Source organism: Citrus sinensis, chromosome 7 (assembly GCF_022201045.2).
Source record: "Citrus sinensis cultivar Valencia sweet orange chromosome 7, DVS_A1.0, whole genome shotgun sequence".
Taxonomy (NCBI): Eukaryota; Viridiplantae; Streptophyta; class Magnoliopsida; order Sapindales; family Rutaceae; genus Citrus; species Citrus sinensis.
Genome location: NC_068562.1, coordinates 16436214 through 16508302, shown reverse-complemented (window position 1 = coordinate 16508302; position 72089 = coordinate 16436214). Strand labels below are relative to the sequence as shown.

The following is a 72089-nucleotide window of genomic DNA, read 5'->3' as shown; positions in this document are numbered from 1 at the left end:
AAATTGTTGTAAACTATATTATTTCAAAATGTTTTTTTGACGGCTCTGAACAAGGAGCAAATGATCACCACCATTGATAGAACACAGATAGATCCATCGAGATTCTCTCACAAGCAAATTATCAAGTTTGAGGACAGAAAAAGGGATTTGATGAATATATATAAAATAAAAAAAAACCCATTGGAATTTGGTGATATAGGCTCTGTTTGAATTGCTGTTTGGACAGCCGTGCAATTGAAGCAAAGATGTATGTGTTCACTAAATACTTTATACCTGCTAAGTTGATTTTGTCCAGAACTGTCAAATCTACACCAATTCAAATGGTTGTTTATACTTTCTCGTAGGGATGGCAAAATAACCCGGACCCGGCTCGGATCCGGACGAACCCGGATAATTCGGGCCGGGTTGAACCCGAACCGGAGTATAAAAAAATCCGGATCCGGAATAGATTTTAAGAATCTGGATGGATCCGGGTCCGGTTTCGGGTTTGAGATAACCCGTATATCCGGAACCCGGACCCGGATATTCTTATTTTAGCATAATATTTAAATAATTTTTTAATATAAAAAGGGGGAAAAAATGCTGATGCCCTAATCATCCTTTTCGTCCTCTTTCTTTTCTCTTCTCTTTATTTTCTACTTTCACAGCCGCCTCTCTTCACCTTTTTCTTTTCTCTTCATCAAATCATCATTTTCGTTCCCATTCACTTCTTCTCTTCCTCAAATCATCCTTTTTCTCTTCAATTCTTCTCTTCATCAAATCATCGTCGTCACTCCTCATCGCTTCCCTTCGCTGTGTTCGCATTCATCATCATCACCAGCCTTCATTTGGCCGTCGTTTCTCCATTGCGATCTCTGTTTTGGCTGCCGTTCATCCGTCTTTTGCGAATTGCGCTGGCAGCTGTGACGTGTTCACCATCATCATATCATCAGCCACTGATGTTCATTACTTCGCCAGACACCGATTGTTGAAGTTTGTGAACCAAATCTGTGAATCACGATTTTGAGTTGTAGACATGGATTTGTATTTTGTGAGTGTATGTCATGGATCTGTATTTGTAAATGGTTTATTGTTTTGAAATTAAAAATCTGTAAAATTAAAATGGTTTATTACTTTGTATTTGATTTATGTTGAATCTGGTTTTGCAAATTTGTAAAGTATTTGATTTTTTTTTATTTGTATGTGATCCGGGTTGAAAACCCGCAATCCGGAAACCCGTAATAATCCGGGTTTAACCCGTTCCGGACCCGGTGTCATAAAAACCGGGTTTAAATCCGGGTCCGGTATAACATTTTAGTATCCGGGTCCGGAACCGGAAAGACCAAACCCGGACCCGGACCCGGATTTTGCCATCCCTACTCTCTCGGCAATCAGTACTTCTACTTCATGTCGTAGCCACTGTGGCTTTAACGCTTGTTATTTTTAAATTACAAAAAGCCCAAAAGTCGACCAGAATAAAATTGGACCGTAAAAATTTTATGCATGAAATAATTTAGGTTCATATTTCACAAGAATGATCTGGCTACTTAGAGAGTTTTCCTATGTGAACAACCTAAGGGCCAGAATCAATAAAATACCAAAGTGTTTGATTGCATAGAAATAACTTAGGCCTATTCCTTACGAGAATAACTTAGGTACTTAAAAAAATTCTAAATAAATTACCGAAGTATTTGATTGCACAAAAATAAGCTAAGCATAGTCTTTATAAGAATAATCTAGATACTTGGAAAATATTCTAAATAAATTATGTAAATGCCGACAAAAAGCCTAAGTAGGGATGGCAATGGGCACCGCCCGCAGCGGGTTTGCCATTACCAAACCCAAACCCGCACAAAATTTAAATTACCAAACCCACCCGCAACCCGCAGCGGGTTTTAATTTTTGTACAAAAACCCACCCGCAGCGGTTTTAACAATTACCAAACCCGCAATGGTATCCGGCGGATTTTTTGCGGGTTTCCGTATTTAAAATCACAAATGTTTAATATATAAATTTATAATAATAACCTCAAATTCCATATAACATACTTAATTTTATATTTAAATAATGTAAATGAAAAATTAAAATTTCCACATCAATTCAACACAAATTCTCAAATTTAAGTATAAATTACACAAATCCATTTAAAAAACACAAACTAGTATCTAAAAATAATAATTACATTTCATATTATCATTTAAAACAAGCTCCAAGAGAAGATATTCATTTCATTCACCACCATAAGCACCCATCCAACACAATGCCTATAATAATAATTAAGATTAATATTTCAAATACTAATTCGAAGGAAAATGCCTTTAGTTTTCTTTAGATTATGACTTTAGAATAGGATATAGGCCACATACACACATACACAACTTTGAGCCTTTGGCTATTTGGTAATTTAATTAATGACATCATTTTCTTTATACATTTTTAGATTTAAATTAAATTAAAAATATTTGAAAAAAATATTGCGGGTTTGGTGGATATCCATGCGGGTATCCACCGGATATAAGGTTAATACCAAACCCACCCGCATCCATGTGCGGGTTTTAATTTATAATATTAAACCCGCCCGCAACGGGTAAAATTACCCGCAACGGGCGGGTTTTAGCGGGTGGGTTTGGGCGGGTTTGCGGGTTTGCGGGTACAATTGCCATCCCTAAGCCTAAGTATATGATGCTGTAAAAATGATTTAGGTCTATTTTCTACAAAAATGACTTAGATACATAGAAAATATTCTACATAAAGAATCTATAGGCAAACAAACGTCCTACGGAATGAGCCTATAACAAATAAACATTTTATAGACTAAGCTTACGGCCAAACAAACTTTCTACAAATTGAGTCTACAGGCCAAAAATAAATTCTGAGCTTGTGGCAAACATACATTTTACATAAAGCCTTCCGACAAACATTCTAAGAAAATTGCCTATGGGTAAAATTTTATGAATACGTCAACGAGCAAATTTTGTTTAAAAAAAAGTTTAAAAAAAAAGGCCCTAAAATTATTCTCTACATGAATGAACCAAGCCAACTACTTACAAAATATTCTAAGTGCCTATGGGTAAAAACATAGAAAATGGTCGCTTATTGGAAGTGTGCTACTAAACTAATTTTCTTAACAAGGAACTGATAAAGGGCAAAGTCAAGCCCAAGCCCATTAAAGATATAGTCAAATATCATAACAAGTATGCTAAGAATACTTGTCATGAACAAGTATTGACACATATTCATAGGTTTTAGGGAAATTATCATTCGTATGCCCTATATTTGCTCTGTTATAAAAAATACTACAACACTTTGAGAGTGTATCAATCGTCCACCCTTAGTTGACAAAATGTATTAGTCGACCACCAAATCGTTAATTGTCGTTTGAAAGTTAACGGAATTACAGTGAATTGACGATTTTACCCTTGAAAATTATCACTTGTATACCCTTAAATTCTCATTTTGTCACTTGTATACCCTTAAATTATCACTTGTATCATATGAAAAGACCAAATTACCCTTCTGACGTCATCATACTTAAACAGAAACTAACGGTTTGGTGGTCAGCTGATACATTTTGTCAACTTAGGGTGGACGATTGATACACCCTCAAAGTGTTGTAGTATTTTTTATAATGGAGTAAACTAAAGGTATACAAATGATAATTTCCCTAGGTTTTATTACACATACGCTTTGTGAACACTTCTCATAAAAGCAATGCCAGCAACATGTTTGATAATTCCTTCACCTCAATTCTTCAAATTGTCTATATAAAGGCTAAAGCCTCCTACTATTAGAGGTAAGACACAAATGAGTACAAAAATGTTGCTTGCTTTTGTTTAAACTTTCTATTTCTGAAAATTGAGTATAAAATGCTAACTTGAGTATTGGAAGATTATCGACGACAACTTCGAGGACCCTTTGACAATTGTTTCTTTTACAAAACAATTAATCACAAGAAAACACATGATTGGAGAGCCTCGCCTCAAGGAGAAAATGAGCACAAAGCTTGATATAGAAAAAATTCTATAACAAAAATTAGTTACTATTTATTGTGCCAAAAGTTTGCATCAACAGTTGCACCATCTACTAGGTCCTAACAAAAGGTCAAAGTGGTTTATCTTCATCATGCATGATAATTACAAATACTCTGATCTTGTGGCTAAATATGAAAGTTAAAAGGATGCGGAAAGGGACATGGTTTGAGCTGGGTTGCGAATTGACAGTCTTCTTACATGTTCCTGACCTCCAGTGAAACTCAAATCTTTGATCCCAATTTGAAAGGTAGAGTCATGTAACAATCCAGTGAATTCATTATCCTCATTGTTATGCTTAGTTGCAACTCTACCAATGGCCAATAAGCAGCTTCATCAACCAAAATTCCTAAAGATGTGTCTCGACGAAAGGGCATGTATTGATAAATTGCCGAAAAGTGGTGTGCCTTGACAAAATGCATATACACATATCTCAATGAAGTGCCTAATGACATGTACTATACCATTAGATAAAATGCCCAGTGGCATTAATCTATAAAAAGACTTTCTCTATAAAGTGACCTAGGTACTTACAATATAGTCTAAGTCAAGCGCCTAAGGGTAGGTATGGACAAAAGGCCCAAGGCAAATTTCTACCAACTAAAATTATTAGATCAATACTTTACAAAGAGGAACTTAGGTACTTAGATATATTTTCTAAATAAGCACCTAAAAGATGAGCCTTCAATAAAATGCTAAGAGCGTAACTTTATAAAAAATGATCTAGGTTCATTCTTTTGTAAGAGTAACTTAGGTACTTAGAAAAAAATGTATTAGTAAAACGGTTAAAAAGCAAGGCTTCGATAAAATGCTAAGTGCGTAACACTACAAAAAATTACTTACGTTTATTCTTTACAAATGGTGACTTAGGTACCTATGGCATAACACTCACAATAGCAATGCCATATGTCATGATATCTCCTCCATTTGAAGTATCACTTTTGGAGGTAAAAGATAAAACGAGTGTAAAAATGTTGTCCAGTTCCCTCTAAACTCTCTCTATATAAATTGAGCACAAAAGGTTAATTTGGGCGTCAGAGGGTTATCGCCGACAATCCTAGCACCCTTTAACAATATTTCTTTTGCAAAACAATTAAACATAAGAAGACATGTGATCGGAGACCCTTGCCTCAAGGAGAAAATGGACTACAAAGCTTAATATAGAAGAAATTTGGCAACAAAAAATTGTTACTATTCTTTGAGCAAAAATTTGCATCAACAAAGCTATAAGAGCATAATATCAAATGGTGCTTGAAGCCTATTTAGCAAGTGGATGTTTTTTCAAGTTAGTATAAGAGACAATTTAAAAGATAAAAAGACACACACTGTAATATAGTTAAACGATTAAAAAAAACAACACACACACATTTGTTTTATAGTATATTAAAATCCATTTTTTATCTTTTAAATTATTCATTACTCTAATCTTTTATAGTATTTTTTTAAATTTTTTAAATTATCCGTTATTTTTTTATCTTCGATAGTATTCTCTTATTGTAAAATTATTCCTCTGTGGTAATGTGAATGGAGATTTAGTAGGCAATTTCATGCAGTACTCACACAATTTGATTATGCATTTATAAAACACACATCAATTTTCTGATTATTTTTAGTCAATGCCTAGTTTGATGATTAAATCATACAATACAAGATGTAAATGTTTTCTGATTAATTATTGAGTGGGACTATTTGCACTCTAAAATCTACTTTAAACAATTAATTTTTAATAAAATAATTTATTATAAAAATACCTATTAGAAAAATTACTATTGAATACAATTTATTATCAATTAACATAATATAATTACTTTGAGCGTTCATTATTATCAATTAACATAATATAATTACTTTGAGCGTTCATTATTCAATTTATAATTCTTTTACTTTAAACGTTCAAAATTTTATTTTTAACATCTTAAATAAAAATTATTTGACTAATAAGTAAATCAATATTTTAAAATATTTTAACTACAAGATTTGTGAGACCATTTTAAATTTTCAAATTACTAAATTAAATTAAAGTATTGGCAAGATGTTCATATGTCTGCCTTTCGAGTTTCGATTTATTTAAAAAAAAAAAAAAAAATCGGAAGAGGGAGAGGAAGCAAAAATTGAACCCAAATCAACTGCTGTAGAAGCATCTCCTAACTTCTTCTGACTTCTTCTGTCAATTGGCCCTTTTTTTCCTCCCAATTGTTATTGCATGCAGGCAAAGAAATGAGTGTAGAAATCAACACTAAAAATATTTTTTTAGTAAACAAAACTAATAATTAAACTTGTATTAAATAATTTATTCACAACTTGACTCGATTCGATTCTGTTTATTGTAATTATGTACTAACTTTTATTTTTTAATTTTGCTGTTAATAATAGTCTTTATATTTTTTTCAGTAAATTAATTTAAGTGGTTTCAGTTAGAATATTTTTAGTAGTTTAATGAGTGTATAAAATAAGATTTAATATGTGAACGTACAGATAAATAATAGAGTATTTAAAATAATTTTTAAAGTATAAATAGACCACTCTTATTTACTGCAGATTTAAAAGCTTATTCAAACACACATCATTTTACACTCGCGATTTGAAAAGGGAAAAGGGTTTGACTTTTGTCAGCTCTCGCTAGGGGATGGCAATGGATTGAATCTAATCCAAAATCTATGTGATCCAAATCCAATTAGATCATATTTGGGTCAGTTTAAAATGAATTTGGATCGTATCTAGATATTGATGTGCGGATCTAAGATGGATCTGGAGCAGGTCTGGATCTATCATAATATCTAAATCCATATCCATATCCACTCATTTTTTAATTTTATTTTATTTTAAAAGTCTCTTAACAATTGTAGAATTATAATGATAATAAATTTTATTCATGGCATATTAGTGGTATTTACTATGCATTTAAACTCTTAAAACTTAAAGGTTAGTTTTGTAAATTTAAAGGTCAACCAGTCCTAAAGCATGTACATGCAATATTCAAATTGCAAACCAAGTAATACAACTTGGTAATTTATTTTAGTCAAATATGACCATAATAAAGATAATAAAACACTTAATATAAATCATATTTAATTTATATGTCATTATCTAATGTTGTAAGAATGAGGGTGGTGTGTGTGGATATTAGAATGATGAAGGAGACAATAGAATATTAGATTGATCTTACTCCTGTAATTACTTTTGAAGAATATTTTATTATCTTTCTTATTTATTGTTTTGTTGTAAAAGTATAAACTACAATATTTATTATATTTTGAGATAAATTATATAATTTATTTGTTATCAAAGCAATTTAGCCTTCAATTTTCATTCTAAAAAATTATTACTTTTTTATTGCTGAGTTTTAGAATTCATGACGGATCTAGAGTATATTTGGATTTTAATTTTTTTTTTTTAGATTTGGAGCATATATAGATATTTATTTCTTTTTTTGGATACGGATATGGAGCGAAAAATATGAATTCATGATGGATATGGAGCAAAAAATATGGATTCATGACGGATCTGGAACAGATACGGATCTTGCTTTTTATTATGGATCTGGATCTGGAGCAGAGTAGATCCAACCCATATCTGCCCCATTGCCATCCCTAGCTCTCGCCACCAGTATTCCATATTGTAGCTTTAATTTGTTGAAAATTAGGAGATAAAGACTTTAGAGGAAATTAAACATTTATTTTAAATGATGGGTTTTGCTAAGTAATCGAAATTGATTTGATCATTTGCTAAGGTTCGTTCGGAGAACAGGTTGAGTGGTAAATATTTATTAAAGATAAGTTATTTAATCCAATCGTTATTTAATGAGACGCCAAATATTATGTAATCTACTGCAACTAAATTTCTGCCAAATAATTTACAACCTGCGATTGCCTAAAGTCATAATATTTACTAAGAAATTTTATGGGCAACAAAACATCTATATGTATATAGTTGATTGAAATAGAATTTAAGGAAGATATTACATAGTACGAATTTGATTCATTTTGATGGGGTTTGATCAATGAAAGTTTATAAAAATGTATAAAGAAAATGGTAAAAAAAATTGGTTATGTAAATACTACATAGGGAACATATTATTTTAATATTCCAATTAAGGTACATTTTTTTTTTGAGAATAATTAAGGTACATTTGATTGTTAATGAATTAAGCAAATAAAATAGATCCATATATGTCTTTGATAGATGTGTGAATAATTTACAACCTGCGACTGCCTAAAGTCATAAAAATAAATAAAGTGAGTTAAGTGATGTTTTTATTTAATTATTTACATCAGTTTGCATAAAAAAAAATTATAATTCTATTATTCTTTCTTGATGAGTGTGCTCATCCACACATAGTACAATAAAAAATTTTAAATTCAATTTTTACTGCCAATAAAAGACAGATATTTTATAAAAATTTTCAAAATACAAACTCTTCCGATCAGATTACTTACCCATATTAAACAAAAAATAATAATGAGAGAATAAATTTCGCTATTTTGATCAGGTTTTTTTCCCAATAATTTATCCAAACTATAAATTATATTTTAATTTTGAAAAACCAAACAACGAGATTACAAAACATTTACCTTCTAATAATTTGGCTTCCATTAGCTGTTAATTTTTTTTTAAACTTATTTTCCGTAATTTTTTTCCTATATGCTTTAAGAATAATTACGACAATTTATATTATTAAATTGCATCATCAAAACTAATTTACTTATTTTTTTGCTATTTTCCCTGCTACATAATTAAATTATATGGTTTTAGTAACTATTAAGATGAGGATTATCCTTCCCCATACGATTTAAAAACTTTTTTTATTAAAAAGAAAACTACTCAAATTGAAAAGGCTAATCATCTGACCTCAATGGTTTGGCGTATATGAGGAAACACCCATAAGTTTTCAAAATTGTGAAACATCCCTGAATTATTGATAATTTTCCTTAAGTTAAAGAGAATTCTTAACCAATTTCATGTTTCAAAATCTTCGAGGAGCCTTAAGCACAGGCACAAATAAATACATGTGTAAAAATTAAAAAAAAAAAATCAAATGAAAGACGCATACTTTTTCTATCCTCTAATCACTGGTAAGAATGAACAATAATGCACAACAAAGCCTCTGTTTTGTCTTGGCAGCTTCCAAGTTCAAAACAACAATTTCTCTAAATAAAAACATGTCTCTTAAAATTTTTTTAAATAAAAAGAACACTCCCTACCAAGACAAATTTTACAGATAAAATTATTCTATTCAAACCAAGTACAAGCAGCGATGGATTATTGGAACCTGCGGAATGATGCAACTTTCCGCGATGTCCATCCATCAAGATACCTGGTTGGCCATTAACGGATAAGCTGCTGATACCCATGTTAGCATATAAAACTGACTTGCCCTGCTGTGCAACCAACACTATTGCTCCTCACCTCACTCAAGTTTGACATGGAGCCCCAGCCACAAATGGCTTATCATGTGGAGCCGTTAATATTTCCCGCAGCTCTAATGACTTGCTCAGCTTTTAAAGTTCCATTCTGCAACTCATTCCAATTAAAATGTATATCAAAACTCCACAGTAGAAAATACTAAATTTTAAACCCAAAAGGAAACAAATACGTTCGTCAGTAGTACTCATTTGTAGGTTGCTCACCTCCTCATTCTTGTTTAAGGAAGAAGTCTGTCCAGCTTGGGGTGCTGCCTTGGAGAGATCCCTCAAAGTTCCCTAAGGTTCAGAGGGTTCAAATTACACATCCATTACACACAATACAGAAAACATGCAGGGTGAAAATTTTAAAGATCCTAGGCATGCTCTCCAAATAAACCAAGACATGGTTTTAGCTGAAAAGGACCGTGCAACAAGATTCTTATAATTACCCCTGCAGAGTTTTCATTGAATCCTTCTAGTTAATTAAACAGAGACATCTCACTGTGCACTTGCTTCCTTGCTTATTCATGTTCATCCATCAACAGAGAACAAAAAAGCTATTGACAGAAATGTCCAAGCATATACAAGAACATCCACATAAACAGCAAAGTTATTGTATAAATGTTGATGAGGGAATCGTCCATAAATATTTTGAATAAAGAAGGAAATCAATATGCTGGTACAGAATTACAAATCAAAATCTCTTGAACCATAATATGCAACCATTTCCCATGAGGATGAAGGTCATTTTGATCTATTTCCTTCATATTGGTTCCTTTACAATGAATGTTATATAATAACAATTTTAGAGATTAAATTACCAATGGCACTCGTTGCAACCATGCAAGTACACTGTAGATATCATGCAGCCATTATGATACACATACAAGTTCTCACACCTTACCTTGTTTGCCCACATAAGTCCGCAGGCATTGCAAAGGGTCCTTGGTCCTTCAGGTCCACGTCGCATCATTGGTGTTGACTTCTCACTGATACCGCAGTGCCGGCAACTGACATATTCAAGGGGACATTAAAAATCATAATTTCACAGAGTTGATAAGTGTGAACAAGTTATGACAGATGATTTTTTAATGCTATGCGACCATCTGCATTACATATATGTGGAGACCAACGTTCAACAGAACATGCTCTTATGTCAGTCTCAATTGTTGCTTAGTCCATAGAAAACTAAATTTTACTATATACGACTAAAGAAGATTTAGAAATCCCTGGTACAAAATAAATACAGATTAGCTTTACTAAATACAGAGAAGATAACATTGACTCACACAATGTCTTGATTTTGGGATCCATTAACATCCCCAGCCCAGCTCTGGTTTGACCCCCAACTCGAAACTGCTGATGCAGAATCCTCATTATTGGACTTCGCAGAAGTAAACTGACCTTTGTTTCGCTGCATCCTAAAAGAACAACAAAAATGGTGATTACGAAGAACTCCAGAATTACAGCATTAGAATTCCACTTTCCACAGGCAAACATAAAAAATAGCATAATAAAGCTCTAAGGGCAAGTTTCCTGATCTACAAGATGATATATTCACCACTTCCATAAGAAGATATACTAAACTAATTTTGGTTCCACTGGAGTTTGAAGTAACAATTCAATGCATTACATTTTAGTGAGGGAAGATTGGATGAACATTCCTACTTCTGAGTACAATATGCTACTGTATGACTGGCCTGGGATTCCAGACTTGAAGAATTGACAAGAGCAGAAGCTGTAGGGCACAATGCTACTGGCTGAGATAACAATATAACATGCCAAGCTCACAATCCATGTTAACATCAGGCCAAACAAAAGAGAGCCAGCATTGTTTAATGTAGCAGTGTGGTAAAGTGAACCAGAGCATAACATATTTTCTATTATAATATTCAAAGCCTGAACAATTTTATGCTCACATAAGGCTTCTCCATCCAAGGACTAACCAATCATTCAATCCACAACAACTTTCATCAAATTTGAACGCTTCTAAATTTCCTCTCTCAAATCAAATCCAGAGAAGCAACTAAAAAAAAGTTCCAAAACTGCTATCAAAACATATGAGGTACTTTTCATTAAACTCTAGGAACTTGATTCCCCCCCCCCGGGGCTACTTTTACCTTCTAGCATTAGAAGTATAGTGCAATATAAGTAACTTGGAAGGAGAAAGATAGAGGAAAGAGAATTGAAGATGATATCTAGAATAACACATTCTAATTCTTGTTCTTTCAATACATCCCCTCTGTCCTAGATGATTACATCAAACTTAATCCAAGGATGGAATGATGCATATCAAGCATGTAAGCAAGGCAAGCCACATCATAATAAGCAAGTAATAGGAATGCCAATATTGAGAAAAAAAGATTTAAAGACAATTGTTTCCGTCTTAAGTCAGTCACAACTGAGGATGCCTATATTGAGAGGCGTCTCAGCAAATACAGAGCACATTATTATTCTGTTAAATTTATTGCTGGATTTTTGTTTTCCTTTGGAGGGCCACAGCTGCGGGGCGCAAATATAAATCTTCACCTTTTACTGTCTTTCAAATAGCTTTGACTGGCAGTAAATTGTCATCTTTTAAGAGGGGCCTAGAATTTAAAGTTTCAAACAATCTCCTCATGGAGCGGGAAGCCAAGAGGGAGAAAAGGGAAAAAGTAATTTCTAGCTAAGAAACAAAATAAAAATTGTCCAAAGACAGATTACTTATCCCCCCTCACTTAGATAAGAATTCAATGTTACTGGAATCTGTGTCAATTGCCAGGTTATGTACAGGTACGCAATAGCTTAACAGTACGGCATCATTCAAACAAATGCATGCATTTAAACCCCCATAAATGGTGAAGACAACAACATAAAGCAATACACCAATAATAACTTAATCATTCATATAAAGCATTATGAGTGGTAACAAGGGCAGATTCTATACCGAAGTGCTACTTCTTTACGGACGGTATAACGAATTTTCTTCTCAAAATTGCGTTCTTTTCGCTTTTCACGAAATCTAATCAGTGAAGCCAATCTCTGTGGGACACTCAACCGTTGCGGAGTACCAGGTAGTCCCTGGTTCAAGGATTGGTTAGCAAAAATAACAGAAAGAGACAAAAAGAATATTAATCAATCAATAACTCAGGTCAACTGAAATACCCGGTTGTTTTGGTTATTAGCTATTGGGATAGCAGGTGTGGTTGAAGGTACTTCTCGCCCCCCCAATAACAATAGTACAGCTTGAACCTACAAAAGATACCCAAGAAGGATCAAAATGAAAACTACACTCTTTGATGGTTTTCCATGAAGAAGAATAGCCCATAAATGGACAATTTGCCAAGAGAAAAGGAAGCCAAATCTGAAAGCAACATTGAGGCATATTTTAAATAAATGTTTCATTTCAGGCAAGAGAAGAAAATTTGCTTCCATATAGTAATCACCAAATATAATAGCATAATAAGAAACCTAACATTGTAAAAGTGTTCACTAAAGAAAACAAGACGCTAAACTTTATACTAATCAAATTAGCTTGGACTGGATAATTAAAATCCACAACATTCTTTCAACAAGCCCAAAACAGGATCACAGATAACCCAGTCCATGCTGCAAAGAGTGTAGATAAGATTCCAAAACTCTCTAGCAAGAAATTTTGTCACATTATATTTTCAGAAAACATGTGCAACAAAAAGGTATGTACACAGTAGGATTTGTAAGGAATGTAATGTCATAGAGCCACTTTGAGATTTTCAATGAAACAAGGCATGTGACAAAGCAACTATGCAAGAGTGAAAGGAGTCAAGATGAAAGGGAAACCTTGAGATCTAGTCTTCTGTTGCTTCTCTTGGTAAAGCTCTTGTCATAACTTTACATCTAGTTACAGAGACTTATTTGATGATAACCAAGCAAGTGCAGAAAGGAAGGGCTTGATTTAACCGCTATGGGTACCCCATTTGCCCTATAGAACCTCACATTGAATTATGTGGACTCTACTTCAATTGGTGTAGTTTTTGACATTCATATCAGTAGTCAAAGGACAATAAATAATGGAAAACTGTAATTAATGACAATGACATTCGTTAAGAATTCTTTTAATACGTGACACCTATGGCAAGTCAATTTGAAACGAAAATACATGTTACAGTTCTGAGAATCAAAACTAAGAAACTGATCCATTGGTTAATTAGGAGTTCGGACACTATGTGTTGGCAACTTAAATTAGTTTGTCCATTAAAATATATAGAATTTCTTTCTTTAACTTTTACGAAAGATTATATGGTATTTATCTGAGTGCCGATTGTTAAATGAAACAGATCATATTCACTTCAGACACCACAGCAACATCCCCATTTACACAAACCACTATTAGCAAACTATGTTCAAGACATTCGAACTACTTTGTAAGCAAAAAAATTCAATATGCTGCAAGCTACATAAACAAAATCCCAACAATCAAACAAGGTAGTCAGAGTAACGGATATTAAAAATACATTAGTTCTAACTGTTCCAAAAATCACCTTTTCGGGGGAAACGGAGTCAAACACATAAACCTGCCCTTGGAAAGACAGTGTTAGCTGGTCCCCAATCTCAGCAATGGCACGATTATCAGAAAGACTCCCGGGGTCAGATGGTGCATCCCCTTCCATTGCCTCACTCTCTCCAACACCATTACCCTCATCATGCTCATCATCCATCACATCCCCATTGCTTATATGATGCAGTTCATGCTCTGGCACATAATTCACGTGATGGATTGAATGCTGCTCATCACTCATTTGCATTTGAGGATTGCTCCCATGATCCATCCTCTGTTCTACACTAAAATTTCAAAGGCCGTCGCTCTTAAAATATATGAATAAATACGCGAGTGCGAGAACAAGTACAAAAATACTAAATATTACTATCATTTAATTAATACAGTTCATAGAAACAATCTGATTTTGCATTCAAGTTTATGCAACGCTATAATTCTTGAATCAAGTAAATTAAACCAGGGCGGTAGCTCAGGAAATAGCAAAAACATAAAATTGTAATAAATAAATGGCGCTCTTTCTAATTGCCTAAACTTTCTCAGGAACCATACCGATTAATTTAAGCTAAATCTATTAAAAGATTTGTTTTTTTTTTTCATCTTGTTATCAGCTCAAATTTACGTTAGAATAAACAGCCAATTAAACCGATTAATTGGAGGTACCATTCGAGTGTACGACGAATCGAAACCGGAATAGGAATCCCCTACACTGGAACAAGCGAATTCCGCCGTTGAATTAAGTCGCCGGAGAAAGAGAGATCAGAACAGAGGAATTTGTGGCCGTCGGATTGCGATCTGCGAAGCTGGGATATCAACGGCCGAGATTAAGCGCTGGCGAAGGAAGAAAGAGTTTGGATGATTGAGATTGGATGGTGGCGGCGAGAGACAGGCAACTGTTTAGTTCAATTTCCCATCTTGGTCAAGATTTTGTCTTTGACCTTTTTAAGTGCAATTATTAAGGGAATTTGCGTACGATCCATATATAATGTTACTTCTTTTTAGATATAAAATTCTTCCTCCAACAGGGAGATAAGTTTGTGATCCCTCAATTTTAAGGGGTGTTTTATTCATTTAATTATTAAACAAATGTATTTAATTTTTTTATTAATCTAAATTAGTTGATTACTTATTTTATTAATTAGTACACTGAATTTTTAATATCCGTTTGATTGTTCCTAGTGTTAGACTGGGCTAATCGGGCGAATGGGCCACAATGGCTAAAGCCTAAAACTGGGTCGGGTTTGAGTTTGGCAAGTACCCCAACAGGCCAGATCCTGGGCCCCAACCCGTTTGATCCTCTTACAGGGTCTCTCACTTTCATCATCTTAATTTTTAGTCCGTTTTATAACCCCAACTCCTATCTTAATTTTATGCAAATTTTTTACTTTCAATTTTTGTTATTGGAAACAAAATAAACCGTCAACTTATATTTTTCATTCAAGAAAAACATTAATTACATAATTTTTTTAATTATTATTTTTCTCTGTAGCTTAAAGAGTATTTATTTAACTAACTCGAAAGTCTTCTAGCTAAACAACAAAGCTATAAATTATTCTTAAACAAAATTTTTAGATATTAATCATAATTTTTTAATATTTATATGGGATGATAATGTTCAAATTAATTTTTTTAACTTTTTATATCTCCAAGATTCAAATTCCAGCGGTTAGTTTTTATTAATTATTATTGTAAATAATGAGATTCGGACTTGTGTTTCAAGCAAAAATCATTCAAATTTTAGATATCCAACCGAATTTGTTCTATTGCGGTAAAGGAAAAGGAAAAAAAAAAACTTAGATTATTACAATTGAGTAGGGATGGTAATGGACACTGTCAGCAACGGGTTTTAATTTTTTTAAGAAAACCCGCCCGCTGTAGGTTTTGACAACTACCAAACTTGCAATAGTATTTGATGGAATTTTTACGAGTTTCTATATTTAAAATCACAAATGTTCAATATATAAATGTATAATAATAGTCTCAAATTCCACATAACATACTCAATTTTAAATTTAACCAATGTAAATGAAAAATTAAAATTTCAACATCAATCCAACACAAATTCTCAAATTTAAGTATAAAATACACATATCCATTAAAAAAATCACAAACTAGTATCTAAAAATAACAATTACATTTCATATTATCGTTCAACACAAGCTCCAAGAGAAGATCTTCATTTCATTCACCATTATTAGCACCCATCCAACATGATGCCTACAATAATGATTAAAATTAATATTTTTCAAAGAATAATACTTTTCAAATATTAATCCAAAGGAAAAAATTATAATAATGAAATAATTCATGCATCAAGTTAAAGAAAAATAGTTTGTACAAAAACACTTTGATTATTTGGCACTTTGCATAATTGCATTATTTTCCTTATATATTTTTTAGATTAAATTTTTTTTCAAATAAAATTAAATTAAAAATATTTTTAAAAAATATTGCGGGTTTAGCGGATATCCACTAGATATTGGGCTAATACCAAACTCACCCGCAGCTAAGTACGGGTTTCAATTTGTAATACCAAACTCACCTGTAATACCAAATCCACCCGTAACCCGCAAAATTATCCGCAGCGGGCGGGTTTGGACAGGTTTGCGGGCACAATTGTCATCCCTACAATTGACCCATGACTTTGCTGCACCTACGGCAACAAACCACATAATTTGTGTTTAATTCATTAAATCATTCTATCATATTCATTAATTTCGTATAGCATCTTACACTCGTTTTATTTTGCAAATTTACTATGTATTTAAAAATATAAAATAAATTTTATAATGTGAAATATGTTCTTATAAATAAACAAGTAATTTATTGTTCATAATGCTAAATAAACAAATAACAACAAAATATAATTTACAATTCATAATCATATTACACCAAACATAGTATGTTATTAAATTTTTTAATTATATTAATACAATACAATATATGTATTTGATATCAAACCTAACCCTAAACTCACTAACGTATTATGAATGTAAGCGTAAAGTATCCTAGTATTTATAAAATTTATAAATAAAGAAAGTGTAAGGTCTTAGATGAAATTTAAACATAAAAGATGAATTAAGGGACACGGCCGGCGGACCACTAAAACTAACGTTTACTAAAAAACATCACTATCACCAAGACTAAATACCAAAGACCTACAAAAGTCTCCCACACTTTTTGTACCCCAAAAAAAAAGGCAAAAAAAATCTTCTAAATAATCATGCATCACAATTACCGCCATAAAATTTGAGAAATTTTAAGTTCTTTTGTCAATTATAATCAAAAGGATAAAATTAATTGTGTCTAAATTTTGAAATACTAACTAGGTAACCCAAGAGGGGGGGGTGAATTGGGTTTTCAAAAATTAAGCTAAGCAAACCACACAACAAACCAATCTAATGCCTTAATAAATTCGAAAACAATAAATTCAATGAAAGCACAATAATAAATGAGCAAGGGAAGAGAAAGCAAACTCAAGGATTTTTACGTGGTTCGGCAATCTCCGCCTACGTCCACACCTCCAAACTCATCGGGCTTGAAGATTTCATTAAGCTAGCCTCCCAAGGCTTCAAACGCTTACAATTGACTTCCAATGTGTCAATGGACCTTTACAACAAGAGATTATCCCCAATCTCTTAACCCAAGTGTATCCCAACACTTACAACCTCTCAAGGATAAAGATTACAAATGAATTTTCTCTCACACAATGTGTTTGATTACAAATGAATGCTCAATGTGTGAATCAAAGAAACAAAAACAAGTTTAAAGCTCAATAATAGTTTTATGCTCAATAGCAAGCTCAATGATAACTCTTGAATCTCTTAGTTTGAATTGGATTGAGCTTATTTATAGTTGGAGCTGAAAACTAGCCGTTATTAACTTTCTGCACACTGTCGGATCGTCGTTAACTAGATGTCGGATCACCGTTTGACCGGTCAATATGACCGTTGGGCTGGATTTTCAAATTGTCGGATCGCCATTTAGGTCCAGAGGCTAATCTTTAGTTCTGTTCAATATCGGCGGGCCGTTTATCAAAAATGTCGGATCTCTGTTTGGGTTCAGAGGCTAATCTTCAATTCTGTTAGATGTCGGCGAGCCGTTATCAAGATGTCGGATCGCCGTTTTCTACAGTAACTGCTACAGTGACTGCTACAGTGAACTATTTTATAAAATAATAGTTTGACCCGAAAATTTTATATAACTGTACTATGGCCCAAAACGTTATATACTTAGCAGATAAATCCAATTTCAGAATTTCTAAATAATACTTACTATTTCCAAAACTTTCTGAAATTATGATATAGCCCAAAATGCTATGACACTTTTTCAAATAAGTCCTTCACCAAAATTTCAAGCAATATTTGTTGATTTCAAAGTTTTCAAAATTCTTTCAATTAAACCATAAACTTGAAAAACAACTAATTTCATAAAATCATTTTTCCATTAAATATGAAACATTTATAATGTGAAAATAATGATTTATTTAAAAAGAATAAAAACAATCAATTTCATAAAATCAATTTTCCATTAAATATGAAACATTTATAATGTAAAAATAATGATTTATTTAAAATATATTTTTCAATAATTTGAGCTTAAAAGATTAACAATTCTTAATCTTGTTTGTTATCATCAAAATCAACGTTATGGAAACATATATGTTAACAAATTTACCATTTCGAAAGGCTGCCTTTGGTAGCAATTCACCATTTTTTGTTTTTCAAAAATGTGAAAGTGAAAAACACAGTTGGTTGCCCTCAAAATTGGAGAAATTCTCATTTTTAATGGAAATGAGATAATTCTCAGCTAAGAAATTAAGGGCCTGTGTTGGTAGCATTTTTGGGCCCTTGATTTCATTTTTATTTTGAGAATATAGATGCAATACATGTTCGGTGGACTGGACTCAAAAAATAAACTATAAAACAAATAATCTAGATTTATATTAACAGTTATAAAATTGAAAACATATTTAACATGTTCTCTATATATTACAAACTAAATTCTGAAATGAATTATTAAGTAAAATCCAAAAGCTCTCTCTCTCCCCCCTAAAATCTTATCTTGCACAACCACTAGGGCTTGGCCCAGTGGCTAGAGCCCCCACAGATGCATTGTAAATGTTTAATTTAAATTTCCTTCCTCAAAACTTAAGTGAAGACAGTATTTCTCGTAGGAGTGGAGTTGACGTCCTTCGAATATTTGAAAGGGTTAAAATCTAAGCAGTGTCATACAAGATTTGATGTAAACTGGTCTCAATAAATTTATGATTGTAAATATCACGAGTAATAGTCTCCTAAAAAAATTTTTATCGAGCACAACTCTCTCTCCTTATCTCTTCATCGATTTCACAGCTCTCTCACTCTCCTCTTTATCTCAATCTAATTGTTACTTGCATCTCTGCCGCTACTCCTCGCGTCTCCATCGTTGCTATTGATGCGTTGCATCTCTGCCACCGCCATCACTGCACAGGATCTCCGCTGCTTTTGTGTTGCATTCTCGACTGCATCACCGATGTTGCTGATGCGCTTCGTTTTCACTACGTTGCTACTCTATCTTGGTGCTTTTGCTGCTCTCTTGGCTCCATCTTTGTGGCTTTCTACTCTCTCGACTTCGTCAAATCACATCTATGTTTTTATCTTCATAAATTGTCATTTGTTTGGGTTCAATTTTTATTTTATTTTATTTTTCACACTAATTATTGTAAAATTTTGTTTGTTAAAAAATGAGTAATTATTATTTATTTTGTGTGCATGATTTCATTGTTCTTAGTTTTTTTGGTTGTGCTATGAAAAAATGAGTTAAAAACATTTGACAATAGCTTGGTCTTTGTTTGAATTGGTAAATTTGTAGTAGAATATATTTGATTACTTTTAATCATAGTGTAAAAAGGAGATATGCATGATGTCTATTATGTAATTTTTATAATTATTTTGTTTAAATAAATGGCATGTGTTGTAAAATATGGGCCAGTTTGAGAGTGCGGTTAAAATTTAATAAGCTGCTTATTTTATAATTTTTTTATAAAAATAGTGTTTGGTAAATTTTGTAAAAGCAGGTTATTTCATAATTTTCTCCATTTTATCAGCAGCTTTTAAAAATATGTAGGGGGTTGCTTTTCATGAGTAGCTTATTTAATTATAATGTAAAAATAATGACAATGTAAATTTTTTCTTTTACTAATGCTAATACTAAAATTTTATCATCATGTAATTTTCTATAATTATTTTTTAAAATTATTTATGGTATCATAGGGTATATATTAGTTAAACAATTATTTTCTAAGTATAAGTATGACTTAAATGTTAAGTAAAACTATTTTTGAAAATGGTACTACTAAATACATATTTACTATTTTTATCATTTTCAGTTGCTGCTACCGAACGAATATTACTGTTTTCAATTTTAAAAATACAAGATATAAAAAATAATACCAAATGCATATTTAAATTTTAAATATTGTAACTGTAAAATATTATTTTTAGTTTTAGAAAATTAAATTTAGAAATAATACCGAATAGGTCCTTAGAAGTTCTCCACAAGTTCTCAATTTACACGGCCCCACTAAAGACTTTCTATGATTGCAAGACCTTTCAAATTAAAATTGTACCCCACAACTTCAGTATCATCAAATCATTAATTCACTTCTATTGACTATCGATCATTTGATGATATATATATAAAGATAAATATTATCTTACAATTAATGTAAGGTACATCTCCTCATATAAATAGTGTATATGTGGGGTTCACGCATTGTTTATATAAGGGGTGTATCTTACATTAATTGTAAGATAAGGGGATCCATATATAAATTGTGAGATGTAATATCTTTAATAGTATCCTATATTACATTATTTTATTTACTATTTTTATTTTTAATAAGATACTAATATTAGCATTAAGTTATTATAAGGTTTGTTATTGATCAAGACTTTTTACGTATCAACTTATTCTAATTTTTCATAGAATTTCTTAAAGTTTTGGTTTATTTTGTCTATCTTTCATTTCATATTAGTTATAATTTTGATTTATAAAAAATTGATGTTACTAATATTTTTTTTATTTTTCTTGTTAGTTATTACAAAAAAGTTATTCATATTTTCTAAAAACACTTTCACTTATAAAACATTTCATTCTCTCTTTTGTTGTCTCCAATTTTTAGACAAACAAAAGACAATAAATCATTTTTTTTTTCATTTACTAGATACTGTTTAAAAAAAGCAACCAAATGCATTTTCAAATTTGTCAAAAATTGATCAATTCTAAAATAGAAAATAATAAAACAATAAAAAAATATGTTCTAGCTCTAATGATAAAAAATGACTCCAATTTAAATTGAATGTAATTAGGCAAAGCCACCATGCGCGATGTCATCGAGGCCATCATTATAGGCGACTGGCCAAATTGAGTTTCGTAGATCATCAAATCATATCATCAAATTCTAAACAGGTTGATCCGGTATCGTTTCCAAATCTCATTTTTCTATTTTTTGAAAATATTTTTTAAAAATATAAAGTTTATTTTACATTTTTAACAAAGAAAATAAAAAAAATGATTTTTTCTTGTTTTCCATACAGTATTAAATTACAAAATAAATAATTTTCTTCCGCTCTATCTCAAAATAATATTAATAACATCAACAACAATAACGATAAAATATTATTATTATTATTATTACTATTACTACTATTATTATACCCAAAAAAATAAATTTCTCTTACAATAATCTTTTCTTTTTATATACATTATAATATTTATATTTTTATATATTAATTAAATCAAATATGCACAATTTATCATTTTTTAAACAAGAAAATTAACAAGATCACCTAATTTATTTTTAAAATTAAAATAATCAAACTAATTAAATAATAAAAATGATTATACATTACTTAATATTAATTTTATGAAATTATTCTAATAATAATTCTTTAAAATATTCCTATCGGGCTTGTTTTACATTTCTCATTTTCAAGGTTAATTTTGAAAATTATGCCATACACATTTTTAAATTTTAAAAATAAATTTAAAAATAACATTCTCATTCCATTTTTATTTTATAAAAGCAGTAATCAGAAAACAATACCCAACGGGGCGTAAATTTCTTAGATTCATAATATAACAATGAGATTGATTCAAAAATCTACTTGATACATAAAACACGCGCGTGCAAGTATCATTTTATTAAAATTAAAATGAACAATAAACTTTTTAAATCCAAAAAATAAAAAATAAAAAAAATTAACCATTGACTTGACTGACACAGAAATAGAAACAAAGGAAGAATATTGCGACTTAGTCTTCGGTTGCTGACATGTCAGCTGTCAATTGGTCTTCAATCAAACACCACTTTGTAAAATTCTCCCGTGTTTCTTTTTCTTCACAAACACTCGTTCGCCTATCTTTCTCTCCCATCAAACATTTCATACAAACACAATCAAATCCTCGAAACGTTTTTCGAGCAAAAAGATCGTCTCGAAACGTTTCGGTTCCCGTTTCCGTTCTTCTCTCGGATCAGCCTCGCTCGTTTGCTCCAAATGCTTCCGTTTTGACAAATCTTTATCTATAATGGATTAAATTAAAAATAAAATAAAATAAAATAGTTGATTTAGGAGTTCAGCTTTTGTTGTTAGATCTAATTTAATCAATCAGATGGCGAGGAATAGATCATCATCATCATCATTATCATCATCAAGTGGCAAATTGAGATACTGTAATCCGGCGTATTACCTGAAGAGACCGAAGCGTTTGGCTATGCTTTTGATCGTGTTTGTTTCTGTTACTCTGGTCGTTTGGGATCGCCAGACTCTTGTTAGAGAACACGAGGTATTTTTTTAAAAAAATTCTTTAATCTAAAAATTGTGAATATTGTTTGGTTGTTTAATATTTGTTAATTACATGATGATAATGGCATTGGATATTTAGTTCATGCAAAATGTTATGTATAATTATTATAGATATTGTACAGAATCTGAGCCGTTGATTTGATATGATCTTAGTTTGGAATCTATATTGATTCTTCAGAATCAATGGTCTCCGTTCCATCATTGCGAGGAATGTAGATTGTTTGATATTCTCTTAAATCGATCTGAAGTTTGATTAAATTAACCATTGAACTTGGTGGTTCTAGGATCTCATTTTGAGCATTTATGTGTGAGTATTGAGCAAGAATAGACAGTTAGAGCTGACAATATCCGGTATTTATGCTGGAACTTGGATCTAAGAGTACTTTACATTGAAGGAAACTGTGTTATCTGTTAAGAGTCCAGTGCAATTTTTTTATGATAGAAAGAGTAGAAGCCAATTGTAGCTAGAATTGTAGTTACCAATGCCGTAGTTACCAATGCGGGAGGTCGTATTACTATATATTAGAATATAAGTAAAATGAGAAAAATATTGACTGACGAATTGAGAGTGCGTCCAGTTACAGACAAATGAAGTTTTAGTTAATGAAATGAGAAATTACCAAGATAAGTACTTGACTCACTTGAACTTCGATGGCCAATGAAGACCAAAACATCCACCTCAAGAATATAGGCTTCCAGCAGCTAAGGTAGGAAGTACATTTATTTAAATTATTACTCTTTTGGTAAGAAACTGGAAAACTTACTAAAGATAAAGAATCATTACAGTAAAGTTGATCGGTTGTCCACTGAGTACGCAAAAACTTAAATTTTCTGTGCTATACAAAAATATACCCAATCATCTATCACCCCCAGAAGGCCAAACCAGCTTTTATACTCTATCTCAACACCCCCTTCCAATTGAGATTAACAAAGAAAAATGATGATTAAACAATTTTGAGGGGTCCATTGAGTTGTTAAAAAAGATTGAGGAAGGCTGAAGTTGAGAGGGGGCAACAGTCCTTGAAAAGACCTACACTAATTTGTACGTCTTGCACAATGAGAAGTTGTGGAACCTATTGGGTGGATCATTTAACACCCTTCTCGCACATCAAGACGGATAATTGAATTTACAATAAATGGGTGAACAGGTGATGGATTTATTGTCCTGGTCATTCATTTGTTGTTGACATGAGTAGATTACATCCATATATTTTACTCTAAAAGTGAAAATCATGTTAGAGCTTGATCTGAATTACAAATGGGGTATTCACGAAAAGCAGCCAAGGAGAACAAGGAGAAGACTGAGCTAGAATTGATAATATGGATACACGTAAGAAAAACAGTGAGGGCTAGGAGAAGCTAGGCACCAAGTTGTTGTTTCTTGAACATGTCAGCCTTGAGTTGCAAACAGGATGCTTGATTCCATTACAAGTAATTTGTCAAAACTCCAGCACAAATGTAGCACGATTTTATAGGCATGAACCAATAAAGTAAATAAAGTAACAAAGTAGCTAAATGTTATTTTCAAAGAGATTAGTTGGTTTGGATGAGGATTACAGAGTCACAAGATGAAGAGGAATATAAAAGAAGGAGTGAGAAATAGAATGAGAAGTTTACTTTTGTATTCTTTTCCTCCCTGTCCTATATTTTATTTGTAACATCTTGATTAAAATGTATTTACTTAGCACACTACAAAATGACACAATGCCCTATTGTGGCCATGTTCATCAAGCAAGTTCTTATATAATATGTGTGAGCATAAGTTCTTTGGTGGATATATACAATATATATTCAGAAATGAATTTATCGTAAACTTTTTTTCTCTGTCAAAGTTGTTTTTTTTTTTTTTTTAATTTACTGAAATGTGTTTGCATAACTAAATTCTTTTGTATTGCAGGTTGAACTTTCCAAGTTAAATGAAGAAGCTACTCAATTGCGAAATCTGGTAGGAGTTGTCAACCTTAGCATTCTCTTATCTTTCTCTTCTACTCTTTTCTTTTTCCCTTTTTCTGCTTCTTCCGGAGTTGGATAAAAGAGGGACGAAGGAGGATGGGTGGTGGGAGATTGGGGGTGAGGAGAGGAGGGGTTGGGTATATCTTGGCTATTGTTGTACTATTGTTCATGATCAACAGATCTCTGGGTGTTTTGATCAATTAAGCTGAAACCAACCTATTTTTCTCCCAGTTGTGGCATGCTTATTTCTTTTTCCCAGGCATATTATGCAAAAAAGAAAGAATACTTCTGCCAAAGGCCCTATAATTTCTGATTGATATAATGAAATATACATGCAAAAGGCCTATTATATTTCCCTTTATCTGTCTTCGATGCTATTTATGTGACTAATAATGCTACAAGTGAATTCTTAAGCCACGAGCAGCACCCTGAATTCAACCTTTATGGGCAGTTTTCTAAGGGATTCTTAACTGTCGTTTTGATGCAAAATTTATTCTTTCAGCTGGAAGAGATAAAGAATAACCCTGCCAATGTAATTGGAAAAATTGATCACATAAAACAAGCTAAACAGCCCCCTGGAAACAAGGCATTTGCGGAGGATCCTATTGATATCCAGCGAAAACAGAAAGTAAAAGATGCTATGATTCATGCATGGAGTTCATATGAGAAGTATGCATGGGGCCAAGATGAACTTCAGGTAAGTTTGAGTGAATGATAAATACTGTTGATAATGCAAATTAACATGGATTAGATATATTAATTGTTAGCTTCTCTATTCCATGTGCCTTTTTTGGAGAATTAGTGACTACTCTTTTTCCTCTGAATTTATGTTCAACAAACACATCTTGTCGATCATGGTTTGTAAATTAAAAATAAAAACATTACTTGACAAAAACAGGGGGAAAAAAAGATTGAAACTTGAATTATGGGTTGAAATGTTTGGAATTTAATTTAATTCTAAACATGATTACTTGCTGATAAAAAGCACTGAACTGCAAAAAATTTATCTAGTTTATTCTTTTGTGAGTGAATTGGATAATACCATATATTCTAATACTTTCACATATTTTTAGTGTGGAGAAGTTTACTTCATTGTTTTTTTTATATCTTCATTTCCCCATCGGGGCCTGATTTCAAACTGTTGGAGGCTGGTCATAAAATGCCTGTAATTGCCCTTCTGGGCAGAGCTGAGATGGACCAAAGCCCTAGTCCCCGTGAAGCTTTCATGAAAAGGGGTAGTCTTGTGTGTAAACATAGCATTTTGTGGTCAAACCACCCGAACCCAACTAAGAAGAACTGAACTTTGTTGGACGAAAAATGAGAAATTTTGATACATCATATATATTGTTGTCACTGAATTACTGGACTAGTTTTATTCTCTCTCTTCTTTACTCTCTCTCTCTCTTTTATTTTGTTTTTAAAATAACAGTTATGTTCTCCTGCTTGGAAAAAGGGGGTGATTTTTTTTTTTTTGGCTGGATCCTTCTAAGTACATGGTTAACTGTAAATCTTGACAAGCATTGTTTGGACTTTTTCTTGTGCTGCCTGGATCGTGGAAAGGCTTAGGGAAAATGTTTCAATTTGAAAACCACCAATGCTTTATAAACTAGGTTTTTTCAGTTTTGGTTGTACATGCTTCCTTTATAATGAAATCCAATGTGAAGATGAGTTCTGCATCAATTCCTGAACTTGCCAGCTATCATTTGTCGACAAACTCTTAGCTTATTGTTTAAAAGTTTGAATTTAGTTTCCATAGACATACAATATGAATTTTATTTACATGGCCTTAGAAGTAACATGCTAATTTTACCTTTTCATTTCTCCAATTATTTTTGTTAACAGCCACAGACTAAGAATGGGGTCAACAGCTTTGGTGGTCTTGGAGCAACACTAATTGATGCTCTCGATACATTATACATAATGGGTCTGGATGAACAATTTCAAAGAGCTAGAGAGTGAGTTTCCTTTCGTTGATTCTCTCTTTCACTTTAAATTGATTTGTTCCTATTTCCCTTTGATGTTTCTATTGCATCATTCCAATTCTTGCAAAACCTTGGACATAAAGTGTTTTGTCTAAAGCTTTTAAAGTTATGTTCTAAAATGGCTTATTAAAATGGATCTTGCCTGCTCCTTTTCAAAACAGATAAATTATTGAAGGCTTAAATTCTACTTATTTACTGATTGGCACAATATAGACCATTTATTCAGCAAAGTAGTAACTGCTTCACCTCTAAAAACACTGCCTTATTAAATAAGTGCAGCTATTGCAACTTAAAAACAGGAAATAGGCTAACAATTTTGAAATTGCTTATTTCCTTATGAACTTATTTTATTCATTGGAGATCAGGATATATACATTAGGAAAGTTGAATTCCATGCAATTTAATTTGCAAAAAGTCTGTCTATTCTCTTACTATTGCCCTGGTTAAGTGACCATTCAAGATAGTTTCTTGAGCAAAGCATCTATCATACTTTTAAAATTAGTGTGTGCGAATGAGTTGATTGACTTCATTATGTGGCCTCAATTTTGAAATTAGAGTCCCTTTGAACCTGGGTATGTTCTACAATTCTCTCAGCCTTATATGAGTCACTTCTGAGGAGTTAATGGTTTATTTAACATATCATTGCTCTGTTTGTGATTTATCCAGCCAATTAATCGAACTTTGTCCCGATTTTTTCACAGGACAGTAGTTTCTTGTTATCCAGTTGAGATGTTCTCCTAGCTGTTGCATACTCCTGGTTGTTTTTGCAAGTTTTTTGGATGCGTTTGATTTTCAAAAGTTGTACATAATGCTTGAAGCTATTATTCTTCATGTGTTTCCTATATTGTATTTCTAGCTTTGTAGTTTGTGTCATGACTCCAAACCTCATTTGACCTACTGGCACTTTTCTTTCCTTCTCTTTTTGCCCTCACTTTCTCCATGCATAATTCTCCCTGTTTTTTCATCATCTCTTAATGTCTATGTAGTATTAAATGTGTCTCCCAGATACCAATGGTTGGTGATATTTGAATGAGCATTCTCAATTTATGCCTTGAAGAGGACTCAAAACCTCCACACTCTTTAGCACAAGATTTTGAGTCTCACTTATCTAATTTTTTTAATGCCATTCTTTTGCAGGTGGATTGCGAACTCGTTGGATTTCAACAAGTCATATGATGCTAGTGTTTTCGAGACAACCATAAGGTTGCGTTATCAGGTTTAATTCATGGTTGATTTTATTTTGTGAAACAAGTGTCAGTGGCAATCGCTGTTTTCTTTTCTTTATAATTGCTTGGGGAAAGGACAAGTAATGTTCCTTTGCTGACTTGTTTCTTTTTTGATATTTCAGAGTTGTAGGTGGACTTCTTAGTGCATATGACCTTTCAGGAGACAAAGTTTTTCTCGAAAAAGCTAGAGATATTGCAGATAGATTGTTGCCAGCATGGAATACTCGCACTGGAATTCCCTATAATGTTATTAACTTAGCACATGGAAATCCACATAACCCTTCATGGACAGGGGTAAGTTGTTAGCTTTAATTTCTAGCGTTCACTTTATTTGTACTATTTAAACTTGATTCATCACATTTCATGGCATCCTTTAAGTTGATTATGCTCTTTTTATTTACGTTTCCCTTTATCCCAGCAAAAATTTCATTAAGGTCACTTGGGAAGCTCCTGGCCTGCTGTTAGATCAGTAGGTATTTGGTTGGCTTAAAATAAATGTGGTTCTTCACAAGTTTACAGCTTTCTGTCTTTCTTCAAAAAGTTTCTTCCATCTATTCTTTCAGCATTTTCTGTTTCTTTGACAGTTAACTGCTAAAAGTAAATGCCAGACTCTTGTTGTAAACCTGTTCCATTATCATGCATAACATAGTTTACACTAGTCTCTTAGTAGATTGTTTTATCTTTTGTGATAGCTCATGTGTGTCTTACTGAGCTGTGCTGGGTCTTTTGTCCCGCACATTTGTTCACGAATGTATATTTGATTTGATTGCTCCTGTCATTTCCCATTTCATAGGGTGAGAGCATTCTGGCAGATTCTGGTACAGAACAACTAGAATTGATTGCTCTTTCACAAAGGACGGGTGACCCAAAGTATCGGCAGAGGGTATGTTCTTCTTGTGTTTATGCATGTGGAAATATGTTGTTCATCATTCTTGTGTTTGAACTTGCCACTTAATGTTTGACATCTTACAAATTAGTGCTAATTATTCATATTCGTATGCACTAAGAGGTTAGTTTGAAGACCAAAAGTGTTCAGGGAGTAATCAGTCAATAGTTCACTTCTCTTTCTGAAGAATGATTTGTTCGGGTGAATGGATCCTGTTGATGGTTGCAAACTGATGTTTCAGGCTGAGAAAGTAATAGTGGAGCTTAATAAAACATTCCCTGCTGATGGCCTGCTTCCCATCTATATTAGTCCTGACAGGGGAACTCCATCATACTCGACCATAACCTTTGGTGCCATGGGTGATAGGTATTCACCGCTTGAACATTTACTATCACTTATGTGATCTTACTTGGGTTTAACATTTCATCATCTATGATTTAACCTCTTTTACTTTCTAGTTTAACTTCTTAAGGTCAGTAAAGGAGTATAATTTTGCAAGATTGTTAAGAGTTTTTGGTTAACAATGAAATTTTATTGCAGCTTTTATGAATATTTACTCAAAGTTTGGATTCAAGGGAATAAAACTTCAGCAGTGAAGCCTTATAGGTGAGGAGATTTTGTTCTCATATGTATCTGCATTCGGATCTGCAACCACTCAACCACTGCTGCTTGCTGTTTGCAGTTTATTTTCTTATGTGAAAGCCAAAGACAAACATGCTACTGTAAAATTTAGATGTGGTGGGGGCTGGACTGGTCAATGTGATTAAATGTTAAATGATTCTATTTTCACTGGGATTTTGGTGAAAAGGAATATATATTCAGCTCCATACACTTTAGCTGTCTTCTCAGATAAAGCCAACAAATTAAGGAGTCAGTTACAAATGCATTACAATATACTTTTATTTTTCCAATAGTAGCTCCCACTTTCTAATTCTGAAATATTAAAAAAAAAAAATCTTTACAATGGTACATGTTTAGGATAATGAGTCTGGTAGAATTCACATTTCAGTGTGGAAAATTACTGGGACTGAAAAAAAGAAAAAGAACAAATGACAACTAATGCAGGATGGATATCATGTTTTAATATTTAAAGTGTCTGCAATCGTGCTCTGGTCAAGACTCAACCTTTTTCTCTCTGTAGTATCCAGGTGTCTGTGCTCATAAATTTCTTGATGTCAAAGTTTTGTTGTGGAATCTTTCAAGCAGGGACATGTGGGAGACATCAATGAAAGGTCTATTAAGCTTGGTTAGGAGATCAACACCATCGTCTTTTACATACATTTGTGAGAAGAATGGGGACTCGCTGATAGACAAGGTAATACTCAGTTACACTACTGTAGGGATGCATTAGTAATTGCTAGATATTGATGGCTATTTTGACACCATGCCTATGCAGATGGATGAATTAGCATGCTTCGCTCCTGGAATGATTGCTTTAGGATCTTCTGGTTATGGACCCGGTGACTCTGAGAAATTTCTCTCTCTTGCAGAAGAGGTATTCCTTCTGTCTCACTTCGGAAAATATATTAATACCCAAATTTTGTGCAAGAACAAGAAAAAAGAACATTGTTTTGTGAACTCATATACGTTGTGATGAATAATGCAATGTCTTCACCTCCAATTTTAAGGTACCGTTTTAAGTTACCGAATGACATGATTTTTGAAATTGAATGAAGTTTCGATCACATATATGTGAATTTTGTTTGGCAAGAATCATCTGGATTACCAAATTACCCGTGACTTTGAAACTGATAGGTTGTTAAACATTTCAAAGGAATTTCAAGAAAGAAATGGACAAATTTTTGAAAGCTCTGGGAAAGATTTTCGAAATTGAATGAAGTTTTGATAATATATACCTGAATTTTGTTTGGAAGAAGCATCTGGGGTACCAAATTATCTACTAAGACTGATAGGTTATTGAAGTCAAAGGAATTTCTACAAACACGGGGGGAAAAAGGGTGATTTTGAAAGCTTGGCTGGGGAAGATGGTTAACTGTTTTATGGGATAAGGCAAGAATTTAGGGTGCTTTTTTCTTTGGGCATCAGAGACAAGAATTTTAGGACCCGTTTTTCTTTTACATAAGTTCAAATTGGGAAGTGTATTGGGCTAAGTCGAATATCGTCTTGATTTTTACAGTCAAGAGTGTTTTATCTTTGGCTTGAGTGGAAAGGTTCTTTGTAAATAGATTTTGAGGTTCTGCCAGGCTGATCCTGGTTTTTTTGACTGCTTGTTCACTTTTTTGTAAACCTCACATTGTTTAGAATATAATTCAAGTTTCTGTTTCTTAATAAAAAAATGATAGAAGGACATAAAATATGTGTGTCTGTTGGTGTATGTCTCTTATTGCCGATTGGTTTGGCCTCTTACATTGGAAGCAAAAGGTCAAGTGTTCAATTCCAAGGAGAGATTTTTAATTTGGGTTGGGGAGGAAAGAGAAAAATATTAACAAATCTCTGATTGAATGATTTACCAGATACATATGGAAGTTGGGAGATGATCTGATTTGTTTGGGGTATAAGACCGAGATGGTTTTGTATGAATCTCATATTTGGTTAATCTTTTCTTTTCCTAGTAGGCCAGTACTTAAAGGAATAAACCAGAACCAAAATTTTTAATTTGAAATATAATTTAATTTGGATTGCTGACCTAACCATTCATTAGCTTCTAGTGTATGGTCCTTCTTTCCCATATCAAAACCAAGGATGATGTGAGATGGGTTTTTCACTGGATGTTTCTGTCTTTTTTTGCAGCTTGCTTGGACATGTTATAACTTCTACCAGTCAACACCGACAAAATTGGCTGGAGAGAATTACTTCTTTCGTGATGGGCAGGTTTGCAGTTTTTGTATTATCAAATGAATTTTCAATTTTTAAGGTACTGCTGTTTACCAGTGTTCATTTGTTACATTTTCAGGACATGTCTGTGGGCACATCATGGAACATACTGAGACCTGAGACTGTTGAATCACTTTTTTACTTGTGGCGTCTAACTGGCAACAAGACATACAAAGAGTGGGGTTGGAACATATTTCAGGCATTCGAAAAGAACTCCCGAATAGAATCAGGATATGTTGGACTGAAAGATGTAAGGACACCTCAAACCTCCAACATTAAATAAGATCTTTTTCTATAAATATTCTGTATGCTTCAGTATGTTTTCATCAAAAAGCTGACGTGATACGAAACTTGGGGATGCTTTTTTAGAAAATGCGCTTCTTAGTATCTTTGACTGTTAAACCTCCGTAGTAAAGAATGTTTGATCTTTTGTTTTAAATAGTTGTTTGCATTAGTGAGCATAGTCTGCTAACTATACACAAAAGCAATTTCCATTGGCAGATTTTTAGCTAAATCTTGGGACAATCTATACGGTCATTTATGAGCCGACATTTGGTAAAAAACGGTGAAAATGTTTTTAAATGTTTTGGTTATTCGGTCTTCTGTTATATATTTTTCTATTTCTTCTGCATGTCTATCCTTTCCGGTGGATTTGTTAATATGCTCTTATTTATACTGCTAATGTGCTCTTATTTATTTACGAATGATTGTTGTGTTTTCTCAGGTTAATACTGGCGACAAAGACAACATGATGCAAAGCTTCTTTCTTGCAGAGACACTGAAATATCTGTATCTTCTTTTCTCTCCCACAACAGTAATCTCATTAGATGAGTGGGTTTTCAATACAGAAGCCCACCCATTAAAAATTGTGACCCAACGTGATGGAGAGATCTCTGGGAGATCGGATGGCCATCATAGACCAAATATCAGGTTACGTGGTAGAAAGGGAGGTCGATTCATTGATGATATCAGGATTCATTAGCTGTTATCTATTTTTGGTTGAACAAATTTGATAATTCCAGGCTCTAATCAGATGAAGAGCCAGAGAGAGTTAGAAAGTTGGTGTACTCGAAATCAGATCCAGAGCCTGATGAATTCTGCTGTTCCCTTTTCGGCAAACAATGCGACTTTAACAGATTCTCTCTGCTTCAGCTGATAGGAAATGTTGTACCCTATGATAAAAATGTTGAATAGAACTTAAGGTGATTGATATGTAGCATAGAGTATATAGATATTGCCATCTGTTATTATTATTTCACAGGAATATGGGTTTTGAGTTCTGACCCAACCTGTTATTAAACAGCGAGGTGATACCAATCTGTAACTTTTTGTTAAGAATATTTGAGATGCCTTGAGCTTTTTCATCACTTCCTTGCAAGTCACTGCTAAAGCTTGAATTAATGATACATGGTTTACCATTCTAGTTTTCTGATAATGCAGTGTTGTAAAGTTTATCATCGGTCTTATTACTGATATTGCGAGGCGTAGCAATAGCAAGCAGATTTTTGGTCCCCCCGTTGTTCGCTAATCGCTATCATATCAAGCTCTTCAGGTTCAATCTCGCCTGGAAATGAAACAAATGAGCAGGGACAAGCTCGATACTTGCGCTAGCAAATGATATCGCAGGACATATCCTTCTTCCTGAGCCACATGGACCGATGGACGCATCTCAAAGTGGTTGCCTTTTTAAAGGCAATAGAAAATAAAAGAACCTTTGAAATGCTCTGATTTTTAAAACATTCAGGATTCTCTCCCCATTGCATAATCATTGGTGATGATTTTGGCGTTAGCTTTTATTTCATATTTCGCTAATCTCACATGTTTACAAGCTGTTGGTTAAATGATAGGACCATATTGGTTGACTAATTTTGTAAGAACACATGATGTGGTAACTGGTTAACCCATCAGTCAACTAGTGCAGGTTGCCTCGTAATATAGGCAGCGGTTAGATTAGGTTTTAAAAATTGGGATTAAAGTACTTAAAATATATGCTATATGGATGGGTTAAATATATTTTAAAAGGTGTATTGTAATTAAAATATTTTTTTAAGAATTTCTTCGGCCTTCGGGCCGTGGTTGGGTTTTTTAGGTAAAGTTCAAGCTCGAATCTAGTGTTAAGAAAACTTGCTCGAGTTGTGGGGCCAAATCCGGCCCGAAACACTAAAGTTTGGACTGAATTTTTCTACCATCCTTTATTTTGAGAAAGTTATTAATATCAAGTGAATATATTTGAGTGTTTCAAATTATCTGATTAACTTTCACTTTTCAATTTATCTTATTACTTTTCAAAATTATCCTTAATAAATCAAAGTTATTATTTTATTTTATTCTCTCTCTACCTCCCCCCAAACCCCGTCCTTCTCTAGTATAAGTGCATAACCATCGGTCCATCACCCCCAACACTTGATCAACAAGAAGTTGCCATCACCACCTATCTTCTTCACTATTAATACATCACCTTTACTAGTATACAATGAGTTTCATCATTGGGTTTTATTAAATTTTATGAATAAGTGGTATGTTTTGTTATTATTACTAATATTGGTTTTGATTTCTTATAGAAATTTAAGATTTTGTTTAATTTTTTATTTGGGATTTGATTATGAGTTAGCATTTGATTCAAATTGTGAATCAATTGAGAACTTGAGAGAAGAAATAATATTTATTTATTTAGCAAGGCCAATTATGAAATAAATAATATTAATTGAAAAATGAGGACTGATGAGATAAATTGAGGAGGTCAAAATCACCACTCTTAATAATTACTTTTATTATTATTATTATTATTATTATTATTATTTTGTAAAAGAACTATAAATTTTTTATTGGATATCTTATATGTCACCTCATTCATGTGTGTATTTAGTTTGTAAAAATGACAAACAATTAGGTAGTTGTTTTAAAACGAAACCGCACGTCATAAATTCCTACCAGACAATTGTATTACCTCAGATAAATTAAAATGTGATTTAATTAGGGTTAGTTTGCTACCGGTTGAGAAGAGTACTATTTGGTTTATCCATCCTAAGCTTCCGAGGATTATAATTTAATATTTTAGTCCCTACTAGCGATTATGAAGAATTGAGCTAAAAGCCTAAAAGGCACAAGTACTTCTTACTTGGAGTTGAAGAAATCTATGGATTAATGACCCTAATTAATTAAATATTGAGATTAGAAAACTTGTTTATATTCTATTAAAATCTTACATAAATTTAGAAAATATATATAATTTGGGTAAATTTTATTTAGCCCGTAGTCCAAAAAAGTGAATTGGCTATTTGGGCTACAAAAATTACTTGGGCTAAATTTTTGCTTTCCACTACCCGTTGCCACTGTCCCTGCTTTACTTTCTCATTCCCAATAATCAGTCGCAGACAGTCACCTTCTTTTCTTCTTTAGAAGACGGAATATGCTGCTGCTGCTGCTATCACGTCAAGAATCCCTTTCATATTTGAGCTTTCTTTATACCAACTCCATTTCAACCCTCGATATGAATGTGGGTACTTAACATCTCGAACATTTTGGGGGAATTTAGAACAATATCAGAATTTCTCTTAATTAAGCCAAAAAAAAAAGAAAAAGAAAGAAAAGATTTAGATTTGATGCGAACATCTTGGCGTTTCCTCTCTCGCCTTCTCCATTCCTCTAAACGCACTGCCGTTTTAAACCCTTCTTCTCCCTTTAATGTATTTATAAATGATAACAATGGAAAATTCTTTAGCATTTTAGAGCATACTAATCAGTTTCGAGGTTTTTGCTCGGTTCATTGCTCGAAACGTTTCGTGTTACTGGGTTTGGTTTCTTTTGACAATAGCGGTAGTAATCAACATCATAAGTACTCCTCTAATCGCAGTAAGTATTTTGTTTTTGCCTGTTTGTTTTATTTTGGGATTTAAATGTGAATTGGGGTCTAACTTTGTGTGTGTGTGTGTGTGTATGTGTGCTTTTTTTTTAATTATTATAGATTTTTTTACGAGGGCAAAGCAGGTGAAGAAGATTGAGACTACAGATGAACACAGGTAAAATTTTTGAAGCTGTCGCCTAAATGTGTTGTTTCTTTTCTTCGAGCATATATTTTCCATTTTTGTGAATACGGGCATAAATTTATAATTTGGCCATAGTATTGGGTGTTACGAGATACTTGATTTCCCACTCTTTCAAAAGTCCACGTTGATAGGTAGAAGGTTGTAGAATGATATTTAAGGTCCAGTGTGTTTCAATGTTCTGGTGGCATTAGTAGCACTCGAGTTTATGAAGTGCGCTAATTGGTTATAATTGGGAAGCAAGTATGATCATGGTAATGTAGTTGAAATGAGTGATGATAAGTTTTTTTTTTTAACTTTTTCCTTTTGGAAATGAAATTCTCGAAGCATGATAATGTTTAACGTTCAAATATGAAGAGAAAAAAAGGAGGGAGATAAGAGTAATAGGCACATTTGTTAATTTGGAAAAAGGAGTCTGATAAACTACTTTTCTCTTGGCCTTTTTATCAATTGGCAATTGATTTGTGGCAATCATCTAGATAGAATGTTGTGACAACTAACATTATAGATGCGAATCATTCAGCACATTACTGTGTAAACAACCTTGTAAAAGTGGTATTCGTCTAAAGAAAGAAAAAGTTCTCTTCATGGATGCATTCTGCAATAGGAACAGTACAAAGTGTCTTTGTTAATGACGGTATTCTTCACAATAAAAATGCTGGTAGAACTGTAGGAAACGTGTATTTGAGGAATTTTTCCAATCAAATAGTATCTTGAAGAACGAGGCATTTGATAGAGCCCGATTTCATTCCTAATTTGGTAAAAGGCGGGCATTTTTATAGTTGAATGAGACTTGGAAAATGCATCTGGTGGGCATTTTTATAGTTGAATAGGACTTGAAAAATGAATCTTTTACAACTCTAGCATGGGAAAAGAAGGGATTGGGATCCTCCTATTGTTTAGTTTTCTGATTAATCTTTAGCCAACTGATTTTAGATGCATGCATTCTGACAAGAATTGGAACCTGTGCTACAAACCAACAAGTGTTGATAATGTCAATTTCTATGGATGCTGATGCTTAGTCCATGTCTTTTTTATGCAGCACTGTTTAATCTTGTTATGCCATAGAACATCATGGTTCAAATACTATTAGAGTAAATTTGGTTGTTTGTAAGTATTCCTGTGTTTGTTATGTTACTGGGAAATATGTGACAAGAGAATAAACAGGTTTAGTTGAGAACTTAAACTATAATTTAATCTTTGGTATTGTTTTTCTACCAGACAATGACCGATTGAAATGATATATTTATTTAAAGAAACTAACCGGAAAAAAGACCACCCTAATAATTGCAAGAAGAAATAAATTACTAACATTGAACATGGTTATGATCAATCTGATCTGGTTGTATACGTAAGATGGCTGGTGCTTCTCTTTTGCTATCCTGTATTATATTTTACTGCCATTTTTTCCTTAAAACTTATCTGATTTGTTTCTTGCTATTATCATCTCCTCAAATCTGTATGTAGTCAAAGAGCGGTTACGACTGCATTGTGGGGAAATTTCCTTGTCTTCTCTCTCAAGTTTGGGGTCTGGCTAGGGACCTCTAGCCATGTTATGCTGGCTGAAGTTGTGCATTCGGTTGCGGACTTTGCTAATCAGGTACTTATCTTGAAGGTTCTTCGGAACGAGGCTAGCAGATGCACTTGTTTTCTTTCTTCCTTCAAATTAAATCAACTCATATATTACTCATTGCAGAGAAAATAATTCTTATTAAAATTGCAGGTGCTTCTAGCTTATGGTCTGAGTAGCTCCAGGCGTGCTCCTGATGCTCTTCATCCGTAAGTTTTCTACATCATAAGCCATCATCATTAACAATAAATCGCCTGCATTTTCCTTGTTTTTCAATCTTTCAGCACTTCATCTCATGTATAAATTTGTTTCTAGATTTCAGGCTACATATGTTTTGCATTTTTTATTTTTTATTTTTGAGTACGTTAGCCAAAGGACACTAGTGCTTTCTATTTTTTAAACTTTACTCAATGGAGACAGAAATTTTCATTCATGTTTAGAGTGAAGACGTAGGTGTTATTTTTGTTATAAGAATGCACTGAATTGATTTATTTATTTTTTCCCCCAATTGTACAGTTATGGCTATTCCAAGGAACGATTTGTTTGGTCTTTGATATCAGCTGTCGGGATCTTTTGTCTTGGTTCTGGTGCTACAATTGTCAATGGAATTCAACACTTGTGGACTGCAGAGGTAATGAAACAAATTATGTCATCCAAAATTCTAAATATTCTGTGTTACCTTAACATACGCATATTTATATAGTTTTGCGTGTTTTTTCTACAGGCTCCTGAAAATATGAAATATGCAGCTTTGGTGATTTGTGGTTCATTTATCATTGAAGGTATAGCTCACAGACTGTGATTTTAGGTTAACAACATGGTCTGAAGAGGCTAGTTTTAACCTTTTGATCTTCGTCTTTTCTTGATTTAAGTTCATTATACTTTCCTACAGGTGCTTCTCTTCTTGTTGCGATACAAGCTGTCAAGAAAGGAGCAGCTGCAGAAGGTATGACAATAAGAGACTATATCTGGCGTGGTCATGACCCTACATCTGTTGCTGTTATGACAGAGGTATTTATTGTGTATTCTTCACTGTTAGTTTAGATAAGCAATTGTACACAATTCATCCTTCTACCATGTGTGTGCACATTGTTTGTGAATCTTTGTATAGCCGTGTATGTCCCTAATCATCTTTACTGCAATTAACTACATTTTGCAATTCAAATTAAAAATATATATTTTGGTTGATTGCTGATAATTTGTTCTCTAGTTATGTCTGATACTATATATACATTGCAACTATTCTCCTTGTCTGGGACCCCTAATAAATGATTTCTGTTATGCAGGATGGTGCTGCAGTTACCGGCCTTGTTATAGCTGGAGCATCATTGATTGCAGTTAATGTCACAGGAAATGCAATTTATGACCCAATTGGTTCAATTATAGTTGGAAACCTTCTTGGAATGGTATTTTTTTTCCAAAATAATAAATTCACTTATACATGCATTAGAAAGTCCTGAGGTTGGAAATCTCCACATGATAGTACGGTAAAAGCTCTTTGTAGTCGCAATGTTGGGACCAAACTAATTTATTACTATGAGGTTATAACTTAACAGAGGTGTAGTTACAAAAATTATTATTTTGACTCATTTATCCTTAGTGTAAGTGATATACAGGGGCGGATCTAGCATGTGACCAATGGGGGGTACAGGGGCGGATCTAGCATGTGACCAATGGGGGCTCAAGCCCCCACTGGCAAAAAATTTTTTTTTTTAAAATTAAAAAAGAAAAATAATTTAGTTTTTTAATTAGCTCCCATAAAAAATTTATTAAAATAATCACTATAAATTATAAACCCCCATAAAATTTAAAATTTAACTTTTAAGAATTATAAAAACTTATATTTTAATTAAAAATAATAATAGCCCACCACTCAAAATATTTTCTATTCTAAAAAATATGATTAATTCTTCCAGTCTCTATAATAATACTGGAGCGAACGTTTTCAGGAATGAAACTCATGAAAAATCATCTTTGGAATCATATGGGATAAATGATAGTTTGGTTATTTATACAGGAAACAATAAATTTAATAATATTGATAATGAGTCTATCGTATAACATTTTAAAATATGAAAATGCGTAGAGAATAATTATAAATGTATTAGCAAATATTTTATATGTTCAAAATTTTAGTTTTTCATATTTTACTATTATCTAATTTAGCCCCCGGTAAATTATTTTTCTAGATCCGCCACTGATATAGAGGTAAAACACACACTATATTGATAATATAGTTAATGGGCATGTCAAATCCGATTTATAGACTTTGATAAAAGAGGGAGACATAATTTCAAAATACTAGTACATAAAATTTCTGTAATGTTGGGAAATATGAAAAATAATCTTAAGAATCTAAATAAATATTGCCCTTAACAACTTTAGAAAGTTTTTTTTTTTTTTATTCCATCTAAAACCTCTAATGTTGTATAGTATATATATTTTTACAATATGCAGTTAATTATTACTATATAGAGGTAATTTCCTTAGAATAGGATAAAATTGTAACTTATTACAATGTGGACTTTATTTTTTTTTATAATTGGCCCAAATCGGGATAAGAATTTTTTATAACTATATGAAGGTTATTCTTATACAGAGTATTACTATAGAGAAGTTTTATTGTATCATGTGAACTTCTAATGTGCTCTTATTTTACCATTTGGAGCAAGGAAAAGGCACTTTCTAAAAGTAATTGGTTCTCTGAGACATGCATTATAGTTCTGTCACTCAGAAATCAATGAGAAAATGGCATCAGCTGAGACATCTTGGACCTTTCTGAAAATGTATTATCGACCCTTAAAGGAAAGGGTTCTTTTGTTAAGTGGCAACCAACTTCTTCCAAGCTTTAAATAGGTACCCAATTTCAAAGAATTGACAACTCAAAAATAGAGAATGCTATATGATGACTTGTGTATGCTTTGTCATATGGTACCTCACCATTCAGCCGTGCTTCTTCAAGCTACAGAAAGATTGGCAGCTTGGGTTGCTTTTAAGTTCAAATCTTACTGAAACAGGATCCTTGTTTCTCAATTGATTTTTCTACTGCTCATTTATGTTTTGAGTTTTTATTGATCTCATGAATAGATCTGTACGAAGTCCTCAAGGGAACACTCCAGCTAGTTTGGCCTCGTGGCCTGTTAGTGAAATTAAGTGGTGAAAAGTTTGAATCCTACTCACACCAACTTTGGAGAGGTATTTAGTTTAATTTACTGTGAGATCGGGTGGCTGCATGGTAACTGGAAAGAAAAAACTTTAAAATATAAAATGCATTTTTGAAAAAAAAAATTATCTGTATGAATATGGAATTTATACATTTACTGATTATTTGAATTTGGGGATAGGCTCCCAAAAATGGTAAATAAGATTGTTACAGAAAGTGATAAGTGTGATTAAAAGAGATGGTTGAAGGAATCTGTTTAATTGTAAATTTAAGCCTCAATGGCTATTAAAATTAGAAATTTTGAGTATGAAAATATGAAAATGGCTTGTTTTGTATTATTAGTTAAGAGTAGAAGAGGAGGAATAGTGGCAAAAGCAAGATTGCTTGCTGCACAATAATGAATTGGCCATGCAGAAATTACTGTTCTTTTATCAATAATATCTGATGGTCAGGCTTATCTTGGAACTGTCATCAGATTTTACTGTTCTTATCGCTGTTTAGTATATGATATTGACAAGAGAACAACTAATAAAACTTTCACTATTGTTATAGGTAATGAACTGTATCTCCTGTGCAGGTGGCTATATTTCTAATACAAAGGAATCGTCATGCTTTGATTGGTAGGGCTATGGATGACCATGATATGGAGAAGATTCTCCATTTCTTGAAAAATGATCCGGTATGTTCATGTAAGATAAGTCTATGACTACATTTGTTCTGTGCATTGTTCCCATGTTTGAAAATCTAAAATTTTGGCAGGTTGTAGATGCTCTATATGATTGCAAAAGCGAGGTGATTGGACCGGGATTCTTTAGATTCAAGGCGGAGATAGGTGATTTTTCTTGCCATGTCCTACCGCAATTTTATTTTTCTTGGAACTTCGTTTCCTGAATTTCCTTCTAAAATCAATATATCCGTCAAAGTTTCCAATCTTCCCTGTGTTAGCTCGTACTTTTGCCGATTTGTCAGAGAGTTAATTTCTGTCAACATCAATATCTGATTATTGTCAACAACATGTCGTCTCTGTTACATTTGGCATCTACATTTTTGTAGAAATCTTTGCAAGAGTAGTAGCTTGTTGTTTCTGTAAAGAGGTGTGAATTTCTCTGATAATATTCTTAGTTTACAATCCATATGAGATGCTTTGGCATTTGTAAATTCATATAGATAATATGGAGTACACAGCATATATTTGTGATGATTAATTGCCTACATAGATGCAAACTTTGTGTAATGATAAGAAATCATTTTAATCATGTATTGAAAGTGGAAAGAAGCAGGCATTATTCAGCTATGCCACTCATGAAATTTAGTTTCATTAATGTGAATTAATTTGGCAGTAGCGGTGTATTAATATGATACGATGATGTTTGACTGAATTGAAACAGATTTCAACGGAGTGATGGTTGTACAGAATTATCTAAAGAGAACCGGACGTGAAGCTTGGGCCAAACAGGTTAATCATCTTAGTCTCTACTTTACATTACTTCACATTCTTATTTTGAAATTTATCACATGCATATTAGAAACTGATACAGTCCAATGTTTTGGTAACTATTAACTTTGTGAGTCCTAACGCTTACAAATTCATTACGTGCATATATTTTACTTTCAACTCCCTTGTTGAATTGACACATGCCATACTTCACAAGTTAATATCATTAACTATTTCTATCTGTCCGACTGGCTCCGATTACAGTTTCATGAAGCTGCAAAGGAGAAGGACGACACAGCCTTGCTTAAAATCATGTCGAACTATGGTATGAATGCAGTTTGTTTTATAACTTGAATTGTGCTTGGAATGTTTTAAACATCGAGTTCTTGGTGCAGGTGAGGAAGTTGTTACAGCTTTAGGAACTGAAGTTGATAGACTAGAGAAGGAGATCCAGGACCTCGTTCCTGGCATACGGCACGTGGATATTGAAGCCCACAACCCCGTAGACGTACCCTCATCATGACATTTATGTGTTTATCAGTACATTACATGGCATTCTTTTCTTGTATATCCGAGAATGATCACTGATTCTGGCTTTATGCTTGTCACTTGAAGCCAATTAATTATGTTGGGAATGTTCATAGCGAATTACTGCTTCCGTGGATTTGATATACGCTTAGAATTAATTGCTTATGGTATTATTTGTTTTGAAGAGCGTACTGAAGCACTTCTTATCTAATTAGAGGGGTAATTTGCATTTAAAATGCACATTGGTCAAGTCAAAATTGGATTTCCGTCCAAGCCCAATCACACTTTCACGTGAAGTAAAATACTTAACCCGAAATATGCGAAATATATTCAAGGATACTTAAAGCGGGGATGGTTAATTACTTCTTCTTTATGTTTAATTTCTTTTCTTTTCTTTTTTTGTTTAAATAGCAGTGCTATCTAAATCTCTTAATTTTTCTTATCAATCCCCACTTTTCAATTAACTGCAGTTATTTATATAATTATCTTTATTGGAAAATAAAAATATCATTAAAACAAAAAACACAAAAACAGTTTCACAAATTCCAACCACCTTCTTCCACCACTGTTACCGAAACTTCCACAATGGAAATAAATAGCAGGTGATACTTGAGAAAAAATATATATATATAAAGCACAGGATAGTATGACCTTGATAAATTAACAGGATCATTTAAAATCTATTAATTTAGCAAATATTAATACATTGATAAATTAATAACCATTGATTTATAAAGATAATAACAATTCATAATTGGAGTTTTTATGAAGTGTAAAGGTAGTATAATTAGAGAATGTAGTGATTTCGTCAAGTTATATAATATAGTTTTTATTTGTTCTTGATTGAGTGAACTAGTCCTGTGATAATCTTTTGGTGAGATTGTATGGTTAGATCACAACTACATGGTAACTCATCAAAGAAGACATTTGAAGGCAATATATTAAGCCATCTCTCTTATTTCTCTTGACGTAGCATATAGAATACAACAATGACTTTTTATTTGAAAAGTATAAAAAAAAAAAAAAGCAATAGTGACAAATGAAATGCATAAAGCATTATAATAGTACAACAAAGAAAATCATAGACATATTAAATATGCATTTAGTTTTAAATTAGTTAATATTAATTTATGAATTATTTGATAAGATTTTTTTTAAAAAAAAACAAATTAGATTATTAATCAAGGTTATCAATCTATCAATTATTAATTTAATGAGATTCTACTATATTTATTTTTTGATACATGGTAGGTTTAGAAACAAATTAGATAGTGGGGCTAGTGAAATAAGTTGAGTAGGATAAATACCATTGAGTGAAGCTATTGGCACCCCCTCATTATCCTTATAAAACCCTACTTCAAATAAAATTATAGTTAAGAACAAATAAGAAGTCAACACACATGGATTTTTATTTTTTTTAACAAAATACTCACATTCATGATCAATCGCTTTTTTTTTTTTTTTCTAGATGTTACTTCATATGTAACTAACATAAATTGTACAAATTTAAAATAATTTATTTTTCTTTTCCTCTTTCTTATTAATTAAATATTTTTGTACTTAACATTACTTTCAAACTACAGTCTAAATAAATGTGCTATTTAAGCTAATAATTAACATCCAAAAATTCATCAACTAGAAAACTTTTCAGTTTGTATGTCGAGTAACAATAAGATTACAAAAGAAATGAAAAAAATAATATAATACTATTTTAAGTTTTAACAATAAAAAAATTAAATAAAAATTAAATTTATTTTCAAAAAAAAAATAAATATAATTAAAAATGGAGCTTCATGAGGAGATTAGTCAAATACCTTTTAGGTTTGCCAGCCCATTAATTCAATTTAGGGTTGAGCTACTAACAACACCCCAATAAAGTCCTGATAAAACCGTCTTTATGAAAGAACCTCTTTAACTGATAAAACAGAATTCATTATTTATGAGGAAACTGATCTTCTTCTAAAACTATCCCTATTTCAATCTCTTTCGAGTACGCATCCTTTAATGAACACGCAAGGATCTTGGGTCATTTTCAACACCACAACTTTGATCCTTATGTTTATATATACATATTTGCTCAGCAGCTATTCAGTCTAATTGGCCAAAACCCCATTCGTATTTGAGGCTGTGGGAATCTTGTTCCGTATGGATGATATTGAAAATGAAACCTCAACTGTTTGTTTATACGGTTTAATTGCTGATTGTAAAGCTTTTACAGGCGCAAAATAAGATGATGGTGATGGCTATTATAGCAGTGGGGGCCTTGGTCAAATGTTGGAGGATGCCCTTCCAAAATGGTAGGTCTCTTGTAATTTTTTTCTGTTAAAGAAGTAATTATTTCAAAAAAAAAATATTCATACAGAAATAAGCCAAATTTAAAGAGATTAAATTAAGGGTAATTTTGGAAGAATGCATGTATAGTTATAAATAATGAATTCTTTTAGTTTAATTAATGTGGTTCTTTTGAAAAAGGTGTTTTATTAGGACTTTTTATGAAGGAGCCAATGGTCTGACTCTTTAATTTATCCTAATGTAACGATAAGTCCATTTTGAAAAAAGAAAAAAAAGACCGAGCAATGGCAAGTCAAGAGATAAGAGTAATAATATTTGATCTTCTCAAACTATCTTACCGGCCACCACTTTTTAATTTATTTTATAATATTTCTGAATCATTCTTAATTAAAAAATAATTATTTTATTCTATTTTTTCCCTCTTTCCCCACCCCGTCTCTTTCTCTCTCTCTCTAGTATAATTATCACCTCTACGATCTATCTTCATCGACAACAGGTACATAAATCCATCAACATACGACGAGTTTCAATATTGAGTTTTATTAAATTTTATGAACAAGTGATGGATTTTGTTGTTATTAATGATATTGACCTTACTTCTTGTGATTTTATAAGATTTTGTTTAATTTTAGTTGGGGATTTGACTGTGAGTTAACATTTCATTCAAATTGCGAATCAATTTAAAAAAAAGAAAAAGAAAAGAAAGAGATGTGAGACGTGGTCAGTTAGTCTATTGAGATCCTGAGGGAGGAGAAAAAATATTTATTGTGCAATAAGGGAAATTCTAAAATAAATAATATTAATTAAAAAAAAAGAATAACATCATCCCACTTGTAACTCAATCTATTCTAATGTAACGGCCGATCCACTAACAAGATATTGTCTCCTTCACCCTTTGGATCTCATTCTTTTGGTACTGCCCAAGCCCACCCGAAAAGAATCCTAATAGACTCAAAGGGGATCACAAATTATGAGCTCATAACTTACAACCTTCCCAAGTGATGCAGCATGTAAACATGTTGCACATTTTAATCTATTTTCTTTTCGGATCAAGATTTTCTTCTGATCTGATTATGTCATGAGTAAATAACTCAATCACTGATTGATTGTTAATAAATAAAAAAATAAAAAAAAATTAAATCTTATCCATACACTATCACTAAAAGACACATAATAAAAAATCATTAAAATTCAATAATATTCGGATAAAAAAAAGGATTTTATTCCTTTCTTTTCACATAATATGGTGCGGTGCGTCAAATGAATACATCAGTTACATCAAAATCCAGGGTGTAAAGCTTCTATTGTAATTAAAAACACGGGCTCAGTGAGAAACCGCAGCTAAAATGTCCAAGAAGTCAAACAGTCAAGCACCATTTTTTTGACGTGGAGCGAACTTCGCTGCTTTCAATACCAATTTCTTCGCAGCTTCTCAATTGATTCATTTCTTGCTTTAAACGCACCAAACGTGAACATCACCAATCAGTTCGAGCAAAATACCAAGTTCTTTAACAGTTGTAACTAAAAAAACAAAAAAAATAGCGCCCCAGCTAAGAAACAGCTTTAAAAATGAAACTCCAAAGAAGTTGCATGCCCAAATATTCAAGTATTATGTGCATAAATAAATGTATTGAGAACAAGCATTGCTTACAACAACGTCCCCCAACAAAAAGAGAAAAATGAGTGTGTTGTCAATATTCGATCTGCGAGAAAAGGTGATTAGGAGAAATGGAGCTGATGCAGCTTGCCCATACTGTGGAGGGCCTGTGCTGGCAATAGATTTTGATGCCCATTTGAGATTTTGTTTTCTTCCAATCTCTCATAAAGTTAAGAAGAAATTCTACTGCACAATTTGCTCCAGACGCTTGGTCCCTGCAACTTCATAAGCAGCAGACGATGATGATGAGACATGCATGCTTCATCTTAATTTTGTTTCAATTTTCTCTTTTCCTAATAAGTCATGTTTGATTGCCTTGCTAAGCAAGGTTGAGTAGTGTGTGTGTGTAAAACTGTTTCAGAATCTATCTTGTAACAAAACTCAATTACTAAAATAAAAAGAAATAAGCATTATTGGATTGTTACATATTGCTCTGCTATATCCATTTGTTTAAACCTAAACGTGCAGTATTTTATACTATAAGCTTATTTTTCTGTTAAGACTTGCTTTTAATATTATTGTTAGTCTCTGGCATATCATTTTAAGCCTTTGGATCAAGTAATTTCTCTGTCATAATATTAGTGCCAAGATCTAGTGTTTACCCCCCTCTTGCGTGCAAGCTCTTTGGTTCACTTTCGAACTCTTTTCTCTCGGCTCATGTATATATGCTATTAGATCTTGTCTTAGTCTACGTTTCATGGAGGGAGACCCTTGAGACTTCTGAGACTTGCCTTTAGTGTTATTCCAGAGCCTTAAATCTTATTAGCTTAAAATTTTGGATCAAATCATTTCTCGGACACTTTCAAAGAGAATATTTATACACGATCGTAAACTTGGCTCTTAGCAATTTAACTCTGATATCTTCTCGCCTGAGATTATGTTTCTTAAGGGGAGTATGAAAGTGACAGGAACTGCAAGCACTCTGCAATACTACGTTTACACGGAAACTTTTATGTATCCCTCCATGGTTTGCTTTAAATACATCAAAGTGCAAAAAGTGTCTTTCTCGATCAAACACATCCACTAAAGTATTTTGATTTACCAATGGCCCCTTTTGTTTGTTTTGACATTAAAATTAAGAAAAATAATATGCACACTAATTATTCCACCTTCATCCCCACTAGGATAAATTTTTAGGGCAATTTTGATATTAATTCAAAATTTAAGGATTTCCAATAAAATATTTCAATATTTATTTGTTCTTAGTAGGGATGAGGCAAGGGGTTCATTGGTAGGTTTGCATATCATTATTTTAAAATTAATGTTTCACTTGCATCAATTATTAATATGATTCAGATTTTACCAATCATTTTCCTAATACATTTAGAAATAAAATATCTTTGCATATATATATAGTATTTGATAATTTTATTCTAATTTTTTCGGTATCTTTGGCTCCTATTATTATTTGAATTCAGGAAATCATCGGCACAATGAGCATTTCGGGCTAGCTGTTGACTGTTGAGCTATTCTCAAGTAGAAAATAAGTTGACCATACAGTCTTACAAAATTTACCAAAAAATTAAAGTCAAGCTATATAGCCCAATGGGAAAAAAAAAGGCCTAAAACTTCTTTGACAGTAATGTGTTTAAGGCAAACTGTAAGGGGATCTGTATAATTTTCCCTAACTTGGAAGCAACACGAATTTGTGGATTTAATGGTAGGCAGGTTCTTGTTTCTAGCAATTTCTAAGAAATATCAAAATTTCTTAGCCATGAGCGAATTTTTTCAAAGATTGACCTGGTCCTTGTAATTGACGAAAAATTTCTGGCTGCGTCAACACGTTTTGTTCAGTTCTGTTTAACGGCCATTTCAAAAGTTTTGGAAAGAAGGCAAATCATACAAGAGCTCCGAAACTTACAAATGTACAATGCCCCTGGTCCCAAGTAATTGCAAAGCTTAATTTTTTAACCCGATAGATCGGGGAAACGTAATGCGACTATAGTAGTCAGAACTAAATAGGCTAAATTATTAAGTACGATATTTTTACTCTCTTTAATATTATTTGTTAGATAATTGACTCATTCATTTCTCTTAAAATATCTTCTATGTTTATTTTTACGCCCAATTTTTTTAGGAGGTTAGCAACCATTGTGTGGCATAGGGGTTACGTCCCCAAATTTAAAAGGAATACATACAATGACGTTATATAGATCTAAAAAATTAAGTTTTTAACTTTAGTCTTAATCGCTATATGTCAACCATCTATTTGATGATAAATTTTATAATTTATAAATTATTATTATATTATTTAATAGATAAATATCACGTTTTAACGTAGAATCATTCACGAGGAATAAAGCATCAATATAAAGAAATCATAAGCAAATAAAGAAAACAGCTAAAGACTAATCACAATTCAGTATTCACATGGTAATAAAGGAAATCGTGCACAATATACAATATTGAATCCATGTTTAAGAAAAGATTTTTATGATGGAGATCCATCTTTTCTATCAAAATCCTACTCAGTTCTAACAATAACAAAGGAACGTCACTTTTTTAAAATATAAATATAAATATAAAATTTCTTATCAAAAAATACACACACACACACACATACATTTAAACTTTCTTTGTAATCAATATTTATAAGTAGGGTTGGCAATCGGGATGCTCTGATTGGGATTGGTCAATCCGAATCCTGCTCTAATTGTCAATTGAGAGAAATTGTTTCAAATCCCATCTCGAATAATAAATAGGAACACAAAATTTGTACTGATCTTGTTCCCATCAAAACCGATAAAGATCATAAATGTCTTAGATGGCGTGAGTTTACTATTATACTATGCAAATTCTATCATAACCAATATGTCAAACGAATATGATAGACAAGTCATATATTTTTTATTTATAAAAATGACTTATCGTACAAACCTTACTGACATGTTAGTTATCTATAATTCATATAACTAATTAGTCACACGCTTCTGAAAATCCAAATTTGAGCTACAATTAACAATATAGTCGAGATTCAAATTTCATTCAAATTTCGTTCATTTTTCAAGCATCATAAATCCCATTCAAATAGTAAATTGAAGTAAAATTTCATTTCAAATCTTAATCCAAATAGTATATTAGGGACGACAAAATTCAAGTCCGAGCTTGGGTATGGTAATGCCCGGAGCCAAGCTTGGAGATGCTTTTTAGACACCCGGTCCAAGTATTATATATGTATATTTTTTAATTTATTTTATAATTTTACAAATTTTAAAATTATTTTAATGAAAATATATATGAAAATATGAACTGTAAATATTTAGGATTTTAAACACATGTAATAATTAAGTCAAATAAATACAGTTATTTAAAATAATATTATATTTTATAACATTTTTTTTTTGTAAAATGTAAATTTCTTACCGAACCCGACAGAACTAACCCCACCTCATCCCCACATCACCTAGGCTTGGTAGTTGGGTATTTTTGACGACCCCCATATATCAACACAAAAAATTTTATATCGCTACCGTTCGGGACTAGATCCTTAATCCCACTAAATTCTACCAATCCGATTTACGAGGCCAGTAGGCATCCTATCAGTCCTTTCCATCCATTTAAATATACTGTTGGATGGGTTCAATGCTTATGTTGACCATATTCTAAAAAGCCCTTTAGTAGAGTGAAAAAAAACACACATAGAAGTTGAACAATTAAACAAGGTTAATTCCAGTATCATATGGAGTGCGTTACAAAATAGCACAATATTATATCAATCAAGAGGCCTTCATGCTTTTGAAAATCTGAACATACATAAAAAATTATGAACTAACCCTCGAATCCGAAGCAGAATAAAATTTCCAAATAACATCTCATGATCCATTGTTTAAAACAAAAACTGTTTCCACATTAAAAGGGGGGACTAAAATTTCGTTTGCTACGGTACCAACAATATCTTAGCATAAGAACCTCAAAACTCTTAAATAATGAAACACCTCAAAACTCTAAATAATCATCAAAATAATGCGAACTGCCTAGTTCATTCTTCTGATCAGTTCATTGACGTAGTTCTCACGGTTTCCAGCATCACCACCCTCGACATAGTGGTTCCTCTTCTTCTTCAGGCCACCCAATGGTGCCTTGAGCTTAAATGGCCATAAAAAGTTGTTAGCCTCCTTAAAATGAGGTCCCACTGTCATAATCTCATGGATCAGGTCTTCCATGCAGATGATACCGAACTTGCCCAAAGCCTGATACATCATCATTCATAACATGTTAAGCGAGGCACTATGCAGCACAACTGCCACATGATGAACACTAAGGAACATAGGATGCGCAAACCTTCTCAATAATTGAGTTATCAGTCAAAGCAATTCTCTGCTTATCTAGCTTTCCATATCCCCTCTTGTAAATGAGCTCCCTAACACTCTTCAAATTGGGGTATCTACATGAAACATGAGTTCATCAGACATGTTACACATATTAGAAGCAAAAGCCTTCCAAATAGTAAAATCACACACATAATATTTGACCTACCCATAGGTGACGTAAGGTTCAACCCTATGAAGCATGTTCATGGTAGCTTTGTTCACTTTAAGAAAAACTCCATTGAAGATCTGTATTATTCAAGGAGGAAATTAATCAAACAATGTTCTTATTCAAGAAAAAAGTTGACACTAGATTTTGAAATAAATCAAGTTTCAATACCAAAATTACTCAATGTCATGTTGCATGACTATAATTTATCACAAATTAATGTATCTACCTTCCATATAATGCAACCACAACATGAAATTGAAAAAGAAAATCCAACTGAAACATCTCACAGGCGACAAATACACAGGCCCAAACTAAGATTAAAACAAACTAAAGACACCACAAAACACTACACAATATACTAAAACATTAAACCGCATCAGAGCAATGAAAGACGGAATAAAAACAATTAATGCTCCAGCTACGTATCACAAGTCTCCTCCAGCCAGTAAACAACTACAATATTAAACAAGACTAGTACATATTCCCCCCATTTTCTCTTTTCTAAGAGAGATGAGTCACGCCACAAGAACTTTCCAGACTAGAAAGTTTCCAATCCCACCCATGCGAACAACACAAAAACTGAGAAGGCATAATAAGAAAATGGCAAGAATATCACAAAGCTTTAAATCTAATTCATATGGAAGTAAGTAGAAATCAATAAACTACCTGTCTTAAACGTAAAAGCTGCAAAATCTTCTTTGTCTTTGGGTCAATGGCATTGATACTGAGAGTTCCAAAGCACACAACTAAGTTATTAAAATCCATACTCCACAATTTTGAAAAAGATCATAAACATCAATAATGCCAACTTACCCACGGATACGGATGATAAACAAAAGCTTAGCTTCAGGGTCAACATAAAACCCTCCTTTCAATTTAGCTTCACGCTTCAATTGAATCAACACCTTTTCCTAAAATTAGGGGAAAAAAAGAATCTTGTTAATCCAAATATAGTAATAAAATTAAACTTTGAAGAAGTTTACAACGATCACCTGCTCAGCAAACTCCTTTGCATACTGCTTAGCCCTATTGTAAATCAGCTTCCTACTCTCGAGCTTGTTCTTCTTGGAAGTTTCAAGCTCCTGCTTCTTTGCCAAAGCCCATTCCTCATTCCTCTTCTGCTTCTTCAAGACAGACTCTGGAACTGGCGCCTTGGCTTCTACTTCAGCCATCTCTATAATAATAACAAACCCACATTCAGAATAAGGTCTAGCTTAGTAAAACAATAAACGTGCATGCCATAAAATCAAAACATACTCGAATCCTATAACAGTCCCAAATAGACATTATTATCATAGCAACATTAAACATCCCTAACAACATTGAAGCTACTTGTATCTTCTCTAATATGCAGAAACCTACATTACAAAATATAATAACCTAAAAGTAAAAATTTTGACCAATATTAATGAAAGTGGAATAGTTAGTTAAAATGACATGGAGATGGATCAGAATACTGGCTTGGATTCTCAAAAAGAGAAAAATCGCACATTATAATCATTGTCGATCATCTGGGGAAATAATCATCACTTCCATCTCAATCATAGTTAAAAATTTGCCCTCAAAACTCTTCTTTCAGAAAAAAAAAACAAAAGACATAAATTGAGCCTTCTTCGGATTAATTATTAATGATACAGATTTTGATTCAAGCTCAATGAAATGAATTAATTGTAATAGGCTTTTCTTATTTCTTTTACTTTCCTCTTTACATATTCTCACCAACCAAAAGCATAATACATAACAAAATTGAAAAAAAAAGATCAGTATATTTCAACAAACGAAAAAAATGCCCAGATGGATAAAACGGCAAAAAAGCAACATGATCACAAAAATAACAACAAAGCAGAAAGTTTGAACAAGATCAAAGGCTGAAAATCCACAAAGGGCAGCATATATCGATTAGAATGAAAATGGAAGCTTAAGGGCTAATGAAATCTGAGTCGACTCACAGAGTTTAAGTGTCGTGTCCCCTGGCCGTAGAAGATCGGACTGCGGAAGAACCAAATAAGAGAGCTTCTTTGAGCAAGTTATATAAGAGTGGCTCTGTTAAGTGAAAAAGCTAGGGTTTTGTAACTGTAAAACTTGTCTAAACGCTGCGTTCTAGCTTGTGAACTATTCAACGGCTGAGATTAGACTCTTATTGAGAAATGGATCTTCACCGTGTGTTTAATATTAACGCTGCGTTCGGTGAGTTATGGACCCTGGAATAACATATTTGGGCTTATGGGCATGATTTTTTAATATCAAGATACAAGAATTAGTTGCATATTTAGAACTAAAACACATATTTATTAAATTGTCTTGAGCAACAGGTTGGGACCTAGCAATTTTAACGCACAATTTACCGGCACAAGAAGTTAAAAAATAAAAAAGAAAAGGGAGAAAATAAAGGAGGAACTGGGGCTAAGCACGGTAGTGTTGGAAGACCAAAAGAAGAGAAAAATAAATTTAAAAAAAAAAAAGAGCATGGGAGGAAGAGGAACAAGAAAAATTTTTATATGAGGTTTGAACAATATTAATAATTGATAGAATGACGTTTTATGAGTAATGTTTTAATTAAGGTTATTTTTGTTGTACAAGAATATGTTATAAGAAACATATTATACTCTAAAATATTTTAATGGGGTAAATAATAAATAGCAGTTTTAAGAGGTTTTTGGAGGGGTGTCAAGAGTACCACTCAAAGTTAAAACCAAAGAGTGGAATTATTACTTAATTTTTTATATATTATTAAAAAAAAAAGTTTTGAACGGGGTGGAGAGTATTTATGAAATAATAAAATTATTTATTTCTTTAATGGGGTAATTTAGAAAAGGGTTTTATGAGGAATTTGAAGGGTGATATGAAATATCCCAAACTAATTATTCTTACAATTTATTTTGACTTACCTCTTTTGTGAACTGAATATTTTCAAATCACCCTCCTCATTTTTGAAAATCTTAATTTACCTCTATTTTTGTTAAGAAAAAAAAAATATTATTAACCCAACTTCATATTTTTCTTATCTTTTGAACAAAAAGGAAGTAACCTGAGCTGTTAAAAAATAAGGAGGTTATTATTGTTATTATTATATTTTAAGCTCGGTTTAACATATTTAAACTCCAAAGACAATTAATACATTTTAGGCCCAACAAAAGCACTCTAGGTCGGTTTAAATAATGGTATTTCATAAATAACATTAAATGAAAATTATGTTTATTTGATGTCTTGAAGCCGAATCAATCATTTTAATTTTTTTATATATTATTTTAAAATAAAAATTATAACAATTTTCTAAATATTGTTGAAAATATATCAATAAAAAAGTTATATCCTCCAAGCAATGTTAGCAAATATATAAAAACTATAAAATAATTTTATATTCTTTCAAATATTATTATGTAATAAATAAAATCTATTTATATAATTAAAATGCAATATTATTTTAAAACACAAAATAGGAACTATTTTCTAAATAAAATAACTTTCTTAAAATAAAAATAATTTTCTTACATATATTTATAATAAATTATAAAAAATACAATTAATCATGGTATTTTAGTTAAAAAATTTATATCATAACATATTTTTTTGGTTTACTATATTGCATTAAGCTATTTTAGACAATTTAATTTTATATTTTATTCCACAAAATAATGTTTAGAATAATAGAATACATTTGAAAATAAAGTAATTACACTTAATAATAATATCTCGCACAAAAATATGATGTAACTATTAAAATTTTTTTAAATAATAAATAACTCTTTACTCTCTCTCACTGTCTTCACTTTTTCAGATAAACAGCCAAACACAATTTTTTTTTTACTTTCATTTTTTTATATACTATTTTAAAACAAACTACCAAACGCATTTTAACTTTTCAAAACATCACATGAAAAACAACATTTTTCTTCTCTACAATAAGAATGGGAAACACTAATTGAAAAACGATACCAAACCCACGTAGGGATGGCACTGGGGCAGATATGGATTGGATCTACTCTGCTACAGATCCAAATCCATAATAAAAATTAAGATCCATATTTGCTCTAGATCCGTCATGAATCCATATTTTTCGCTCCATATCCAGATCCAAAAAAGAAATAAATATCTATATCTGCTCCAAATCCGAAAAAAAAAATTAAAATCCAAATCTGCTCTAGATCCGTCATAAATTCTAAAATTCAGTAATAAAAAAGTAATATTTTTTTAGATTGAAAATTGAAGGCTAAAATGTATTGATAACAAATAAATTATATAATTTTTCTCAAAAATATAATAAATATTGGAGCTTATACTTTTACACCAAAATAACAAATAAGAAAGATAATAAAATATGATTCAGAAGTAATTGCAGAAGTAAGATCAATCTAATATTCTATTGTCTCATTCATCATTCTAATATCCACAATACACCTACCCTCATTTCTACAACATTAGATAATGACATATAAATTAAACATGATTTATATTTAGTCATTTATTATTTTTATTATGACCATATTTGACTAAATATATGAATAACTATATTCCTTAAAAATTATTTGGCCAATATAATAAAATAAATTGACAGGTTATATTACTTGACTTGCAATTTGAATATTGCATGTATATGATTTGGGGCTGGCTGACCTTTAAATTTATAAAACTAAGCTTTAAGTTTTAAGATTTTAAATGCATGGTAAATACTACTAATATGCTATGAATAAAATTTATTATCATTATAATTCCACAATTGTTAAGCAATTTTTAAAATAAAATAAAATTAAAAGATGAGTGGATATGGATATGAATTTAGATATTAAGATAGATCCAAATTTGCTCAAGATCCGTCTATCCGCATATCAATATACAAATCCGATCCAAATCCATTTTAAACTGATCCAAATCCAATCCGATTGGATTTGGATCACGTGGATCTTGGATCAGATCCAATCCATTGCCATCCCTAAACCCACGCCATGAGCTTTGAGAGAGAGAGAGCAACGAGAATGGGAAAGGTGTAAAGCAATTTTTTGACCATAAAAATTTCGTTTAACCACCTTTATTTTTTTAAATTAAATACAGGTTCAACAATTTTTGAGTTTCTTGCAAGATATCAATTGATATTTGGAGGATTGCAAAAGATTAACAAGATATTGGAGAATAAATATACGTTTAAGGGGAGTTCTATTTTACAGAAATATTGTATTATGAATGTATTTATTTTTTGAATATTAGGCTATTTATTACAGATCACTTTTAAGAAAAGTTCAAATTTGAGGAAATGTTAATTAGGCAAAAATAAGTATATTATGATTAATTTGATTTTGGTGAAACTTTGGAGTTTATTTATTAAATAATTTTGAGGATTAGGAAGTTTTTGATATATGAATTTTGGAGTAGAATTTTTCCGAAATAATGAATTGAGGATTGATATGTTCAATGATATGAAGTTGACGGATATATAAATTATTGAGGATTGATATGGATTGGAGATTAGCTAACTAATAATGATAGCTTTTTAAAGAATTATAGTGCAATATGATCTCAAAATAATATTTAATAGGTTATTCATGGCTAAGAAATTATATGAAATTACGCCAAGAAGTTTTTCTTAATGGTTTTGGTTAATGAATTTAGTGAGAATTAGTTTAATTTCATAATTTCGAGGATGTTTATAAAGTATAGTTTGATGCTTCAATTAAGTTTTTTAGAAATAGATTTATTTGCTATTTGCATATGGATGTATTTATTAAACGATATAATAAATGGTTTTCTTTATTTATTTTTATCTTTCATTATAAATGTATGAGGATGTTTTAATGAAAAAAAAAAAACTAAAGTATGTGAAATTCTAGCTAAGTGATTGACATTGAAAAGTGTATATTTATTAAAGATAAAATTATCAATTTTTTACTTACAGTATTAATTAATGCCCTTATTATTTCTAAATTATCTTAATACTGTCTAATAATTTTTTATATTAAATTAATTTACAGTATGTTAGTTTTTATATTGTAAATATTTCAAAAATAAAGAGCAAATTGGAACTAAAAGTGAGAAACAAAAAAGAATTGTTGGAGCCATTTGGAATGTATTATTAAGGAGATTTAATAAAAAAAGTTATATAGATAAATAATAATAAAATAAAAGAAGATGAAGATTTCTGCTGCTTATAAAAGGCGAGGGGGGCAGTGCGGAGAGAAGAGAGGAAGCTGAGACTGAGACCTAGAAAAATTTCTTATTTTGTATAGTTCAATCTCTTATAATATATATTTCAGAAGTTTGTTCAATAAAGTAAGTGTTTTGTTGTTCAATATGAGTGATTAATTTTTTGAGCTGAGGTGAAAGGAGAAGCTTAAGAATTTAAATTATTGATTAATTATTTTCTCAAGTAAGTCTTAAAATTTATTTTATTTGTTGTATTTTTCTTCTTTACTAGTTTCTTTTATTTCATGTTAATTTATAGAACTATATCTCTTTAGATTTATATGATATTAGGACATAATGTTGACATTTCAATATAATTGTGCCACATTACGTATTTGATCCCATATTTATCACACAAATGTTTACTTAAGAATTAAATGACATAATAATTAATTGGCAAAATAAATGCAAAATTCAAATATGAGAGAGTTGTTATAACTATAGTTTAAAATCCGAGAGTGAATCCCATAACCTTAGCAAATTTATAAATTGATTCCTATTAATTTCTTTTCTCGCATTTAATTTTTTTGTTTAATAAGTTGACTACTAGATTTTAAATTTCTCGTGGTTCGACCTTAGACTCACTCACTTATATTATAACTAGATATTTTCATATTTGAGAGTAACAATACTTTTGAGTTGTGCCAATTTTTTGGCACTATTGCCAGTAAATTTTTTAAATTTGGTGTCAATTTATTTTTGCCATTCGTTTCTGTCTGTCATTTTATTTTATTTTATTTTTCTGTAAAACTTCAGTTAGCGCCCTTCTTCTCTTGAAATTTTAATATCATCTATAAAATTTATGAAAAATTTTATTTTGATCCAGAAACTTTGCAAATCAGTCCCTCAAACCGAATTAGAACTTGATTATTTGGACTTTGCCTTATTCTTTAGTCTTTTGGAATTAAAAGACTAGATGAACTTGGACCTTTGGATTTTGTGGACATAACATACATGGATTTAAAATTACTATTAAGGCCCAGAAATTAAATTAATTATCTAATTAGTTGGTAATTCTTAAAATTGGCAAAAAAAAAAAAAAAAGAGAGAGTCCACGCCTTAAGGTTAGTATTCTTTTCCTGCATTCTTCTTTTAATTACTGCAATTTAATTCTTATATTTTTTTTTGGTTAATTTATATGGTAGGTTTAACCTTCTATAATGTTATTTTTCAGTTTTACTATTATTATAAATTAATTTATGTAATTTTATTTTATATTTTATTATATGGCTGGTTCTAAAATACTGTTTAAATCGTTAATATTTTGTTAATTGTTTCATTTAATTGCTTTGATTATATGGCTGTTTTAACTGCTTATTATTTTAATTTCAATTAATTAATTTTTAGTTTATTTATTTTTATTTCACATTTATTTTTGTATATTTATATTATTTGCTTATTTGATTTTTATTTTATTCTAATTGTGCAATTTTCATTTGGTGTTTCATGCATTATCTATTTGCTTTTGCATCATCTTATTAATTTAACACGCATCATCACCAATGCATGCGATGTTGGTCTCGTACCGATAGTGGCAGATTAATTAAGAAATCACTTTCACCACTCTTAGACATGACCGATATCGGAGCTAATAAATTTTCAGAGTACAGAGATAACCAAACTTTACAAAATCTTCATTAATAGTCGAGGACACTTGTAGATTTTGTACATTCTATTAGAACAGGGTCATCCTCATGCATAATTTTTCCTATTGACGCATCTCATTTTAATTTTAAATCTGGTATCATTCATTTTCTGCCTACCTTTCATGGTTTTGAGTTTGAAAATCCATACCTAGATTTGAGAGAATTTGAGGAAGTTTATAACATTTGTACTGATCAAAATTATAGTATGAACATAATCAGACTTAAGTTTTTCCCTTTTTCATTAAAGGAAAAAGGTAAAACTTGACTATCAAATCTTAGGTTAGGATCTATCAAAACTTGGGATGAAATGCAAGCACAATTTTTGAAAATAATTCTTTCAACCCAGAGAACAACATGTGTAAAACGACCTTATGATAAAAAAAATGATGATAGTGAGAATGTGGAGATTGATCTCATTGCGCCAATCATTGAGGAACATGTTTATGATAAGAATTTTATAAACTCTATGGAAATTTGTTTTGCTGATTCTTTGAATCAAGTGAGGAATTAGAATGTGATACTACTAACAAATACACTATACTTAATTCTACACAGGTAATGAAGACCAATTGAAAGATGTGAGAAAAGAAGAAGAAGCACCAGAGCTCGAATTAAAATCCTTATTAGAAGAATTAAAGTATGCCTATTTGGGAGAGGAACAAACCTATCCTATGGTAATTTCTTCTCAACTTGCAAGTGAGTAAGAACGTAAGTTACTGGCTGTGCTAAAAAGACATAAAACGGAATTTGGTCGGACCTTAAAAGATATAAAATGCATTAATCCTTTAATCTGCACACACCGAGTACACGTAGAGAAAAATGCCAAAATAACCTGTCAACCACAAAGAAGATTAAACCCTCGTATGAAAGAAGTAGTGAAGAATAAAATCCTTAAATTATTAGATATAAAAATTATCTATCATATCTCTGATAGTAAATAAGTAACTCCAACACAAGTAGTTTTAAAGAAATCTGAAATAACTATGGTAAAACAATGAAAAAGGTGAAGCAATCCCAATAAAAATTCCATCTAGTTTGTGCATGTAAATTAATTACAAAAAATTAAATGATGCCATTAGAAAAGATAATTTTCTCTTTCATTTTTAGACCAAATTCTCGAGAGAGTAGCAGGACACACTTAATATATTTTCTTGATAGCTACTCGGGCTATTATCAAATTCCTATCGCATTAGATGGCTAGGAAAAAACCATATTCATTTGTCCATTTGGAACATTTGCATTTAGGAGAATGCCTTTTGAACTTTATAGTGCTCCTGCAACATCTCAAAGATGCATGCTTAGTATTTTTAGCGATGTGGTTGAAAATTGTCAAGAGGTTTTTATGGATGATTTAACTGTATTTGGTAATTATTTGTTACATGTCTTGATAATCTAGAAAGAGTTTTGGAAAAGTACAAAAAAAGGAATAGTTTTAGATTGGGAAAAATGTCATTTCATGAGCACTTTTGGAATTGTCTTGGGCTATGTTGTGTCTTTAAAAGGAATTGAAGTTAACAAAGGCAAAATTGAAATCTCAAAATTACCCTCACTAAAGAGAATTAAAGAAGTCATTTCCTTTTTAGGAGATGTAGGGTTTTGTAGAAGGTTTATAAAAGAATTTAATGCCATATTTAGTCCACTTTGTTACCTCTTAATAAAAGACACACCATTCAAATGGACTAAAGATTGTCAAAAACCTTTCAAAAAGATAATTAATCTTTTGACATAGGCTTTAATAATGCAACCATTTGATTGATCTTTACCTTTTGAGCTAATGTGTAATGCTAGTGATTATGCCGTTGGAGCTATTTTGGGACAGAGAAAGGAAGGTAAGCCCTTTGTCATCTATTACGCAAGTATAACTTTGAATAGTGTCCAAATGAATTACACCACAAGTGAAAAAGAACTATTTACTGTAGTATTTGCACTGGATAACTTTCGTTCGTATTTAATTGGTTCATCTACCATTGTTTATTTTGATTATGCTGCTGTTAGATATTTAATGTCTAAACAGGATGCCAAGCCAAGATTGATACGATAGATTTTGCCACTTCAAGAATTTAGCCTGACAATGAAGGAAAAAAAGGCGTTGAAAACATTGTTGTAGATTATCTTTCGAGACTTACAAATGAGTGTTCAATTGATATAACACCCATCAATGATTCTTTCCCTGATGAATTTTTATTTTCTATAAACAAAATGCATTTGTATGCTAATATTGTTAATTATTTTGCAACAGGTGAAACGCCATGTGACTGGAGCTCCCAAGACAAGAAGAAATTTTTAACAAAAGTAAAAAGTTTTTATTGGGATGATCCATACTTGTTCAAGTACTGTTTTGATCAAAATTTTTGAAGATACATACCAGGCGACAAGGTAAGTAATGTCATTCAATTATGTCATTTTAAAGCACATGGTGGCCACTTTTCTTAAAAAAAGACAGTTGCAAAAATATTGCAGTTTGATTTTATTGGCCTATATTATTTAAAGATTCACATGTATTCTGCAAAGTGCGTAAGAATCGTCAAATGGTAAGGTCTGTTTCAAAGCGAAACATGATGCCTTTAGACCCCATCATTGTTGTTGAAATATTTGATTATCGGGGAATTGATTTTTTTGGGTTTTTTGCCATCATTATTTGAATTTGTATATATTATAGTTACGTTGATTGAAGCGATTCCTTGTCGACACAACGATCATAAGACTATGATCCACTTTTTAAAAGAAAATCTTTTGAGCAGATTTAGAATCTTTTGAGCCATTATTAGTGATAGAGGTAAGTATTTTTGTAACAAGCCATTTGCGTCCTTGATGAAGAAATATGGAATTACAAGTAAAGTTGCTATCCCTTATTATTCTCAAACAAGTGGTCAAGTTGAATTAGCAAATATGGAGATAGAACTAATTTTGTAAAAGGCAGTTAACCCAAATCGCAAAGATTGGTCTCTTCGACTAACTGATACACTTTGGACGTACCATACAACATTTAAAATATCTTTAGGAATGTCACTCCATCGGCTTGTTTATTTTAAATCTTGCCACTTACCGGTTGAACTTGAATATAAATAATTTTGGGCTGTTAAAATTTTTAATTCAAATTTTGATGATACTGGTAATGTGTGAAAATTACAATGGAATGAACTTGAGGAATTAACGAACGATGCATATAAGAATTCAAGAATTATTAAGGTAAGAACCAAAGCTTTTCATAATAGAAGAGTTTTTTAGAAAACATTTGAGATTGGTCAAAAAGTACTACTTTAGAACTTTCGTCTTTATTTGTTTCTAAGGAAATTAAAGTCAAAGTGGAGTAACCCATTTGTTGTAAAAAATATATATACATATGGGGTCACAAAAATTGAGAATTCAAATAACGGTGTCACATTTAAAGTTAATGGTCAAAGATTGAAACCATATTTGAAATACCAACCACGTGAAGCACACATCGAAATTAATTTGAATGACCCACCAAATCTTGATTAAGTATCTTGTTTTCACTTTTTGTCATTTTTCTTTACTTTTACTGTGCCGTTTGTATTATTTGATTTTTTTCTATTTCTTGAATGGAGTGCATTACATTATTTTTTTTAAGTGTGTTTATTTGACAATTGTGTTTCATTTCGGCTTTTTGATATTTGTCATGTGTACCTCCATGAGAAGGATCCTTTTCAAACATCTTGGAGAACTTTTACGTGTAAAAATTCACATAAGAAGCTTACTCTAAGTTTGTAAATCACATCCTATTTGGGATTTACAACCACCAATGTTAGTATCACACGTTGAAGATCTAGAAAGAAAATTCATAAAAATAGAGGATGGTATTTATAAATTCTAATTGGAACTTGAGGTAATTCAATGAAAGGATGAAGGTGAATTACATGTTTGATTTTATTCATTGTGTTTTTATTTTCTTGTTTTGTTCTCCTTTACTTTTGACTTGATTTTGTAGATTTGATTCGTGTTTTTTTGATATATTTTGATTCACTTCCCGTATAAATGGCAAATAATGGTACTATGTGACTTTTTAAATTAGTACTTTCAGTTTCCCAAAATAACTGAAACCCCAAAATCTAGCACGAAAGAAATACAACATAAATTGTATAAACATTTTCTTTTCTCTCCCTCAAAATGCTCTTAAGAAGATTCACAAAGCTTATTGTGAACGACTGTGTTTGTTAATGATCAATGAGATTTATGCTGACATTCGTTAGTTAATTAAAGTAAAGGTCCAATTGGTAAGTGAGTTTTGTGATCCATTTGTTTCTTACATGTCTAATTTTAGTAAAAACACAACTGTTAGAAAAAGAAGAGTTAAGCGGCTTGGCTGTAGATGTCCTAACTGTGTAAGACTTGCTTGTAATAAACCACGTTGTAAAACTTTAGGAATGGTCTCTGTAAATCGTGAAGATAAAATCAAATTCATTAAGAATGACATGAGTAAAGAATCGTTAGATGATATCTTACGATTGAGACGCATCCGAGTGAATATGTGCAATGTGAGATTCATAATTTATGGAAGCTGTTCCAAAAAGAAAGTGCACGGTTTAATAGGAATTTGACCCTAAAAGACCATATTTGCTAGTTTATTAGAAAACTAGATGGGAAACCTATCATCAACCCATAAAGGGCGTTCAAGCCATTACTAGATGTAAAATCAGTGGAAGATGTGAGCTATAATCACAACTACCAGTAAGTATTTTTTTTATTTTACTGTTCTTTTATCTTTTGCATTATTTTTTTGTGTGATTTAATATCTAATCATTGTTTGTTTTTTCTTTTTACTGTTTGCTTTTGAATTATTGAGCCACAAGCTTTAGACATCATTTGACAAAAACAAACCATTCTATTTACAGTTATGTATCATTTTGTTTGTTATCAAAATTTTTCACTACAAGAAGATTGGCAATAGATAACAAACAACTTGTGATAGATTTTGAGTAAAATGACTTATATCATAAATGTATGACATACTCGTGATAGAATTTTGGTCTATCATAAATTAATGATGGTTTTGTGATAGAATTATTGTTTATCTAGAATTAGGGGTGGGCAAAATACCCGATCCGACCCGATCCGATCCGAAAAAAATCGGGTTCGGATCGGATCGGGTTGTAAAGAAAACCCGATCGGGTGCATTTGTGTCAACCCGATCGGATTATGATCGGATCGGATCGGGTGGATCATGATCGGATCGGGTTGACCCGATCGGGTTGACACAAAAAAAAAAAAATTAAACCTCAAATACACACCCCACACACACACACCGGAACACATATACACCACACACACTAGAACACACACGCTGGAACACATACACACCACACACACTGGAACACATACACACCACCCACGCACTGGAACACACACATTGGAACACACACACTGGAACACATACATACCACCCACGCCCTGAAACACACACATTGGAACACACACACACCACGCCCCCCACGCACTGGAACACACACACTGGAACACGAAGTGAACACCACACACACTGACACACCCACAGCCCCCTGCCGACCAGCAACATAATCGCCCACACCCACCCACAAGCCACAGCCTCCCTCTCTCGCATCCCACTATCGACGGAAACAAGCGACAGTTATACAGCCCACTCCAACCGAAGCTACTCCGTGAGAATGGTGACTCGATCTACTGATCTACTACTACCAAGTACCGGATCTGCTGCGCCACCTCCACGCCTCCAATCCTCCGCCATCACCCGATCCGATTCAAGCTCCATTTGGCTGTTGAGTTTTGAAAGCTTTGGGTTGTTGCTGTAAATGTGTAGATCGTGTGTGTGTAAATGGGTAGATTGTGTGTGTATTTTTTATATCCGACCCGATCCGATCCGAATTATATTCGGATCGGGTCGGATCGGGTTATAGATTCGGGTTGAATTCGGATGAGTTCTCATCTAACCCGATCAACCCGAAACCCGATCGGGTTGAACCGAACCCGATTTTGCCCACCCCTATCTAGAATTAATGATAGAGTCGTGATGCAAATTTACTCTATCATGAAATCATGATAGAATTATTTGATTTTGACCATTTGTGACTAACTTTTAATATATTATTTCATTTAAAAATTTAAAAAATATAAAAAACAAAACAAAAACGATGGCGTTTAAGTGTACGTTTACATAAAACCCAAAAATTTTGTCTAAGTGTTAGACATTTGCTCACTCACTATCCATTTTTCCTTACTCTCTCATCATTAACAGAAACCCTAGAATAAGAATCGATCAAAAAAGCCACCATTCTACCATTCAAAACTCAACCATTCTACCACCGTCCATACCATCATTCTCAATTGGACACCCATTTTCCATCGTTTTTCAGTCTCTTTGTCCTTTCGCCACAAGTTGTTCAGCGAACCCTAACATTTGGTTCGATTCTTGCAAGGTAAATGCTTAATGTCTTTTTCTTTTACATTTGTCCTTTGAATTGGGTCCATAAATCATGGGGTTTGTATTTAGAATGAGTTTTTTTTTTCATAAAAACTTATTGGTTCTGATTTACATGATATGGTGACAAATTTTTGTTTGTAAATCTATCATGAGGATGATAAAATCGATTAAAATTTGTTGAATGAAAGTGGGGTTGAATTTTTTTTTTCTAGATTTTGATTCACAACTAATTTTGAGATTTTTTCTTCATCTAGGTTAATTAGATCTCATGCTTACGTTAATGGGTTCGTGTTAATTTCGATTTTATTGGTTTTCTCAATTGAAGTTCTGTAATAGATCTTGTTTTGCGAAATTCTAATTGATGTATGTAATTAACTATAGTTTGATAGACACTGTGATAGCCCTTGATAGGATATTAAGAAATTGAATTTGATGTTATTAATTTGGTGATTGAAAAAAATATGAAAACTTTAATCAACTCAATTTTGATTTAGTAGCTAGACTTATGTTAGGGTTATAAAGTGACATTTTAAACTTTAATTTTTATATAAAGTCCTTTAGCAGTCATGTATGTGTAGAATTTTTGTTAGCTTACATGGTTATTATAGATTATTAATTAAAGAATTAATCGGATGTTCTACTTTGGGCTTCTTAGGAAAGTTACAATAGGGCTCATGGAATTCTTAGGTGATCTACAGTATGAAAATAAAACCTGTCTCCTTCAATATGATTTTCTCATTTTTGCTTTCAAATTGTATATTTTACTAGTTGAGTATGATTCAGATGAGATGCAATCTTCCATGTTTTTATGTCTCTGTTTGGCGAGAAACTTTAATGCATAGAAACTAGATATGTTCTTGATGTTGTAGTGATATACCCATTTCTCAGGCTTATGAGGATTACCATTGCACAAGTTTGCTTTGTGCAAATAACTCCATACCTGTATTACTTTTGTGAGGAATATGACTGCAAGGCTCTTGACATTAAGTATGATGTTAGTTTCAAAATTGTTAATTCTTTTCTAGGTATTCTTAATGGTATTTTGCAGACTATTTTAAGTCACAAAGATAGTTGGTAACTAAAATCTATGAATATGATTGGAATTGTAAATGGATCAATCCTATTATGCCCCTTTTCCGCAGAGGAAAATTAGAGAATTTGATGATAGTTTCTTTTCCATTAGAGTCTTAAATTTGTTATCAACCTTATGTTCTTATTATCCAACAAAATATGTAATACAAATAGCTTTTTAGTTGATTTTTGTCTTTATTATGGCATCAAAATATGAGTTTCCTTTACTGATGTGTATTGGCTGACAAGGAAGTAAACTACAATGAGGACAATTCTTTCTCTAACTGAAATCATCACTTTTGTTCTTTTTCCTTTTTTGTTATGCTTGCAATTATTCTCCTTTTCTCTATTCTACTGTACATTTGATAAGTGCAACATGTAAATTGCTTTTGGTTCCTGGATGCTTAAGGTTATATAAATATTTATGTGAGTATTAGCGAAAGATGTTTATGTTGATTCTTAGTTTTTAAGCCTATTCTACTTGTTGTAGGTTCTTTGATCGGTAAATAGTAAAATGTTTTTTCCCCCTTAGAGAATAGTAAAATGCTTGTTAAACATTGTTTTCTACATGTTGCTATAATCCATGTATGCATATAAGGGATTTGTAGATACTACAATTAAGGGCATGCTAAGCGAATGGAGAGGCAACAACAATAATCTGAAGGGCAGACAAAAATAGTGGTGGTGATCGAAGGAACTGGGAAGAATTGCTGGTCTCTTGCTACTTAGACTCTACAAGTGATTTACCACTGGAATTTGGTGGACTTTGATTTTTTGTACAAGTATTTTGATGTTGGTGATTATTTATTTTAGGGAAAATATCCAACGTCCACCCGTTTTTTCCAACGTTTTCAAAAATACACAATTGTTTTTTTTTTTTTGGCTGAAATCCACTTAAAGTTACATTTTGTTTCACTTTTCCACTTCTGTTTGGAATTCGTTAAGAAAACTAACAAAAACTTAATAAAATGACCATTTTACCCCCCAAAACGAAAATAACAATTTCACCCTAAAAATTGCCAAAAATAATCAAATTAAATCTAAATATTTTCCCCATCGGTTAATAAAGAAAGTAAAATTATCATTAAATCTGATTATTTTTGGCATTTTTTAAAGTGAAATTGTAATTTTCGTTTTGGGGGTAAAATTATCATTTTTTTACGTTTCCGTTAGTTTTCTTAACGGATTTCAAAGGAAGTGGAATAGTGAAACAAAATGTAATTTTAGGTGGATTTCAGCAAAAAAAAAAAAGAATTGTGTATTTTTAAAAAAGTTGGAAAAAACAGGTGGACGGTGGATATTTTTTCTTTATTTTAGGATATCTTTTGAAAATTTGGGATTGATGTAGTTTAGATGCTTTAGTGACATAGTTTGTATTTAACTGTAGTTTGAATATATATAAAATTTCATGTATTTTATTTATTGGATTTTTAATTACTAGTATTATATTATGTATTTATTTTATATTGACCAACTTCATTTATAAAAACAAATTTATAGAATTTTTAAAATAGTAATAATAAATAAATTTAATATTAATTTAGTAAAAATAATAATAAAATTTACAATAATAATATTTTTACATAATTTAATTGAAATAATACTAATTTTCTGGCCAAAAAATTCCTAAATATTTAAATAATTTTGATTTCCCACTAAAATGTAGTGTGACGTATGTATGACTTTTAACAGCCATCATAAACTCATGACGGGAAAAATGCTATCATAAATTAATGATAGTGACATAGATGAAATATATTGTTTGTCATGCACCTTTCTTTATGACGGTTATTTCCCGTCATCTATTGCCTGTTTTCTTGTAGTGTTTAAGTATGTTCTCCTTTTCAAGCACTCACAATTTTTTTTTAAGAATTGTTCCAATGGCAGAAACTTCGAACAGACAACTTAAGAACATTTGTGTGATTTCTGGGTTTCGCTATAAAAAGTATAACGAGTTCGTTCAAGTAGCCGTAGATCTTGGTTATGTTATAATAGAGAGAAAACTACATCTTACATATGGAGGAGGTGACCGAGCGCTATTAAAACTTGTCTAAGAAGCTGGTTTTGTTCAAGGAAGCCAACTGTTTGACATCATTCCAAAAGCCTTAAAAACTTTGGGATGTTCGCCTGGCCCACCAATTGAAGAATAATTAATTGTCTTAAGTATGCAAAAAAGAATATTCAAAATTTTAAATCTTGCTGATGCCTTCATTTTCTTGTTGGGAGATATTGTAACTTTAGAGGCGCTAATTACATTTGCTTCTTGAACTTATTTGAATATCCATAAAAAACCCATCAGTTTATTAAATGTAAATAACTTTTATGATGGCTTAATAACATTTCTTAATCATGCAAAAGAATTATTTCCATCCATCCTCAATGGAAAAACTCTTTATTTGTGCTCTTATTGCTAGCGAGTTACTTGATCTTTTGCAAGCTTACAAGCTAAAGCTAGATCCCATGACTTTGGCGTTGGATTGGTCAACTGATGATAATGGTAGTAACCTTCGTAAGAAGTGTAAATTAGATTTAACTCTTTGTTTGTAAATATTTTCTAGCAGTGGTCAGGTAATGTCTTCTAAATTCTACTTATTTCTTCTAAGACATTAAGGACAATGTCTCATTTAGGTTTAAAGGGAAGGAATAGTTGACAGTTATGGAATGTCACAGTCCTGGTTATGTTTTTACTAATTTTTATTGTAAATACTAACTTTGAGTCGAAAATGGCTGAATATATAGTATAGTGACTCTAAAACCACATCTTCTTAGTCTTAGAGTTTTGTTTGTTTTTAAAAAAAGAATCTATTTTCTAACTTTTTTTTCTTAATCATCCCTTTTAAACTTTTGGCAATCAATTCAGATGTGATCGTGAAGATTCTGATAAGCTGAAAACAGAAGCTTTACAGAACACTTCCCAAAGGATCTTGGATTAGAATCAATCAAGATGCCTCCCAAAGACAACCAGAAAGCTTAATGGATTAATGACCTATTACTAAGACTAGGATTGTGTTTAGAAACAAACAAAGAAACGAATTGAAATCAAGAAATCACAGAACACAACTATGTAACGTGGTTCAGTCAATTTGCACTGACTTACATCCACGGGGGAACAAACTTAACAGCTTCATTGATATGACTTCAAGACTTGATTACAGAGATTAACAAGCACTCAACAGGAACAAGAAAACTCTCAGTCTCAAGCTTTCTTTCTCTCGTTACAATGCTCTCTCTCTCAACCAACACACACCCCGTTTCCAGCTGAGCATCACAGCTTATAAACCACCTCAGAGGCTTCCCAGAAACGCACGTGAGGACCATGTGCAATAACGGCCCTTTAACAACCTTTTGTATGCACGTGTTCTGCTCGTGTTCTATTAACTTCAAAACGGCAAGACTGTATGTCGTTGTAGCAAGCAAAACATTTACTTCATAAAACGCAGTCTTTAAGTGTCGTTTTACTGAAGTTATCGAGTATCACAAAACGCAAGCTAACTCTGTCGTTTCATCCTCTTTGATTTGATTCACTGAATACACAACAGATCGCTTCAACTTCTTCTTTTGTTATGTTTTCTTTGACTTTAAAAAAAACCAAAAAAAGTTTTGTTTTTTGTGTGATATTTTAATATTAGATAACATGATGACTTCCAAATTTTGGTATTTGTATTATCTTTAATCTTGAGTTATGTTACACTATGTTTTCCACTTTGCATGTTGGATTGTAAAATTGTGGAATTTGATGAATGAAACTGATTAGGCCATTTGAAGAAATGTAAATGTCATAGTAAATTTAAGTGAATTTTTGAGTCTATTATCCTTAGAGAGTAACCTTGTTTGCCTATATTGCTTCACAATTAATTATACAAGATCTTTGTATTTTCTTTAAAGTGAAACCCAAAAAAAGTGAAAAAAATGAATGGAATGAAAAAAAAATTGTCCAGTTTCATCTGAAAGTCCATTGAACTAATGGATATGAAAAATTATTTAGAGCCCTAAAAGATAGTAGAAAGGTCATCTTTGATCTGTTTGAGCATTTTTAGCCATCTCTATTATAAAGTATCCATAATTAACTCTTTTGAGCCTATATATTAAAAAGCAAATATTTTTCTTTGGTAACCTATTACCTTGTCCCACCTCAATGTGGAATATCACCTTATATATTATGTTTTCCACCACCCAATTTGTTTGAAAACAGGGATGATTATGGATTTCGTGAAAATGGTACTATAAAAAAATAAAATAAAAAATAAATAAAATGAAATAAAAATAAGAATATGAAAAAAGAGAAAAAAAAGAAAAAAATTCCAAGTGAAAAGCACCTTGCAATCTCTAAAAGTCCTTTATTTTTCAAACATATATTTTGTTTTTCCTATTATCCCTTCTTTGTTAGCCATGTCCCTAACCTATGTTACATCCTAGTGAAAGTCATTCTTATTTTTGGGGAACTATAGTTTGAAGTAGAAGCCAGTAATATGGATTAACAGATGCGGTGATACATAAAAATGAAAACAAATTGGTTTGGCTAGTAATTCCCTACGCTTGAGATCATTTTATTTCTAAGTTATGGGTATTATTCTTTCATCTTGATGATAGTGTGTGATATTGTTTTACTATCCTCTCAATCTATCACTTATTAGAGTGACTGTTTTATTGGGTTTTTTTTTTTTTGAGATAGTTACTCTGATTTAGGGTTTGACATATCATTCTTAAAAGTTGCTTGATTAATGTAGCTCTTATAATTGATCATTTTGCATGATTTTACTTGTCTGATTTGAAATATAAGTGTGCAACCCAAGAGGAGGGGTGAATTGGAAATTTAAAAATTAACCTAGCAAATCCACACAACAAGCAATCTAATGCCTTAATAAAAATTGAAAGCAATAAGTTTAATAAAGGCACGATAATTAAAGAGTAAGGGAGAAGAGAAACAAACACACAAATTTTTACGTGGTTCGACAATCCCCGCCTACGTCCACGCCTCCAAGCAATCCAAGCTTGAGGATTTCACTATCCAAGCCTTTCCGAGGCTTCAACCGATTACAATTGACTTTGAGGTGTCAATAAACCTTTACAACAAAGAGATTATCTCCCAATCTCTTCACTCAAGTGTCTCACACACTCAAACTCTTACAAATGAATTGAAGAAATGAAAGTTACAATCAAACTCACTCAATGAGTAGATATTCAAAGATGAAGAACAATGGATGATTCAATGTTTTGTGTCTTGCAAGTTGTAAGCTCAAGATATCATGTGTGCTTTTTGTTTTTGCTTGTTGGAGAGCTTCAAAATGAGTTGGATTTGAGTTCTTATAGTTTGAGCTCAAAAACTAGCCGTTACTCACATTCCAGGCGTATTCGATTTGCCGTTTATGGAATCCGGTAAGCCGGATTTATGTTACTGTTAAGGTAAAATTCAAAATTTTGCCTAACCGGCTTGCCGGATTCGGAATCCGGTAAACCTTTTTCTTTCTGGACGCTTGCTGCCCATATCCGGATTTTCGATTTTCAGAATCCGGATATCCGCTTGCTACAGTAACCTGCTACAGTGAAATTTTTCCCAAATTTTCAGTTTGACCCTAAAACTTTATAAAACTGTAGGATGGCCCAAAACGTTATAAAACTTTGCAAATAAGTCCAATTTCAGAATTTCTAAATAATTCTTCGTTAATCCCAAACTTTCTGAAATTATGATTTCGCCTAAACTGGTGAAATTATAGAATGACCCAAAAATATTTAAATAGTTTCAAATAGGTCTAAATCTGAAATTTAAAACACTATCAAAGATTTTGAAATTACTTTCATTTTAGTCCAAAATACTTTAATTGCATAACATCATTTTCTTATTATAAAAGCACAATTCATAAATCTTTACTTAATAAATACATGTGGTTTGTTATCATCAAAATCAATATTTATAGCCATATAGGCTAACATGATTTAGGTAGGTGTGATTTTCTTTAGGCCGA

The 72089-nt window shown here is 31.9% G+C and overlaps 4 protein-coding genes and 1 non-coding gene across 8 annotated transcripts; 2 read left to right on the top strand and 3 right to left on the bottom strand.

Moving 5' to 3' along the window:
• Positions 1 to 9038: 9038 nt before the first annotated feature.
• On the bottom strand, positions 9039 to 14916 carry LOC102615636 (GATA transcription factor 28). 4 transcript variants are annotated; one of them, XM_006465105.4, is made up of 8 exons: positions 14586 to 14916; positions 13909 to 14204; positions 12554 to 12640; positions 12336 to 12469; positions 10699 to 10830; positions 10314 to 10419; positions 9635 to 9706; positions 9039 to 9518 (listed from the first exon to the last, which is right to left on the bottom strand). In XM_006465105.4, the coding sequence occupies exons 2-8, from the start codon at positions 14194 to 14196 to the stop codon at positions 9456 to 9458; spliced, it is 882 nt and encodes a 293-aa protein (XP_006465168.2). In that variant the 5' UTR covers positions 14197 to 14204; positions 14586 to 14916; the 3' UTR covers positions 9039 to 9455. The 4 variants fall into 4 exon arrangements, with proteins under 4 accessions (XP_006465168.2, XP_024955227.2, XP_006465167.2 ...); XM_025099459.2 differs by having other exon boundaries at positions 13909 to 14209; positions 14631 to 14916; XM_006465104.4 differs by having other exon boundaries at positions 13909 to 14209; positions 14586 to 14914.
• Positions 14917 to 22298: 7382 nt separating this feature from the next.
• On the top strand, positions 22299 to 33088 carry LOC102615170 (mannosyl-oligosaccharide 1,2-alpha-mannosidase MNS1). Its single transcript, XM_006465103.4, has 14 exons — positions 22299 to 22751; positions 24669 to 24716; positions 25227 to 25421; positions 26567 to 26679; positions 27844 to 27909; positions 28055 to 28226; positions 28726 to 28815; positions 29060 to 29184; positions 29359 to 29424; positions 30025 to 30133; positions 30215 to 30313; positions 31570 to 31650; positions 31733 to 31903; positions 32378 to 33088. Exons 1-14 carry the CDS (start codon positions 22578 to 22580, stop codon positions 32633 to 32635), a joined length of 1767 nt encoding a protein of 588 aa, XP_006465166.2. The 5' UTR covers positions 22299 to 22577; the 3' UTR covers positions 32636 to 33088.
• A 1886-nt stretch (positions 33089 to 34974) lies between these two features.
• On the top strand, positions 34975 to 42578 carry LOC102614866 (metal tolerance protein C4). Its single transcript, XM_006465102.4, has 13 exons — positions 34975 to 35505; positions 35618 to 35672; positions 37164 to 37296; positions 37420 to 37475; positions 37783 to 37897; positions 37991 to 38048; positions 38159 to 38277; positions 38553 to 38672; positions 41007 to 41108; positions 41189 to 41261; positions 41818 to 41885; positions 42129 to 42189; positions 42260 to 42578. Exons 1-13 carry the CDS (start codon positions 35148 to 35150, stop codon positions 42385 to 42387), a joined length of 1446 nt encoding a protein of 481 aa, XP_006465165.2. The 5' UTR covers positions 34975 to 35147; the 3' UTR covers positions 42388 to 42578.
• A 7532-nt stretch (positions 42579 to 50110) lies between these two features.
• On the bottom strand, positions 50111 to 52935 carry LOC102614577 (60S ribosomal protein L7-4-like). The gene is made up of 7 exons (XM_006465101.4): positions 52770 to 52935; positions 51813 to 51994; positions 51634 to 51731; positions 51487 to 51544; positions 50818 to 50897; positions 50623 to 50725; positions 50111 to 50531 (listed from the first exon to the last, which is right to left on the bottom strand). The coding sequence occupies exons 2-7, from the start codon at positions 51990 to 51992 to the stop codon at positions 50316 to 50318; spliced, it is 735 nt and encodes a 244-aa protein (XP_006465164.2). The 5' UTR covers positions 51993 to 51994; positions 52770 to 52935; the 3' UTR covers positions 50111 to 50315.
• Positions 52264 to 52356, bottom strand: LOC112496423 (small nucleolar RNA Z103). The gene has a single exon (XR_003062988.1). It is a non-coding gene; the product is annotated as a small nucleolar RNA Z103 (small nucleolar RNA).
• Positions 52936 to 72089: the final 19154 nt, after the last annotated feature.

Bases quoted from the DNA above. Each gene is read 5' to 3' on its own strand.
- LOC102615636 (XM_006465105.4), bottom strand. From the start codon at position 14,196: ATGGATCATGGGAGCAATCCTCAAATGCAAATGAGTGATGAGCAGCAT. The intron at 12,641-13,908 runs GTGATTTTTGGA...TATCTTTTGTAG, and splicing joins ACTCCGTTTCCCCCGAAAAG to GTTCAAGCTGTACTATTGTT. The intron at 9,519-9,634 runs GTGAGCAACCTA...AATGAGTTGCAG, and splicing joins CCTTAAACAAGAATGAGGAG to AATGGAACTTTAAAAGCTGA.
- LOC102615170 (XM_006465103.4), top strand. From the start codon at position 22,578: ATGGCGAGGAATAGATCATCATCATCATCATTATCATCATCAAGTGGC. The intron at 28,816-29,059 runs GTATGTTCTTCT...CTGATGTTTCAG, and splicing joins ACCCAAAGTATCGGCAGAGG to GCTGAGAAAGTAATAGTGGA. The intron at 30,314-31,569 runs GTATTCCTTCTG...CTTTTTTTGCAG, and splicing joins TTCTCTCTCTTGCAGAAGAG to CTTGCTTGGACATGTTATAA.
- LOC102614866 (XM_006465102.4), top strand. From the start codon at position 35,148: ATGTGGGTACTTAACATCTCGAACATTTTGGGGGAATTTAGAACAATA. The intron at 35,673-37,163 runs GTAAAATTTTTG...ATCTGTATGTAG, and splicing joins GAGACTACAGATGAACACAG to TCAAAGAGCGGTTACGACTG. The intron at 37,898-37,990 runs GTAATGAAACAA...TTTTTTCTACAG, and splicing joins AACACTTGTGGACTGCAGAG to GCTCCTGAAAATATGAAATA.
- LOC102614577 (XM_006465101.4), bottom strand. From the start codon at position 51,992: ATGGCTGAAGTAGAAGCCAAGGCGCCAGTTCCAGAGTCTGTCTTGAAG. The intron at 50,898-51,486 runs GTAGTTTATTGA...TGAATAATACAG, and splicing joins AGCTTTTACGTTTAAGACAG to ATCTTCAATGGAGTTTTTCT. The intron at 50,726-50,817 runs GTAGGTCAAATA...TGTTTCATGTAG, and splicing joins GAACCTTACGTCACCTATGG to ATACCCCAATTTGAAGAGTG.